Consider the following 57811-nt stretch of genomic DNA (forward strand, 5'->3'; position numbering starts at 1 on the left):
GTGCACGCTGCACGCTGCACACTGCGGTTCAAAATCAGTGTCAGGTTGAATCAGCAGATTGGAAGGATGATTTAACGTGTCTGTTAGAGCCGTCCAGTTTAAAATACTAGATAATGATTAATGGGACCATCATTCCGAAATAATAATAATGATAACCAATGTGATATGTAAGCGAGGTTGGTATCAGATGAAGATCGCCATCTGTGTTACAGTGGCTGCAGATTCTGCCTTTTCTAGTGTGGATTTAACAGCTGATATTATCATTATTATTATGTTATTTGATTAAAAATGCCTGAGCGCTGTTATTGCACATCAGGAGAAGAATTGACACGCCCGTCGTACCCGGTTTTATTTTATTTTAATTTTTTTTTATCTGTCTCGCATTTTCTTTTGCTGTCTGCCAGGCTCTCATTGTCGCTGGCATGAATGGTGGCTGATGCGTCGCCGGAGTTACGTAAGCCGCTCATTAGGGTTTGCAAGCCGCCGCAGATTGTACACCCGGGCCCGCTGTCGTGGAAGGTCTCGAGGCGGCCTCGATACCTCTCATTTTTAATATCCATTTCATTTCGCTCCCTTTCCGTCACATTCCTCCGCCATCTGTTGCCCCTGCCTGTCTGTCCTGGCAGCCGCCCCATCGCGCATTCAATCTCCCCCCTCGTCTCCGGGACGCCGGGAACGAGGCAGACAAAGCAATAAGAACGCGGCTCGGCGGCCGGGCCCTGCGCAGTCCAGGGATGGCCGCAGGTGCCGACGTGACTCAACTCAGCGAGAGGAATATGAGGCCCGAGCGGCGGTCCGGGCGGGGCTGAGAGATGGGGCCCGTTGGACGCCGTGGGAAGGACGGACGCGGGGCGCAAGCGGCGCTCCGGCGGGAGGAAGGGCGAGTCGGGGACGGTTTCTCTGCCGGTTCCCGGGCCGAGATCTTGACCCCGAATCAGCAGAATGATCCAATTAAACAAACTCAAGTGTTGGAATTCTGCCATTGCAGGTTACAGATTACGACTGCATGTGTAAGTGTGTGTGTGTGTGTGGGGGTGTCTGTGCCGCGAGGGACGCTCAGTGCAACAAATGGCAAGATTAGGAATCACACCGGTTTTGGCTCTGAGATATTAAAGTTTTATGATTGCGTGTGAAACTCACCCCTTCCATGGAGGATGGTTACCCGGAAAGCAACCTGATTTCAAATCAATCAAACTTGACAGTTGACTTCCTAGTGCCCATCTCAGCGGGCGTCGAGCAGTATCAACCCGAGCTCGCCAAATGAGTTATTATTATTATTTTTTAAGAATAGTAATAAAAAAATGTATTGTAAATTTCTTCCTTCCACATTGAATTGGCACTTTTGATTTGCTTCGGTGCTTCTTTACGATGCCTTTTATGCCTTATGTGTGTATGTAATATACACAAATATGCTTGCCTTGCCGCTCCTTGCCTTGTGTCTTAAATCCAATGAATCAAAACGAAGCGGTTACTAAGTTTGCAGGGAAACAACCTTCAGTCCTCACCCCGGGGTTTTCCGTGGGGTACAGTAATCAGCGTTCTGAGTCAGAGCCGTCGGACCAGCGCGGGGGGAGAAGTGGCTCTTTATTCATTCGTGTCTTGACCCCACGTCTGGGCCGCCGCTTTCATCAGCTGCCAAGATTAAACGCGCAAGCCCTCGAGGTTTCGATTTGCGCGGGGCGAGGACGGAGGAGACAGATTCCCGAAAGTTCTTGTCTCCACAAAAAAAAATAAAAAATGTTAATCTCAGAACTGAGGTTAATTGTGTCGCCCGGTTCAGGATTTCCTTTTCACGGCGGAAAAGCGTAAGGATGACTGTGTGGGTCAGGAACAGGAATTCCTCATGACTGCAGCGGAGACTGTAATCGCCGCAATGACGACAATGATTATGAGCAGATCTACAAACAGCTAAGCATGGCTTAGAGTGGGAGAGGGAGTCCCCACACACACACACACACACACACACACACACACACACACACACACACGTACACACACACCCACACACGCACACACACAAACACTCTCTAAGGCGGATTTACAAATATTAGAGTCTTTTATATCCTAATTCTTACTAATCCCAGTTGTGGGACCTGCGGCATTCGGGAAAGGTGAACAGCCTGGCAGAGAATTGGTAAAAGCCAACATCTTAATATGTGCCTTGGCAAAGCTTCTGCTTTTCTTTTTAATTCTTCCCATGAAAGTGAATTCCATATCTTAGGATTGCCAGTAAAAACCCTATGGGCGCTTTAAATCACGTCTCCTTTGATCCATAGTCGTTATTGATCGTCTCTCTCTCCTTTCCTTTTCATTGTGTCTGGACGTTCCTCTGTACAAGACTGAACACGGACCTCACCAAAACCGATTTTGTGTTTCGTTTAAGCCATTTATAAAACGGGCCGAACTTTCGGGATGGAGGCCGCGGATTTTGATAATACTTCTTTGGGACCGGCGCCGCACGCACCTCACCTCCACGGTGACGGGAGCGACGCTGGATTATTAGAAAGGGCCACTTTGTACTCCCGTCCCACGCATGTGCTGCTGTTTTGCAGGACAGATTAACCTGGACAGCGTGTGCTGCGGGGAGGAAACCCTCGGCCTCTGGGGAGGAGGGCATCCCTGGGACCGGCCCTCCCCCCGCCCACATGGACGCACACTTTCCACTGCTCCATAAGCATGTGGCCTCGCTCATGCTCAGCCGTTTAAGCGAGAAACGCACCCCGGTGTGATGATGTCATCAGGTTTTACAGCGGGATTACTCTGACATCACTGGGAGCGGCGCCAAGCTAAACCTATTAGAGCTGCCATGTGCTTGCGCTGCAGAACTTGAACTCTGTGTTGTGCGTACGGTTCATACAAGTGTGGAGGTGCGTGTTCGTGTGTGTGTGTGTGTGTGTGTGTGTGTGTGTGTGTGTGTGTGTGTGTGTGTGTGTGTGTTTGTCTGTCTGAGTTCATAGGAAATCCATAAGCCCGTTTAAAAAAAACTAATAAAAAAATGGGACATTTTTATTTCACTTTTTAAACAAGTCGTAAAAAAACAATTCCATCTGTCCATTTATCGATCCATGAAAAGAAACTCTACTTGTTGCAAAGTGTTTTGTCGGAGAAGAGGCTTTATATTATGGTCTGAAAATTTTAAACCGTGTCGTACTAGGGCTAACAATGATTAATAGCGAGAATTTCATCTTTTTTGTCCTCCATAAGCCCCAGTTATGGTGACTTATAAAGACACTAATAAGGTCTTCCGATTGCAGAAGAACAACAATTAAACACTGGAACAAAATGATATTTATATTTTTCTAATTAATAATAATTAATAAATAACTGATTTCATTCAGGTGGAAAGGTAATTTGCAACAACTGATTGAAACGCACCTCGTTCACATTTGCGATTAAAAGACTCAGTCAGCTCTCACACTCTCCGTCAGGGTGGATGAGACAGAGGAGTGGGCTCTGATGTGTGAGTGGAATTTCCACAGCCTGCTGCGCATGCGTGACTCGTGACTCTCGTGTCTTTCTGTGTGACTGGCTGCAGTTACAGGGTCACAAAGCAACGATCCAACAAAGGAACGAACGAACAAACGACTCCCGACTCATTTTGAAGGTTTGTCGCTACGAACGAATCGCTCTCAAGTCTTGCGTCGGAAATTCACATTCTATTTGTTGCAGCATTTTTAACATTGGTTTAAAATTCCCCTTAAATTCAGATGCTAACAAATGATTGAGGACTTCAGGCTTCTTGCCAGGTCCTTGAGGTGCTTGAAGTGCTTGCATTTCATCCTCTTATACCGTTTCAAGGTACTGGAATACCTTGGGGAAAAAAAAGCCCCTTTTTGTCCTGACGTGCTTGATAAGAATAAAAAAGAAAGAAAATGCAGTCATTGAAAACCTGTTCTATTCCCCCTGGTGTTGTTATTCAAATCATAACGTAATAACATTTTTCCACAATTGCTTTTTTCCTCTGGTAGTCGCTCTATTTCTTCTGGCACCGATGTCTCTATCCCTCCACTCCCCCCTCCTCTACCTGCCAAACCATCCAAGCATGAACGTTAATGGTCTAAAAACTAGAAACGAACGAATATGCCAGTATATATACTACACTTGTGTATATACTGTGTATATATACAGTATGTACAGTATAATATACTAATATAAATAATAATAATAATATACAATGATATCAAGATAATTTTATATTTTAATTTATAAAGATCACATTGAAAATCTATTATATTGTTTTTGCGTGAAGTCCTTGAAAATGGAAAAACTAGTGCTTGAAAGAAGCACTTGAAATTCCTTGAATTTAACTTTGCAACTGTAGGTGCTCTTCCCCACCCAACACCGTACGAGCGTTTCATCCGGTGCATTTCAAGGCGTCGTTGCAAACCGACAGGCAGGCGTGGACGTCGGAAAGACGTTCAGCGCAGTGTGGCAACGACCTCGCCCTGCCCTCCCCTCGGATCTCGCGGCTGCTGTAACACTGTTTTCACTCAGCCACAGTTTCACCCCTTCCGATATCAGAAGCCTAAACGTACGTTTTCAGATTATGACCTCACCAAATAGAGCCAGCGGTGTGAGACGTTCATTTGATCCGTGTTTCAGCCGGTGGGCACTCTCTCCCCACCCCAGACGTTTTTAATTTGCCGCTGTGATGCCGTCTCAATGACTTCTCCGGACACTGCTCTGAAAATCTCGTTCCTTTTGGTCGCTGCCGTCGGGGCGGGCTTTGGCTTTGGGAAACCGCTCCCGTGCTCCGGTGACTCCGGCGCGAGATGAACCGATAAGTTCAACTTCAAAGGAAGTCGATCCTCTTTTCAGTGATGCAGTCGTGTGTGTGTGTGTGTGTGTGTGTGTGTGTGTGCGCGTGCCCGCGCTCGTGACTGCATTGGCATGAATCGTACACAGAAATATATCCCCCGCGCCGCCAGCATGCATTATGCATGTATGCAAATGTCATCAGCGCCATGCAATGTTTTGTTGTGTGCCGACCGCAGGAAGAGCAGTGTTCTCTTGGTCCCCATCTTGTTTCCGCACCTGAATCGCGGAGGGGAAAAAAGCCGAGCAATTCCCCTTTTCGTGTCACCGCGCGACCGGCGATCAAAAAGCCTGCCGCTGCGCCCCTAGCAACTGCGGCGTGATTGGCTCTCCGGACCTACCTGTCTCCTTGAGTGCCGCTGGGTAGCCGGGGCAACCACATTATAAACACGGTTTTGGAAGAAGGCGTGAAGGGCAGGCGGGAAGTGAGAACTGCACCTTCCTGTCACAGTAGTGAGTGATATGTTGGTTGTTGTTTTTTGTAGTTAGTGTGTTCTTTTGGTTCTGTCCTGTAGGTGTCCCCCTTGTTCTCCTCTTCTCGTTTCACCTGTGTCATTGAGTTCATTGTGTTCTGCTCCGTCCATGGGTATTTGAGTTTGGTGTCCTCTGTGTCAGCTCGTCGTATGTGTATTTTAGTGTGCATTTGTTAACTTAGCGTATATTTCCAATTCAAAATCAGCTCTTTTTTTGCCCGCCTGTTCTGAGCCCCCTTTTGGAATGAAACCGCCATTTTTGGAATCCTGCATGCGCCTCGGGAGTCTGCACTCGGTTCCCTCGTTCTGAACCCTTGTGAGTGCTGTGATCGGAAGCCGTTCACGAGCACAGCGCTGCGGTGCGAAAGAAAAACATTTGCATTTCCACACACTTGAGAACGACCCGCCCGCGTAGTCGATCATCGTCGTTTTGTTTTTTTCGTTCCGGTTCGTCTCGCAATAAATTAGGGCCAACGCTCAACCATTTTTCACTCCGCACTGCTTCGAGTTATGTTATTTGTCGCACTTTGAACTGATTATATTTGCAAATTCAACATGCTTGCGGCGCGGCGCATCTGTTATGTGTACTGCAAGCGGGATTCCCGTTAAACTACGAAAATAAATCATTTCCTACTACTTAAGCGCATGGATTCGCTCGCTGCTTTAAAAATCAGCTCTCTGAAGATGGCAAAAGGCCTTTTTTTTTTCTTTTTCCTGACCGATCTCGGCGTGTGTGTGATCCCCGTGTGTGGCCATCGATGCAGCCAGTCTGTTTGCCTCTCTGACTTTTATCTGTCGATCTTACCGTCTCCCGTTTTTCAGGGGGACGGCGCGCCGGAACGTGTTTTTTTTATCGATTTATTTATTTATTTTTGAGCATCAAACTGAAACACGTGGTGAAACACATCCATCCCAGTCATAATATTTAATCACATTTCTTTTGCAAAGTGTGATTAAATAGGCATTAGAGACAGTAATTGGGCTCAACAGCGCTCTCCGCTGGTTGCAGTCAACACAAAGCCTGCAGGGAGGATGCTGATGCAGATGAGTACTTTCAGTGGCTCTCTACACTGCAAATTAAAAAAGAAAAAAGGGGGGGTCCAAGCATCCCCACTCCCCGCCCATCCCCCCCCCCCCCAAATTGTGCGGAGGCTCAAACCCGATGGGGGCGAAATCGCTCTTTAACCACACGCGGAGGAGAGGGAGCGCTAAGACAAAAGTCGGCGGTGATGTAACGTCTCGCCGACGACTCCAGCCCCGTCTCCTTCCTCCTCGGCGTTGGGCTCGGCGACGCGTCCCCACCTCCGCTGACCCGCCGCCGAGCTCCGTCTATTTCTGGAAGGTGCACTTATCTTCCTTCTCCTTCTCTGCTTTTTTTCTCTCTCTCTCTCTCTCTCTCTCTCTCTCCCACCTCGCTCTTCTCGTCTCCCCCCATTCATCACCCGGGCTGGCAATTGAAATTGCACCTGAGCCCCCTATCGAGGTCGTCTGCCCGCCGGTTATGAAAGGAATGCCACAAAAACCTCTCGCCCTGGAACGCCGGAAAACACGGGACGCGAGATTTGCGGTGTTGCGCCTTTGACCCTAATTACGGAGTATTTGGTAATGACTTGCCAAAACATTATAAATGTGACCTTGATTATGCAGTAACACCCACATTTTGTAATAACCTAGTACATGCCGGTCATTATTGTACGTATTTCATGGGTTATATTTTATGATGAATATGTAATAATCCAAATATAATATGTAATAAAACACCAACATTGCCGTCTCGATTTATATCAAATCCCACTAAGTACTTTGGACTGAAATGTAACTTTGTTGTCATTCAAAATGCGGCTCATTACACGTTACATTTAAGATGTTTAACACAACACATGGCTGTCATTACGTAAATAATGGTGAGATTCATACAATTTTGGCGAGTTTTTCCGAAATGCAGCACATTACGTAATGTGTTGTCACAGACCCCAACACCACATCTGCAGTGTCTCTCTCTAGATAAGAGTGTAGCACGCCTCTTCTATTTCACTCGGAACAAAACAGCACCTGTGCTCTTTGGATTCCTTAGAAACTAAATTCTGGTTTCTGCCTCAGGGACACATGACAACAGCCGCACTGTTTCCTGGGGCTTTGTCACAGTGTGCGCCCAACAATGCAGCTATTTTCTTCCCTGCGTGTGTGTGTGTGTGTGTGTGTGTGTGTGTGTGTGTATGTGTGTGTGTGTTTTATCATGTCTGGCTTGTATGTGTGTGCGTAAGCGGGTGTTTTTGTGTGTATGTGCATGTCAGTGTCCTCATGCGTGTGTGTGTGCGCGCGCATATTATGTGTGTGTGTGTGTATCACTATCAGCGTTGGTGTTTTGATGTGTGCAGCACGTCCTGGCGGTGGTGACGGCGGTGTTCAGGCGTGTGCGGGAGCATGTTGCGTTGTTGTCGTCCTGTGGTTGTATCTGTGGCTCTGACACCGCGCCCACCCACCAGGAGCTGCTGTCACACGCTGGCTGCTCCTGTCAAACTCCAAAACGCTCCAGAGCACCGCTCCCCGCTGCAGGAGTTGCTCCTCGCTTCACACACACACACTCCCAAAACAAACCGCCGAATGCATCCAACGCAACACATGTAACTTCAAAGCTCACGCTACGTGTGTACGTGATAACTTACAGTTATGTCGAAGACGCTATCCGGAAATGTTTGTCAAAGTTACGTCATTGCTTTAGTATGAACATTCTTATTCAAATCTTTAAAATCCCAGACACGGCCGTAGGATTGAGATCTCCAAAAGGGTTTGTATTTCGCGTTTTGATTTTGCAGCAGTTTCCAGAGATTTTTGCAGCACTTATTAAGAGTGATGCATAGTTTGACCCCGTCCTTCCCGACACGGTTGTTTGCCTTCATTTTGAGCAGTGTAATGCACCATCTACTGCCAGAGCAACCGAGGCGTCCCCTGTGCACGGATTTCTCATAAGGTTTGACTTACACTGTGCTCTGCTGCCTCCTAGCGGGCGAACGACAACCCTGCAAGGCGTCATCTTTCTTGGAAGGATCCTAACCACTCAACCGTCAAGCAAGAAGAGTATATAAAATAATTCACATATCTTCTCCACAAAGCGGGCAAACTGTAACTTGAGCTATTTTTTTTAATTTATTTTAGGATAGTCTCTCCATCAATATCCCTAAATTGAATCTAAGATTAGATTTAAAAATAACAAAAGTCTTTAATTGCTACTTTACCACAAAATTATTTTACCCTCACAATAGTTTGTTTGTTTTTACTGGAGAGAATAGTTCCATTCGGCAATTCTAAAAGTGCGTTTTGCTCCACCCTCTCTCTCGCTCGCTTGCTCTCTCTCTCTCTCCCTCTCTCTCGTCTTTCTCACCATCCAACCTCTCACTCACTTAATTTCTCTCCTCCAGCCTGGCACCTTCGATCAATCTCCACCCCTCTCTCTCTCTCTCTCTCCCTCCTCTCTCTCCCTCCACTTTCACTCCGCTCTTCCTCCCCCGGCCGGGACAGCGGCTTCATCCCCGTCTACTTCCACCCCACCCCACCACCACCCCTCGTCTTTCCTCCTCATCGCGCCGTGTAACTGGAGCCGGTGCCCGGCGGCGTCGTTTAGAAAACCCCGGCAGGATGAGTTTACCTGTGAACTCTGACTACCTTTCCCTGGAGAGGATAGCGCGCTACCGCCACGCCTGCAGCAACAGCTCGCCCTACGCCACCAACAACCCTATTGACATCAAGCCTCGTGGCCGGAGAGGGTAAAGCCGAGCCTTTTGTGACCAAATGTGTTGTCAGGGTGAGATAAGACGCATGTGGCGGGAAGACCCGGTCTGTGCATTCTTATACTGGGTCGGATTTTAGTGTGTGTGTGTGTGTGTGTGTGTGTGTGTGTGTGCGTGCGTGTGTGTGCGGGGGGGTGGTGGTGTGTTATAGGTTGTATTTCAGGGGATTTGGGGGGGGGGGGGGTTCTCGTCATTCTCTGCTATACTCTCTGTACGTTAAGATTATCAGCGTCCGTTTGACCGCATTATTACCCTCTGTTGGCTTCTCAATGCACAGCCTGCGTAATAATACTATGATGTCAACCAATACCTGCATGAATATGTGTGTCTGCATGAATATGTGTGAATCTTGAATCTTGAATCTTGAATCTTGTGTTGATAAGGCATAGTGGGTTAAATAAGTCTGTTGGAAAGGAGGTGAATTTGAGGTGTTGGACAGAGAACCTCGCCACCCTGGCTTTCACTGGCTTAAGCGCATTGTTTGTGTGTGTGTGTGTGTGTGTGTGTGTGTGTGTGTGTGTGTGTGTGTGTGTGTGTGTGTGTGTGTGTGTGTGTGTGTGTGTGTGTGTGTGTGTGTGTGTGTGTGTGCACGCGCACGCGTGCGTGCGTGTGTTCCTACATGTATACATGAATGCAGTGTGTTTGTGTATTTTAGTACTGACAGTGTGTGCCCTTATCAGAACATTAGCTGATAGATAGAGCAGGTCCACCTGGGCAACCCGGCAGAGCTCGTTCACATCAGGGCGTTATGTAAAGGGCCGTTGCTTGGTGGCTGCCAGCTTTGTAGCGCTGTTTGCTCTGCCGGACATATAGTGTCACACTGATGCTGCTTGATAACAACAAGACTAATTGGAGGTTTGTGTGTGTGTGTGTGTGTGCATGCACATGTACACGTGCGATTCCTAATCGAGCAAATAAACTGGAATTAAAAACGGCTACAATCGAGACGGATCCTAGAAATCCTACGTAACTTATTATGCCGAGTTGGTCTCTCATCCCGGTGCTGAGATGTCGGTGTGCGGCGCCCTCCTCAGATCCCTGTTTTGAGGGGAAAGAGGTTTGTTTGCGATCCAATTTGAAGTTATGGTGAACTAATAGTCGGGGCACTCTCCGGCCATTAGTGGTAATTCTGGAGGTTTTTAGACCTTGTTATGTCTAATTCCAGCCGACAATTTTTCGAACGAAAGTAATGTCCTCACAGACCTCGGCAATAAACATGACGTGTGTGCGCGCGTGTGTGTGCGTGTGCGCGCGCGCGTGCGTGTGTGTGTGCGTGTGCGTGTGTGTGGTGGACACCACTATAGTATTTCATGTCAGCTTATGGTGGTGGTGGTGGTCGGTGCTCTTGCGGACATATAGATATGGGTGGAGCATTGTCTTGTCAATACCGCGCAGCAGCCATCTGTCTCATTTGCTCACTTAGAGCTATTTCTGTCACTGTTTACCGAGCGTGGGTAACTGTACCGTATATCCACTTCACCGAAGCATGCTTCTTTCTTAGAAGCAAAATCAATTCAACTTTCCCTGATTGACCACGGCCATAGATTGGCGGTGAGAGACATCTCCGGTTGCTCTTTCCTGCCAAAGGGTGGCAGTGGTGCCTCCTATGAATTTATTTTCAGTACGAGCCGAGCCGGTTTCTGCACATAAGCTGTGATTGAACTAAAGGAATATCGTTCTCCTAATTTATTTTTTACAAGCGATGCAGGTAACGCTCAGTGACTCGGCAGAGAGACGCAAATGTTGAATTTGTGTTTTTATCTTCCTTTCCCTCAAATGACTTCATTATTCACTTCCCAATATTGTAAAAAAAAAAACATAAATAATCAACAATAAATCAGTTGTCAACAAGTTTTGGTGGCAAAACCCTCCTCTTGCTTTGGATAAGGTAAAGGATAATGCAAGGGTTACTACGCTCAATCCTGTACTTTCTGCAAAAATTGTATGCTACACGGCTTGTGACATTTCATGCACTTTCTTAGAATAACTTTATTTATTTTTCTCACTGTAATGTATAGAATTATTTTTTTTTTTTACGTAACGTCTCACCAGTGACCACGCAAAACCGAGGACCATCACTGAGCCACGCTGCACCGGGCGCATTAGGCGAGCTTTACTCACTCCAAATGCATCACACATGCTCACATTTTCAGTTTGGCCCCAGGGTCAAACGCACCAGCCGTCCACCCATCTAGCATGAAATCAAGCACAGAGTCAGGAGGAATGACGGCAGGGAGGGAGAGAGAGAGAGAGAGAGTGAGAGAGAGAGAGAGAGAGAGAGAGAGAGAGAGAGAGAGAGCGAGGCCTCTGAACCGCTCAGACCCTCCACATCCACTGTTTTTTGTTTAACGCCGACATGTCGATGAAATGTAAAGATAAACACGGTCGTCTAGGGCAGTGATTCTCACCCTTTTTCATGTGGATTAGGTGTGTTAGATATAAGGTCTCAGACCCCACGTCGTACAGTAAGATTTTGCCCCGGGAAGAGGATTTTTTTCGCCCAGACGTCCTTACCTTCCATTCCTTGGGTATGGAAGTGATGGAAACTATGATCAAAACACTCCCTCATGGTGCTCGCATTGTTTGCTGGGGACCCCCTGGAGTCCGATTTGTAACTATTTACAGTAGAACCACGAGGCCAAGTGTTCATGAAGGAACCATGCGAGATTGCCGTTACTTTGGTACCAGCTTGTACGATTGCGCACATTTCCGAGCGCGTGTGTGTGTGTTTGCATCTGCGCTCTCATGCGTTACCAGTTATGACGCGGGCCATGCGCTCGCCTCGGGTGTCTCTCCACTCTCTCTCCTCTCTCTCTCTCTCTCTCTCTCTCTCTCCCTCTCTCTCTCTCTCTCTCTCCCTCCCTTCTCTCCTCCTCATTGCATTCACTTTCCTCTGAAGCAGTAGTTGGTGCAAATCGGATGACCGTAATATTATCGGTCCGCGGGCTCAGCGGGCCTTTGTTCCCCCATAACAGCTGGAGACCGATGTATTATCCCTGGAGTGGCGCGGCCCCTCTCCTGCTCCTTTGCTCTCCGTGCCCCCCCTCCCTCCACTTCAGAACAAAGAGGAACATCCTCGGACCGACGTCACTCGGCCGCCGCTGCCATCGCCCGTCCGCCGCCGCCGCTTTGAGTGCTGACGTCGGGGTGACGCGGCCGCGGCTTTCGAGTTAGTGTCGCGTGAATGCCTGTCAATGTAGTCGGCGGCTGTTTTAATTCGCTTTGCATTTATATGTTTGTTGTTGTTGTTATTGTTACGAGGTTGAAGGAAGCTTTGATTGGTTCAAATGTATTTTCTGGGAAGGCTGCGTCCTTGGAGCTGCACTTATTTCATTTCATCTTTTTTTTCTACCCTTTTACCTGTTGTACCATCTAAATATACCATCGCTTCCCCTATCGCCTTGTTGGTGCACATTATTCGACTCTCCTCAAGAACCAGTAAAATGTAGCCTTGTCATAATGTTGAATAAATAAGCCATACAACCTGAATGACAATATTTAAAAAAATTATGTATATGATGTGATCTGATGGTGATGACAAGAACTAAGATTACAATTATTGTAAAAATTGCTGAAAACTTTAATTAGCGCTCTTCACACCTGAGCTGCAGGTTTTCACACCGTTCCTGCCGTCACAAAAAAAAAAAAAAACACAGATCAGCCATAACATATAGCTCCTCCTTGTTCCGCCAGAACTCCGTGGAGGCATGGACTCCACAAGACCTGTGAAGGTGTCCTATGGTATCTGGTACCAAGACGTTAGCAGCAGATCCTCCTTCCTTTTTCCGACCCTAACCCACATGACCACATGATGTAGAAGAAAACGTGATTCATCAGACCAGGCACCTTCTTCCATTGCTCCATGGTCCAGTTGTGACGCTCACGTGTTCATTGTAGGTGCTTTCGGTGGTGGACAGGGGTCAGCATGGACACTCTGACCGGTCTGTGTCTACACAGCCCCATACGCAGCAAGCTGTGATGCACTGTGTGTTCTGACACCTTTCTATCATAGCAGCATTAACTTTTCCACCAATTTGTGCTTCAGTAGCTCTTCTGTGGGATCAGACCAGACTTTACTCCCCAGACACATCAATGAGCCCATGGGCGTCCATGACCCTGTCACCGGTTCACCGGTTGTCCTTCCTTGGACCACTTTTGGTAGGTACTAACCACTGCACACCGGGAACAGCCCACAAAACCTGTCGTTTTGGAGATGCTCTGACCCAGTCGTCTAGCCGTCACAATTTGGTCCTTGTCAAATTCGCTCAGATCCTGACGCTTGTCCATTTTTTCTGCTTCCAACACATCAACTTCAAGAACTGACTGTTCACTTGCTGCCTAATACTGTATATCACACCCCTTGACAGGTGCCGTTGGAACGAGATGATCAATGTTATTTACACCTCCTGTCAGTAGCTTTAATGTCGTGGCTGATCAGTGTGTGTGTATTTATATATATATATATACACACAGTATACTGTACGTCATCACTGTGAAAATGCCTGTGATTATAACAGCTGTCAGTTGATTTTCGTCATGCATACGTCTTTCTGACATCTCAGTGAAAGACTGCGTTTCTACCTGCTAAATTTAACCCTTCGGCAACGAGCACTGCGGCAGCACGTGATGTCATCGGTGCTGCACACTTGATCTTGTAAACATCAAGACAGGTTTGAAAATGGTTGATGAATGGAGAGCGGTCTCTAGAGCTGTCACAGTTATGACATAGTGTTGCAAACCTGACTTTCTCTGACCCTTCCACGCAGATTGAAGGGGAGTTCTAACCTAATGTGAGAAATGTTGCAACATATAGAATGAAAATGCATTCCATCAATTTATTTACACAGGTTTGTATGTACTGTACTGGTGCTCAATGCCAGTAAATAGGTTGTATTCTGTGATGTTATATAATTTAAAGGGCCAATAGATAATTTTGTGCCGCTGTCGCAAAGACAACGGCATCACTTTAGGTTTTCCTCAGAGCGCTCTGTGGAAATGATCGACTCTAATTTGGAAATAAGAGAAAAGAAAGAAGCATGTTCACTGGAGAGGTCAATCGAAACTGTCACAATTAAAATTAAATTACATTTCTTCCGGTGGCGCAATCATAGCCATATATACACAGACGCCGCATTGACCGCTTCGGCCCGTCGCTGCGATACGTCAACGTCGCCGCCATATTGGAACCGGCAACACGGTGTCATTATTTGTATCCATTACACTGTGCGTTCAACATTAACTTCCTCATGATATGTTAAAGCAAGAAAGTTGTCTGTTACTCCTTAAATGCTTTATTACACTGTTTTTAACTTGTACTTGGAAAGCGGCGAAAAATGAACAAAAAACCCTTTATATGACACAGGTATAACTAAAGTTTACTTATGGGGCTTGACTCTCCCATTGGCTTAACACTATAATAGAGTTCCAAAACCAATGCCCTGATGTTTTTGCTGCACACCAAAATTTCAGCATTGTCCGTAAACCTTACCAACCCCCGCCCCTGACACTTCTCCACCCTTTCCTCCAGCATTTCCTCATCTGGTGCTCACACAACTTGGCCTTCGTCAGTCCCCCTCCCCTCCCACCCCTGCGCCGCATGCATTGTTCCAATCTCCCCCCGTAAATCAGCATTTTCGCCGGCATGGCTGATCTTTTTCGGAGCTCCTCACCGGGGCCGATTTCTCTCAACGCGCTCCCCGCGACGCCACGTTCTCCTCGGACCCTCGCTCGGCACCGCCGCGGTGTGCTCTGTCCTTTCCGGTTCGTTGGAATACTTTGGCCGCCGGTGTTGGGTTACTGTGGCAGCCAACTGATTGACATTTGAGATGATTGTCAGGATTACCAGGGGATACAAGGCCCGCCCTTGAAGGAATTACTATGGCCCAAACAACCCCGCCTCCTCCGGATAAACCCAGGCTTGCAGGGCTGGGGAGAGAGAGAGAGAGAGAGTGAGAGAGAGTGAGCGAGAGAGTGAGCGAGGGAGGGAGTGCAGGAGAGTTGAATGAATGTAAAGTCGGGGAGCGAGATAGAAAACAAGAGAGCGAGAGGGGAGAGGAAGGAGCAGGAGCAGGCGGAGTGAAGCGGGATCATACATTAACCAACATGACGAACTGCGGTAGATAGACCGACGAAGGAGAGACGGCGAGAGGAACTGTACACCTCAGGTTAGCAGGAGAGGGAATAACACGGCGGAGCTGCCAAGCGAGACAAGTGCAAGTTAGGGGAGAGAGCGCGAGGGAGAGAGAGCAAGAGAGAGAGAGAGAGAGAGAGAGAGAGAGAGAGAGAGGGAGCGAGAGACGTGACAGCAGCACATTCTTTCCTAGTTTGCAGAAGAACGGGAGCGGGGAGGCTTGTGAGTTGCAGCAGGACTGGCTGCTCTGCTGGAATCAGCCTGAAGTGAAGTAGTGGAAACTGGCGGAGAGACCCTAACCGAGCTGCTGGGGGGGGGGGGGGAGGGTGGGGGGAGGCGGGGAGCTTTGGTCGGACTGGTCCAGAGGACTTCAGGTGGATCGAAGAAGCGGGGCGTGCGTGCGCGTGTTTGTGTGCGTGCGCGTGTGCTGCGTGCGCCCCCGTGGACCTGCCCGTCGCACCATGAGTATCATCCTGAAGCCGCGGTCGCGCTCCACCAGCTCTTTGCGGAACACGGAGGGAATCGGGTAAAGTTGACAACGAGCTTTTCTACCACTGTATGTCAGCCTGCGTGTCTCTTATTATATGTCTTTTCTATCTATCTATCTATCTATCTATCTATCTGTCTGTCTGTCTGTCTGTCTGTCTGTCTGTCCGTCTATCTGTCTACCTATCTGTCTGTCTATCTATCTATCTATCTATCTGTGTCCGTCTGTCTGTGTCGTTCCTCCTGAATCATCCTTCTGTACCTTCTCTGTTGAAATGCAGGCGCTGTGTCCTGTAGATATGTCGGGTCTGAGCGTCGATTCTGTCTTCTCGGTTTTCTCCCACAGGGATGTCATGTTCCGGCCTCAGTAGATTACGGTTTGCTCTGTCTTTCGTCCTAGTTGTTCCTGTTTTGGGGGTTGTGTGCTTTTATCAGTGGTAGAACACACTGTATAAGGAATGTTATCATCGGTCGGGGCTGTTTTGTCTCCCCCTGTGACGTTGCCGTTACGACTCCCGTCCTATTGTCAATTCCTAGAAAGGTCCAAGAGACGCCGAGGACAACGCCTGGGAAAACTGTGCGGTTCTACGACTTCTTTGGATAACATACATTTATTTTGGATGTGGGATGCAATACTAGAGGCACATATCACCCCGCCCCCTCACACACACACACACACACACACACGTCTTTCTCTCTCCTGTCTCGACTCGTCCTTGATCTTCCCTTTTGCTGTACGCTGGAAGTTGATCTGCACACTTTTGTTTTGCTGCAGTTCTCAGGCAGCTCTGTAACAAAGAGGCCTAGTGTGTGTCCCCAAACACACACACACACACACACACCAGAATGTGTTTGAGCCCTGCTGGACATCGCCGCCGCCGCAGGGTTCGCCGTGTTCTCACGTTGTCGTGTTATTATCGGTCTCTCTGCAAACTCTCCAGCAGGAAATAAAGCTGTGTGTGTGTGTGTGTGTGTGTGTGTGTGTGCGTGCGTGCGTGTGTGTGTGTGTGTGTGTGTGTGTGTGTGTGTGTGTGTGTGTGTGTGTGTGTGTGTGTGTGTGTGCGTGCGTGCGTGCGTGCGTGCGTGCGTGCGTGCGTGCGTGCGTGCGTGCGTGCGTGTGTGTGTGAAAAAATGCTCATTATGAACTCTGCCTTTTTTAGGAGATAAAGGTTTCCCTTTGACAACAATCCCTAAAGTGCTGTGTTGTGTGTCAGTGTGCGAGGGGGACGCTGCCTTTTCCTTAGGATCTGTGACTCGGAAGTGATGGCTTCTGGGAAGACGTTGTTCAGCGTGAGCGCGTTGGTGTTTGAAAGCCTGGGTGGCAGTGCTGTCCTACTAAGAATGATTCTGTTTGTCAAAGAGCTTTTCATTTTTCTTTTTTTTTTTTTTTTTCCAGTTTTCCTCTTTATTGTACTGGCTGAACAATTAAATTAATTGGACAATTACAAAGTTAGTTTATGACTTCTGCTCTTTGTTTATCAAGCAAACACTAACAAAAAACAAGATATCACCTTACAAAGACAATATTTATACATTCAAAAACATAGTATAAATAGATACAAACACAGACAAATAACACATTGTGAATGCAAATACAAAATGCATACGAGGCTTCTTTCTGTGAGTGAGAGATTGCTTTACGGGGGAAAAATGCAGATAAAAGTGTGTTATGTCATAGACTGTTACCCAGAGCAAAGTGTGTGTGTGTGTGTGTGTGTGTGTGTGTGTGTGTGTGTGTGTGTGTGTGTGTGTGTGTGTGTGTGTGTGTGTGTGTGTGTGTGTGTGTGTACGTGTGTGTGTGTGTGTGTGTGTGTGTGTGTGTGTGTGTGTTCATTCAATCTGCATATGCTCATATGTGTTTGACTGTTTCATGACTGTGCGTGTGTGTGCGTGCTAGCGAGTGTGTCAGACGGTGACGTGCTCAGGGGTGTGACACCGACAGGCCCTGGAGTAACTCCGCGCCCAGTCAGGTAAACACGCCGTAAGGTTTTGCGCACACTGACATCTGAGTATCCTGCTACGCACGCAGCCTGAGCAAACCAGCTCCGAGGCGCGGAGCACATGTTTGTGTAATCCCGGCAGGAACCACGCATGCACTCCCTCCTGCCCCCGCCCCACCCCTCTGCACCGCCCCCAACAGCTTCTACACCCTTAAAAATCACGAGTGATGATACGCGGGTGGAGAAGTGAAGCATGTCAGCTTTGAACTCCACTGAACCCGGTGTCGGGGGGGGGGGGCTGTTAAATACCTCCCAGGTCAGAGGCCGTCTCCGGTCACCTCATGATCTGCACATGTACCGTCGGGGCTATTTCCGTGTTTTGACAGGAAGTAATCGGCGGCAAATACCTGAGATAACGGATTGGGGCTTAAACTTCAGCGACGGTTTGGGGTTTTTTTTTGTTTGTTTTTTTTGCCGCACATGACCTCGACCCCGCTGAGCTGAGCGCTGAACGGCGTTTCTGCAAGCGCGGCCGCCCCGGCGAGCGCCTCTCGAATCACACGCGGACAGAGGGGCTCCGAAAAAAAAGGACCGTCTCGACAATAACGAGGGATTCTCTTTCCTCACGCTGAGCAAACAGGAGAGAGAAGAAACACAATGAGGAGCGCAGAAAGGAAGACAGAAAACAGCCTCATGAGTCACTAGTGGTATTTTAAATAGTCACTTAGGGTGTGTATGTGTGTGTGTGTGTGTGTGTGTGTGTGTGTGTGTGTGTGTGTGTGTGTGTGTGTGTGTGTGTGTGTGTGTGTGTGTGTGTGTATGTGTGTGTGTGTGTGTATGTGTGTGTGTGTGTGTGTGTGTGTGTGTGTGTATGTGTGTTTGTGTTGTGTTGGTCCGATAGGAAGGAACACTCGCAGTTATCAGTGAGAGCTCGGCCCCTTATCTCTCCACCTCTCTCCAAAATGCCTCCTCCGGCTTCCTAAAAGTCTTGAGACGGACAATGAGCCGGTCCCTCATTGTCTTTGGTGGTCTCGGTATGTGTTACACCACCACGCCTAATTCTTTTCTCGGGTAGGACTAATTAACCGCACTGGCAAAACCCCTTGCTTATCCGCTTAAGGGAGCTGGATTATTGCTGTTATTATTATTTGGATTTTGAACCTTTATTTGACCAGGGAGACGCCGAGCGAGAGCCAAGACTCACAAATGAGAACTGAAGCGGATGCACACAAGCACAGGGAGAAAAGAATATGCAGCAGTTAAATAACCCTATCCCATACAAAACCACGTTTTAGAAGTTTACATTTCAAAGAGGAAAAAGAAGAGCGTCTTTAAACTACTAAATAAGCAAGAGCATTATTCCAGTCGTGAATGGTATAGAATAACAATTGAACAACTCAACCCTAGAATGCATGCTGTAGGCAACTTGACCCGGCCTCAGATTTATTTTCTTTTTATTTATATTATTGAATCACTTCATATTTAATTCAACCGATTGAGAAACAGTGGGTTGACGTCATCAAAACCACAACCTCGTTCCAGGAATTCCTGGAATTTTTCGATTATTTAAGTATTTTAAGTTTGAATAATAAATCATCGGGGTCATTTCTAGGGCTGTGGGAAGCTGTGGGATACTCCATTTTGAAGCTTTCGAACCCAAGTGGGATTAAAAAAAAAAAAAATGGATTAAAGCGAATTAGGTGTTTTGTTTTGTTTTATTTTCTCTGTTTGTTTAAGGTGCCGTGTCACGTTTTTTAGATCAGACGGGGTTGGCCATAGCCACGACAGAATATCCCTCCGCCGCCGTTTTTCGTAGCGATGAGACCGGCCCCCGCACCCGGCCTCCATGTTCTCAGATTGGAACCTTTTCAGTCCGTGGGTGCATCTGGTCGTGAGGGCTGTTGAGTGTAAATACGTGCGGCGGACATGAAAGTGTGACGGCGTCCCGCGTGTTGTGCCCAAACTGACGCCGGTTACGCTCGGACACACACTGTGTGTCCCAGAGCACGGCATCCCTGTCTTTTTTTTTAATGCATGTTTATTTCCGTGATCCGACAAGGTCAACAAATGAAAATGCACAAGTAGTTAGAACTCAGACGGCGTCGGTGTGTGAGAGAGGAGGGATGCTTTTCCTCCCCCGTCCGCCACCTCAGCTTTCGGAGATGGAGCCCTCTCTCGTCTTCCCCCTCTCTCTCTCTCTCTCTCGCTCTCTCTCTCTCTCCGCTTTCGTCCTCCTCTCTGGATTAACCTTTAAGAAGCGGCGCGCCCTGTTTTGAATCACAATGAGAAAACGCGCAACGTGCGTCTCACGTCGTTTCTAGCCGTGGAAGACGGACCCTCCGCCCCCGCCCCCGCCCCCGCCCCCGCCCCCGCGCTCGTGGGGAAACAATGTTTTTTCCGTCAAGCGATAAATTGGCAAACGCACTCGTTCTGACCCGGACGTCCGAGAAGTCTTTAAAATTTCAGCTGCTGTGATTTTCTATACTTGCGTGAAAGAATCAATCGTATGAGAAATGTGCGCTCGTGTGGGTGGGTGGGCGGGTGGGGGTCTATATACATTGAAGGACAGAGAGAAAAATAAACTGAAAACCGAGAAAGGTGTAAAAGGATGGTGGAAGTGTGATGTGACCTACCGACACTTTTTATCTTAAATGTTTATCCTTCACAGTAAAGACGAATACCACAATGTATAGATGTCTGTATATACAGTATATATATATATATATTCGGTATGCACAGGTTTTTTGGATGAGGGATCTGAACGTGAGCCCCGGTGCTCGCCAGATGGCCACGGCGAGAAGTGTTAAACAGCTTCCTGCCACCTGTCCCGCGTCATCCCCTTCCGAGGTTCCCATTGTCTCATCGTCGACTTTAAAAAACAAAACAAAAACAAAAAAAGAACCTCGTGCGCGTTCTATTTCCACCTCCACTCCCCGGCAGTTCACCTGTCACTTGTAGTTTCGCGCGCGTCTGTGTTAAATCTCACAGCACCCTCGCCGAGACGTCGACGTCTGCGCTCGTTCCCTCGGCCTCTCGGAGCGCCGCCGGTTTATCGTCGGGAGGGGAAAATTCCTCTCTGACGTCATCGCCGGTCCGTGACCGGAGCCTATTTCGGGTGTTTTGGAAACAGGGCGTATCGGGGAGGGGGGGGCCGCCGTGTGTGGCCAGCGTGTGCGGGATGGTACGTGTGCTAGAGGACGGCCTCTATTGGCGCTCGGTGTCGTCACATCATGATAATGAGTCAGCCGCTTGGCTCACGTACCTGTCACGAGTGTGTGTGTGTGTGTGTGTGTGTGTGTGCGTGCGTGCGGGTGTGTGTGTGTGTGTGTGTCTGTGCGTGCACGAGTTTCCATTGTTTTGCAACACTTGTCTATACACTGGAGGCTTTAGACTTCACGGTGTGGGTTGAGTAAAACACAGAACGTGACATGCAGTGATAACAGAAGGAACAACAGTCATGTGACGTGAGAGGGCCGTGTCCCGGGAGGTGCAGAGGACCGTGAGCTTCATGGACAGACGGCAAATCATCATCGCGTTGCAACGTTGTTAAATGTTGTTTTTTGAATGTTGTCGGCCTTCCTGTTCTAAGTGTCCTGTTAAACGCCTCCACGTCATACGTCATACCCTGCACGTTACTCATGATGGATTCTCAGGTATTTCTTGTGTGTGAGATATCCGCTGAAAGCACCCACGGCCGTTCTCAAAATATTGAACAAATTCCCGATGTCGAGGTATTTGTAGGGGAAATATATTGCGAATTTAGATTTTGTCGATATCACTGAGCCCTAGGTGAGAGAAGTGGATTAAAAAAATGTGTATGTGCGTGCACGTACGAGTGTGTGTGTGTGTGTGTGTGTGCGTGTGTGTGTCTGTCTGTCTGTCTGTCTGTCTGTCTGTGTGCGTGTGTGCGCGCGTGTGTGTGTGTGTGTGTGTGTGTGTGTGTGTGTGTGTGTGTGTGTGTGTGTGTGTGTGTGTGCTTGCGTGCGTGCGTGTGTTCGTGCGTGTGTGCGTGCGTGTGTCTGCATGTGTCTGTCTGTCTGTCTATCTGTCTGTCTGTGTGCGTGCGTGCGCGCTTGTGTGCGTGTGTGTGTGTGTGTATGTGTGTGTGTGTGTGTGTGTGTGTGTGTGTGTGCGTGCGTGCGTGCGTGCGTGTGTGTCAGTACGTGTGCACGTGCGGGCGGCTGGAGCCAAAAGGGAAGACAATATGATTGCCTTTCCCTCAGGCAGAGGGCGAAACAATCTTGTTCTCCACCAAAGGTCATCCTCATTAAGTTGCTGCTACTTAGGGAGATGGGGGAGGGCGAGGTCACCGTTTAGACATTTAGCCGCTGCGGAGAACGCGGCCGGTATGTCCTGCGGAGCCGAGTGGGCTCTGAAGACGAGAAGGGTCTTAAAAGGACGGGAGACGGAACCGCGGGAGGCCTGGCGTTCGACCAACTTAATTGAAACAAAACACTTTTTGAGTTATGGGCGAAGTATTTATTCCCCGGGCGCTTTGGTAAACTATCTGCAGCGTTTCTGGACGCATATTCCAAAACAATTTTTTGCTGCCGCTTCGCCGCGCGTCATCCGAACCCGGGCGGGCTGTGTTGTGCGGCGGGAACAAAAGGCCGGGCCCTTTGATTGAATGAATCTTATTTTTCTGTGTTTATGCGTTAGAGACGGAACACATCCATCTTTGATGGTTGCAGCTGTGGTTGTCTAATGCCGAGCCTCCGGCCGCGGCAGTGATCGCGACAACTCCTTCCTCTCGGAGAATCTTTCGCAATACTGTCCCTCCGCCATCCCCTAATACCAGTCATAGAGCGGTCACATCATCCCGACCTGCGCAGATTACGCACTACCCCAGGACACCGATGAACAAAAAACAAACCAACGTAGAACTAATGAACTAATAAAAGAAGCCTTCTGCGACCGCCCGTTCAACATCGATAGATTTCAGTCCATTTTTACCCAAAAGACGTATATATTTGTCGGGGTGATGATGCGCCCTATGATTTTGTTTCAATCACTTTTCTTCTTTTTTGTGTGTGTGTGTGTCAATCTGAATCAAACTGACCTGAATTGGGGCTGCGTTTGCAGACCTCTCTTACCACCCCCTGTCGTTTGATTCGAAAACAGCCTTTTAATATTGAGCAAAGAGTTAAAGCGTTATTGTCAATGGCAATTTTCGATTTTTTTTTCGATTTTCTCCCAAAATTAATTTCTCCCTTGTTTCAGCTTTCATATGACGTTAAGTCATAAAGTTTATAAAGTATAATTTAGACCCCCTGCCCCAAATCTTCCAAATGGACAAACCCACTGAATGGCATTACACTGTTGCACGGCACCATGGACAAAGGTCATCCATGCTGTCATAGCCGCCAGCAAATTCAAAATGAATTGAAGATACAGTATCTATCCTTAATTATGGCTGATCATTTCTACCAGCATCAACCTGATGGATCCATACGCCGCGCTGCGTACGCCATGTGGTTCTGATCATGTGTAGTGTAGCGGTCAGGATCCACGGCGCGACCGACCCAAACTGTTGCTTTCCAAAGACCACATTCAAATAAATACTTTTTGTAAACAGTTTCCAAGTTCTGTTTGCACAACTTTGGACGACTGCTGACGTGGCCCTCCAGGCGCCGGACGAACGGCGGTGGCGGCCGGCAGGGCGAGGAAAAAACAAAAGACAAGAAATGGCGGAAGCGCGGCCCGACGCCGTGAAGCGTAAACCTCGGAGACAAGCGAGAGCCACGTCGACTTGTTTTCCTAATTAGGTAATGGGAAGGAACACCCTCGGCACGCCACCAGGGATGCAGTTGCGTCATCGTCAGCGAGTGTTACAACACCTTCATGTACGTATCACGGCGCGTGTCTGCAGAAACACAGCATAATAAGTCGCCGTAGCCCCCCTTTCCAGCAAAGATGTCATAGGACGGTGACGGAGGGAGCGTCGGTCTCCCGCGTGTCACGTCACGCCGAGTGGGAATCCCCCCCCGCTGACCTCAGCATCCACGCCAGCCGGGATTATGGGATTGTCCGGTAACCCTGGCGATAAGACCGATGTCCCATTGCTCATCGTCTGCGCTGCCGATCACCCTGGCGACACTAAGGCGCTCGCTGTGGCGTCAGGTTGGGAGGCGGTGTCGCCGTTACGGGATGGTCGTTGTTCCTTACGGTTCAGGCCTGTTGTTGGCCAGGGACACGACATTCTGCATTATGCTCCGACAACTTATTTGAGCTACAGTATAATAAGTAAAACATTGAGAATGCACTTGGCTGTGTGGTTGAAAGTTATTGCTCCCTCTTCTGTAGAGTTGAAACTTCTCGATTCAGTTGAAATTTCTCTATTCAGTTCACGCATCTCTATTGGATACTACAAAACCCATATTATCAGATTCTAATCATTCTCGATTTTCTCCACCTCTCTCTCTCTCTCTCTCTCTCTCTCTCTCTGTATATTTTTCTTTCTTCCTTGTTCCACCAACAGCTTTGATGTGGACAACGGCACCTCGTCGGGGCGCAGCCCCCTGGACCCCATGGCCAGCCCAGGGTCCGGCCTCATCCTGCAGGCCAACTTTGTCCACAGCCAGCGGAGGGAGTCGTTCCTTTACCGCTCGGACAGCGACTACGACCTCTCGCCCAAGTCCATGTCCAGAAACTCCTCCATTGCCAGTGACATGTGAGTGTTTTATAAACCTGCTTATACACAGTGTTTTTCCACTACTCTGCACCCATGGCATCCCTCCTAATAAGCATGAATGTCTTAGTCAAAGCAGTGTAAGTGAAAGATATTACATATATTTATATATATATGTGTGTGTGTGTGTGTGTGTGTGTGTGTGTGTGTGTGTGTGTGTGTGTGTGTGTGTGTGTGTGTGTTTGTCTGTGTGTGCGTCTGTGTATATATATATATATATCTATATATATAGATATATATATATTTTTTTATTTATTGGTTTATTTGTTTATTTATGTATACATTTTTTGGAATATAATATAAAGCAAAACAATATAAGCAAAACATGTTTTATATACTTTATATGTATATACATAATAGTATGATTATGTATGTATATACAGTAAATGGTAAATGGACTGCATCTTATATAGCGCTTTTCTAGTCTTGCGACCACTCAAAGCTCTTTACAAAACACGCCTCACATTTACCCATTCACACACACATCAATACATCAATGGCAGCGACAACCAGGCAAGGTGCACCATGAACCCTCTGATTACTGCACGACCCGCTCTACCTCCTGCGCCACCATCGCAAATATATACAGATATATAATGTAATATCTATGCGTATATATATATATATATATATATATATATATATATATATATTTAAAATATAAACAAAACATGTTTTTTATATAGTATAAACATATAATAGTATGATTATATATATATATATATACAGTATACATTTATATATATATATAATGTCATATGTAGTGTATGTATGTAAAAAATATATATATAAATATATATATATATATATATATATAATGTCATATGTAGTGTATGTATGTGTGTGTGTGTTTATATATATATAAAATATAAACAAAACATTATATATATGTATATACATATAATAGTATGATTATATATAGACATATATACATACAGTATATATATGTATATATATATATATATATATATATATATATACGGTATATATACATTATATGCTTAACATCAAGTCATATTCTCTTATCTATCAATTGTATTTCTGCTTAGTTCTTTTTCCACGTAATCTTAATCTCACCTCCAGTATTCTAAGTGGCTGTGATGACATATTTTTGGCTGTTATTGTCCACAGCCAGGCTCACCAGGCTCTTTATGTCGTTGGTGAGAAGTGAGCATGACTGACAGCTGTTTGGGGAGGTGTCACATTGAGAGCGCAGGACTATTCTTAGCCCGTCCTAACATTGCAAGAGGTTACCGGCCCGCGCTGTTAAGTCTTTATCACTTCAAGCGTGACTGTTTTTCCATGTCCATTTGGGCTTTGAAGGTCACCCGATTTGGCCTGTTATGTTTCCAAAATCCCCATTATCACAAATACCTTTGTTTTTGGTACAACTACAGCGGCGCGCTCGTCGGAAATAATGTCAAACACTGGATCCGTGGTGTGCTTTTGTGTGAAAATGTCAGGTGTACTTTGATAGTATATTCATTATTTCCCATAATGGCAATGGTTATCGAGTTACACTGCCACAGGAAACATAATATTGACTGAAAGCAGAGCATCCTATTTGAGGGAAAGACAAATAAAGATAGGGTTGAAAACCAAGGTACCGCGGTAACCTTACACTTCCTTCTTACTCCTTTATGTTTTGTGACCATTGACCCTGGCAGGAACTCGCCCCCTTTTCTGTTACCCGTTCGCGCTAATTGTTTCCAGTTTAATTAAATCCAGCGTGAGATTACAGTCACATAACAAGGTGGAAAGAGTTTCTCCAAAACAGTTCCCTTCGTGGCATTAATAGTAAACAGTCTCATCGTTGTATTTGCCGGCCTCAAGATAAGGCGTTTAGCGCTTGATAAAATACTTGAAGACTTAACGTGGGGGGGGGGGACATGCTTTTGCCCAAAAAATTGTCGAAAGCCTCATAAGACGTGACCCTCCGTCCTTTTCCACCTGACGAAGGGGGAACGACGGGGCTGCCGCGAACGCTCTCCGTTGTTCCTCCAACTTCGGGGTTCCGTCCACCTCTCCACGCTCTCTTCCTCTCTAAAGTCGGCCGGCCCTGTTGTTGTTTCCCGGAGCACGCCCTCCACCCCTCTTCCTTTGCCCCCTTCCTCAAAGACGTCGGCTTGTGATGGGACATCAGTGCCAGTACGCTCTGGTAGAACTGAGTAATAGACTGTGATGTTCCATGCACACCCTCGTCACCTCGACAAACAGTTTACGTGAGTGGGGTAAAAAAAAAAAAAAAGAAGGGGGGCACAAGAAGGATGAGGGACGGGGGGGGACGGAGGAGAGGCGGTGCAGACGGAGGAGCCAAGAGGAATAGAGGAAATAACCGGTCGGTAGCAGGGGGGAAAAAGGAGGAGTGAGTGTGAAGTACTGTCTGTCTGTTCTTTACAGTTCAAAAGGACACTCATTAAGGTTTGTGAGGTTTTGCCGCGCGCCCCTTAAGAGGACCTTGAGGTAGGAAGACATGGCACCGCGCTGTAGACACCTAGACGACTAGCGTACTGCGTCCTGACGTAGGCCCAGAGATAGGACAATATAACAGTCACCGAGTTTTATTCAAACCCGTGACTCGGACTTGCTAACCTCTCTGACTGTTGGGTTTGTCGCTCACAATAGAGGCTCAGCTGGTACATAATGTGTAGAATAGAAAAGCCTGTTACGGTAGAACGTGTCTGTGACAGTGATATTAATCCCGTGTGATCGCTCCCCTCCCTCCTTGTCCTTTTTGTAACCGCTATAAAAATGTCTGTGTAACTGTGGGGCTTTTGAATTGAATTGACCTAGACCTAAATTTGTACATCTCTCTGTTCCAGTCATGGTGACGATATGATTGTAACGCCGTTTGCACAGGTAAGCAATCACTAGACTTAAAAAAAAAAAAATTAATAATCACCGTATATCGCCACATACCGTGCAAGGAATTAATTTTTTCATTTTTCTCATCTCCCCTTTCATCGCCCTTTAGGTTCTCGCCAGTTTAAGAACTGTGCGAAACAATTTTGGTGCACTAACCAACATACAGCAAGACAGAGCATCCAACAAGTGAGTCCTTCAAACATTACTCTGACGTTTCGGTATTGTAGGAAACGGTCATCAATCATTTACCCTTCGTGAATGTGATTACTGGAGCAGGAGCCTATTTTGTAGTCACCACCAGGCCCTCCCTGCATATGTAAGCCCTGATTGACAGGCTTGACCCGGCCTGCAAACTGTCGAGCTCTATGCGCCCTCTGTTGGTTATTATGGGTATTACAACAACAATTAACTGCTCTGCCAAGGAGCCAATGGTTTGCCAAAAATGTGAAGTGAAATATGTAAACAAATGAAGATCCAAGGAGGATGGTGCATATTTACAGCTGGGGGTTATGCAGAGAGCTTGGATTAAGGGGTGATTAAATGTGTTATATTTAAAACAATAATATGTGTCATTGTGTATTTTTGTGTTTACCCCAACTCCAGGAGATCACCCATGTGTAATCCACCACCTTTCACCAAGACCTCCTTCACAGGTATGTGCATAATAACGTAACACCATAACGGTGTGTGTGTGTGTGTGTGTGTGTGTGTGTGTGTGTGTGTGTGTGTGTGTGTGTGTGTGTGTGTGTGTGTGTGTGTGTGTGTGTGTGTGTGTACGTGCGTGCGTGCGTGCGCCGGCATGTGAAGGGTGCGTGTGGGAAACAGCCTTTTTATTTATTTATTTTTTAATGTGAATTATTGTATTTATTACATTCTAACTCTCCATAATGCTCGAATCCGAGCAATTGTGAGAAGTAGGTGGCAGCGTTCACGGTGCTGTCGGAGGCTCCTTTAAAGGACGTCGGCGTTGCTGTTTTGTAGCACTGACATTCACAACCTTCTGGGGGAGCCGGAGAAAATGAGAATGATGCGGGACACAATCGGAATACAGATATGGGAGACATATTCTGCAGAGATGTGGCTCAGTGGAGCAGGTCTGGTGCTAAAGTGAGGGACGTATCTGTGGATGGGAAGAGCTGAGAGAAAAACAAAATAAAATAATGTCCGAGCCTCAATTAACTGTGCTTTTGTGACCGTGACGTTGTAAAACCATCAGTGGCCGATGCCCAATTTGGAAGCCTAGTTAATCTAGTGGGGAGATATAGACAGCGATCGTCCAACGTGTAGTGTAGGCGCAGAAGGTGATGGAGTGGTCAGCTGTGGAGTGGTGTCAGTGGTGGTATCTGTGGCCTGCACGTGTCAGTCCAAACGTCACATCTGTCAGTCTGGTAGTGTGGTCGTAGCCACCGGGCCTGGGCGATGGGGAGATGGAATCGAAAATCCTTGTTAATCAAAAAGTTGGGAGTTTGTTGAGCTTCACAACGTATTGGAATTTTGTTCTGCAACCCGCATTGTGTAGTCTACAATGAAACAGCGCCGTGACCACCGGGACTGCACGTTGTACGTTTTAATTGTATTTATTTATTTATTTATTTTTGCAATTGATAATGCAAAAATTTGATGATTGTTTGGTGAAAAAAAAAAATTATAAAATACACATTCACTTTGGGGAGATTGTATGGACAGAAAAATGTGTCATTAGAAAACTGAATTAGAATTATTATATTTGAATTTGAATTGCTCAACTTGCATTAAAAAAAACAATGTATTTGATCCTCACTGAAAATTCATTCGGTTCCCAAAAATTTAAATTCAGTTGTCGTAGCTCAATATTAGTTTACTGAGAATCAGGGTATTGATCATTAGCCATCCAAGCTAGACTCACCACAAGCTATGAGACTGTGAAACTAATTTATTTAAGAACCGTTTCAATAAAAACATGTTTTATCGGCGATGTCATGGAGAGGTACCACACTACCCACAATCCCAATGTGTAACAGCGACGTCTCTGATTGGTGGAGCTAATGACAAAGGTTGAACTCAAGAAGAAGCTCGTTAAACTATCGTTAGGTTGGAAGCCGTTGGAAAGGTATCCTTCACAGTGGTTTATGGGATGAGTAGTTCCTTAATAATTATATACAGTCTTGTTTTTTTTCAGCTTTTTCTCAATTTTCCAATCGGTTTTTTTTGCCCAGAATCAAATGTTTAATGGTCACCATTCATCTAGTAGTTGGTTGGCTTGATTCCGGTCATAAAATTCTTCATAAAAGGATTTACTGAAAAGTCAGTGGAGTGAATGAATGGGAAATTGCGTCTCAGTAAACTGAATTAGAATTACGAGAGCTGAGTGAATTTTCAGTGAGGATCAAAAACAGTTTCCGGGCAAATAAATTCAGTTTCATAATATTTCGTTCCGTTTCAAGTTTATTGGAATTCAGTTCCAAACGATGCCTTTCAGATTTTATTTTATGCAATTATTCACGTTGAGCAATTCAAATTGAAATATAAATCAAATTCAATTACTAGACATGTATTTCTGTCCATGAACATTGGTGGCAGTCAATTGTGCTTTTGAGTGAGGTCACCTCCCTTACACCCAACAAGAAACAATGGGGATCGGTAGTAAAAAAACAGCAAGCGAGAACATTTAGGAGGAAAAGATCAACACTCTATGGGCAACAACGTAATGTTATTCGACGTGTCCGGCACTTCAAGCTCCGTCCTGATATTCCTCCATGAGTCATTTCTTTTAGCCAAGTCAGGAAAAACTTTAATTTCGCGTGTCGCGTTTGGCACCGGGTGCAGCGGCAGCAGAAGAACACGGCGCTCCGACTCCATTTTCTTGGCGGCACGAAAAACAACACCGTGTTTGCCTGTGCATGATGCCGCCGGGGTTGGAAGTTGAGATTTGAAACGTTCCACTGGCAACCTTTCGCCTTTCGTCATTGTTTTCACTCCGGCCGCCGGAACACCTGCCGGCCTGCGGCGCGGCATCGATAATCGGAGGGATATCGAAATGCGCTTGTGATGGCGTTCCCGTAGTTTGGCCTGCGACGGCCGGGCACCACGCTCAGCCGGCCGCGAGACATCTGGAACAGGTTCCCGTGGTCCGGCGAGGGCGGGGGGCGTGTCACCGAAGCGTCTGAAGTGCCGAGGTCTTTAATTTGGAGTCTCTCGCCTCGCGGATGCCAAGAGGCTGCCCAAACAGCAGTTAATTATTATATAGCGCTCGGTATTACAAGAATGGATTATCTGCCTCTTACCATCCGCGGCGATTTGGGGGCTTATTGGGACGTCGCGCCCACCAGCCGGTCTCGGTCCGCCCCGCGTGCCAGTTTGCAGCCTGCCTGGCCCACTTTGACCGGATTGGCTGTGAAAAAAAGAACACAACACAGACACACACACACACTCGCTTTTTGACCAGAATAGACTTGTCCTTGACAGTCGTTTTCCTCTTGCCTTCCTCCTCGCTGCCAATGCCGGTGGAACATCCAATACACCCGAGCGGGTCGCACTTATCGAAGCCGACGGACGTGCCCGTCGAGGAGGATGCATTTTTTTTTTTGAAAGGCGTAACTAACACGCGGCAAACCCCTCGCCCGCTCGCACTTTTGTCGCCGTAGGGGCTACGATGACAATCCATAGCCTCGAAATATCTTTGTTCACCTCTCATTCACCTTTAACCTATTAAAAGCGTTTCAGCTCCACTCCGACGGTCGCAGCACGGTGCACTTAACGCTCTGGTGTAGAGCGATTTGATGACATTGCACTATATTTAGAACACATGTTGCGCGGCCGTTGTGAGTGTGGCCGTAAACGGGCATGAGTCACGGGGTGATTGTTTGAGTGCATTGACTCCTTGTGACAGAAAGGGCTCGCATGGATGGCCTCCGCCTTGCCCTGCCTAGAAGGACAATAAAGCCTGCGTAATTAATAGTAACTTTAAATTACACCGAGGGAGGCCAGCTGAGCATTAGCGTCGACCCACATTTAGGCTCCCCACCCACCTCCCCAACCCCGGTTATTGGTTTTCTGTCATTGACGTATTGATCAAATAAAGAAATTTATTTCAGAACATTCTAAAAATAGACAGGCCGCTGACCTTTAACCTATTGCAGAGGAAAGGATACTCTGCGTTAAGTTAATGAGAGACACAGTCTTAATTCGCTCCAGACCTACAACAGATAACAGTATTATTTAGGTTGTAGTTTATTAAACTATATAATATTTCATAATATGCTGTATATGGCACAGTTACAATGAAATATATAATAGTTATTCAAAAATGCCGAAGTAAGCCAATTAACCTGTCACTAAAGCACAGGGTTCAACGTCCAAAACAACTTTGGAAAATGGTTTCAGTTATTTATTTTAAGAAAACATGATCACAGCTAGAAATAGATTTAATCCATATAAGATAAAATATTTAAAAAGCCACACGATACACATAAACTTCAATCTCTCCGCCGTCAAATTATAGTTATTATTAATTCACACTTGCCCAATGAGTCCGATTTGTTCCTTTCATAGGCACATTCGGGTTTTTTTTGGGGGGGGGGGGGGGGGGGGGTTGTCTTCTTTTTTGTTGCCCTCCCTCTCCCCGGCACATTCCGGTTCAGCGCCGGGCGGTTCCGGTCCATGGTTTGGTTGCAGCCCTGCGTCTGTGGAGCAAAGTGGCCTCTCCGAGCGCCGGTGTCTGATGTCGCACTAAGCATGAGAAGAATGTCATTGACGTCAGTGCAGTTGCTGTCAGAGCGGGTAGCACCCCAGCCACTGACACCACATCAGGGGGAGGGAGAGAGAGAGAGAGAACGAGAGAGGGAGAGAGGGGGGGGACTGTGAGAAAGAATGGGCGGCGGAGGAAAAAGAAGAAGGTTAGGGATAGCAAGAAAGAAAGCAAAAGAATGAGCGGGGAGGATGTTCGACGACCGAGAGGCCGCTGGAAGAGATAAAGAGAGATCGGAAGTGAGGGATGGTGGGAGGGAGGATCGGAGCGATTTTAACAAAGACAATGAGCGAGAAGAAGAAGGGAGATATGGGGGGGGGTGGGGGTGGGGTTGACAAAAGAGTTTTTTGGGGACTGGTCACATCGATTAACACACATGATTGGAAGCCTCACAAGCCCAGAGAAGCGTGCAGAAACCGTGTGTGCGGAACAGCTCTGCACACACCCCTTTCCAACACATAATCGGGATTCGTTTTTTTTGAACGCTGTGGCAGCTCCGCTTGACAAACGCATGTTTAGAGATTTCACACGCGTGAGAAAAATTAGACGTCTGGAACTGCGTATTTGTCATTTCTGTATGATAAACATCATCAAAAACTCTGAAATACTTACGATGAAGAATACAATTGACATAATTTATTTTTTTATTTTTTTATTAAAGCCCTCATTTCTGTCTCGCCTTGTTTGTGTAACTCAATTTAAATCCAAAGTGATTCCCTCCCGGATCGCAAGGCATTAAAAGCCTGTGCTATTAGAAATAAGTCAAGACATCAATATTAATTGCCTCCTGACAAGGTGACATTTTCTATTAATGAAGGCCCGGGCTTTGAGCTCTGGGGAAAAATGGAGGCGTAGCTGATGAAGTAAAGTAGTGTTGTAAAGTCTGCGCCACGGACACCATAGGGAAACCTCCTGAAGCTGTCTTTAGCCCCGCTGCAACGGTGCACCCTCTACCCTCCTCCTCTGAGATCTCTCCGTTTGATGTGTTTGCGTGAACGCGTTCAGTCCCCGTGTAGATGGGTGAGATTGCTCCCTGCTCCGACTCCATTCCTCTGCCTCCTTTTTGTTCCAGTCCATGTTTTCCCGCTGCCCCTTCCCCATCCACAGTGCAGTCCTCTCAGGCTTTAGGTACAGCTCAGGGAGGGCAGCACGTTTGGCTACCAGGGACACCGAAGCAACAGCAGCCCCTATACACACACACACACACGCACACACGCGCACAAACACGTGCACACACACACACACACACACACAGCATCTATAGGAACGCACAACACACACCGCAGCGGATTACAAGCCTTCCATTTATGGATAGCATGGACGTTTTTAACAGCCGAGGGGCCGAGAGGACACAATGTGGACCTGTTATGGTTAGCTTTGCATCGGATGTATGTGGAAGTGTGTGCGCACGCGTGCATGTGCGCACGCGTGGGTGTAAGATGTCTCTGAACAGTGTGTCTGGTAACCATGTCAGCACGCAGCATCCGTTCCGGTCTCTGCTCCGTCCTGGACAGCGTTGAGATGGAACCCGAGCGGTGCTGAGCCTCCCTGCCGGATTCTCCACCGCTTCTCTCTCCTTCAGCCCTCCACATCCCTCTCTCTCCCCCCCTGGCAGACATGGGCTTGCTAAGCAGACTGCTCTTCATCCTGCTTCATGACTGGAATTACTCCCCTCTTTTGGAATACAGACTAAACCCTAGAAGCCTGGACTACTGAGTGCAGGCTGAATGGTGTGTGTGCCGTGCATGGGGGATGATGAGGGTCCGTCTCTGTGTTTTGCTGTTGCCTTTTTCCAAGCAAAGAGACTGCATACGTCAGACACACGGGGGTCGACCAGTTGTATTTTAGCCAGCCCTCCCCACTCTCCAGCATTCGTTTGGACACTCCGATTTTGATTAAGTATTAATGTGTGCCATTCCACCACATTAACCGTCCTGACTGGAAATTAAGTCTCGCTATCCTCGGGACAGTGCTGGGACCTGAACCTTCGAACATTACCCTCGTCCGGCGAGGTCCGCGGGGTTTGTCTGCCGCCCGTCCGCCAAAGCCCGTCCGTGGTGTCAGACCACGGGGACCCCCCCCGGACCCACAACTGGTGCACCCGGTCCAGTATGAAGAGTCATCCATGTGTCCACTCGGGGTGTCCCATCTTAGCTGCGTGTGGGGTGGCGGACCCCGGGCCCGGACCGTCCTGTAGCCCTCTGGAGCGGGCCCTCGCTAACCCTCTGACCCCCTGTCTCGCTCCTGCAGAGGAGGCCTACCAGAAGCTGGCCACTGAGACCCTGGAGGAGCTGGACTGGTGCCTGGACCAGCTGGAGACGCTGCAGACCAGACACTCGGTCAGCGAGATGGCCTCCAACAAGGTAAGAAGAGCTGCCGCTGCCGCCGCCGCCGCCGCCCGCAACTCTGAACTTTTTGTCGCCGGTCCTAGTTTAGGATCCGACAGAATGACTCCCATCTAAAGAAACAGAAAAGAAAAAAATCACAGCTCCTTGACCTTTGGGTTTGACGTCTTGCATTGTGAAAAGGGTGGTGTCGTGTCATTTACTTTGAGATAGTTGGGTTCATCGGCTAACTACCCAGAATGCAGTTCAGTGCACTTGCTGTGCTGAAGGTTAACAGGACGGGACTCCTGGGAAATGGAACGGTGGATTAGGAGCAATTAGTTTACAGTACAAATCTCTGGAACTCTTTTCAAGTTTTCAAGAAGTATTATGGGCTTCACTCACAAGGTTTATTTAATTTTTTTTATGCAGTCTTCCCCTCTATACAATTGGGTCTGGGAATTGTATGAAATGTATATTGTTTATTTTTCAGTGCTGCCAAAATGATGGAATCATTTGTACCACAAACGTATTCCTCCACCTGATGCTTTAAAATCAAATCTGGACATTTTATTCTCAGCACAGTGTGTAAATATGATTAAAAAAAAAAAAACACTCATAGATGCTAGATCTTTACTTCTCACTCTCCTGTCTACACCATCCTTCTCTGCATTTCCGTGATGGCGGCCCCGCGCTTCCTCAGGTTTTACCAACTCGCTTCCATATTTGTATCCTCAAGTGTTTATCTCTTGTGAGTGGCTAGCATGTAGGCCTGGGGTGCAACCCTGTCGTTCTCCACCTCCACGAGAGGGAGTGATCCTCACGGCGCTCGGACGGGCTCTGTTTGTGATACGGGCCGCAGGGGCTTCTCTTACGGTCGGGGCGCAAGAGCGCACGTCAAGGTGTTTCTGTTGTATTGTGTGTGTGTGTGTGTGTGTGTGTGTGTGTGTGTGTGTGTGTGTGTGTGTGTGTGTGTGTGTGTGTGTGTGTGTGTGTGGGTTGGTGTGTGTATTGGTGCTGGTGATAGCAGAAGCATCGTCATGCAGTCAGGGAGCCGCACACTGAGCATGCCCAGTCCCCTCCAGTGAGGCGGCGGTGGGGGGCGCGGCGTGGTGCTCTGCATGCTGATCAGCTCAGGGCTCCGGTGATGTCACACGCACCATGATGTCACGGTTGGGGGAGGGATGGACGGCAGAGAGAGACAAGGAGACAAAAGAAAGGCACCGACTGTTTCAGCACGCCGGACACACGCACTCCAGACACAGATATGGAGACGTGTGGTGGGCGGGAGCTCGGCCTCACGTGAAAAAAGATCCTCTGGCCCGCAGCGTCGTCGGCGCGCGGCCGTCTCGCCGATCGCCTGTCAAGCACAGCTATCCGCGGTCGTCATGGCAACAACCGCCGGCCCCAGCGAGGCCTGCCTTCTCATTCCAGTAACGTGTGCGTCCACACACATGCGCACGCGGCGGTGCCTGAGATGCAACAGCCCTCCGTCTCCCTCGCACAGCGTCGTGCGTCTCCGTGCGCGGCGCGTTGACGCAAAGCCCTGCTCGGCAATCGGACAATCTAAGGGAAGAGATTTTTAAAAAACCATCGCGAATGACAAATGACATAGTCGGCAACGCACGGCAACGTGAGCCGTCTTATTTACCGAGGAGCAAAGTTTCCCTGCGGAGAGTGTACGCAAGCACTTCTTGATTGAAGCCATTATTATGAAATCAGGCAACAAAAGCCGTGTTGTCTTAGCAACCACTTTGTCGTCCCCGTGGAGTAGAATTCCAAGGCGCAGCCCGTGTAAACATGAGTCGGCGATCGGCTGAACCGAACCCGACGCAACCCCCGGGTGGAATGTGAGGCAGCAGATTGATGGACGCTGACGTCCTTTTTGTTATTTACAGCGTTGGAGGGTCTACGTAAACGGTGCGCCTGTGACGATATTGCCGGGGACAGCAACGGTTCATGCCTTCAGGAAAGAAATCGACAAAAATATCACCGATGCTTTTTTTATTTATTTAAAAAAAAAAATCCATGTTTTCTCCTCTTTAAAGGCCTTATTAATACGTCGGTTCCCATTCTTAATAAATCCAGAGGGCGACCTCGCTGATGGTTTGCTCTTGAGAAACTTACCACTCTGCTAGAGTTTCTCGCTGTGCTGAAATGCTGTTTACTTTATGGGAATCTGGCAATATCGTTTTGTTTTTTTCAAGTTCTACTGGGGGAAAATGGTCGCAAATTGTACATTTCATCAGGGTTTTTTTCCAGTGTTTCTATTTTGATTTTGCACTTTTTTTAAGCTTTTTTGGAAACAGGAAGTTTGACCAACCTGAAGACACTGCTTTAGACACACTGCAGCAAGTACAAAAAGTAGTCCTAACTAATACATGTGACCATAGTGTCTGTTTCAGTTTTTTTTAAAAAGGAGATTTAATCATTTTTTTAAGGCTTAGGTGTTTGGACTGTATTCAAGCACAGTGAGAAGCTGCAGCAGAGTGATAAGTTTCTCAAAAGCAAAGCGTTCAGCGAAGTTGTGAACGACGGGAGACAACGTTTAAATAAGTCGTATTTTCTGTGGCCCAGGTACAAGTTGAAGGTATATCGTGCCTTGTCAGCCTGAACCCAGCCAAGAACACACTATCTTGTTTTCCTTTGACGTTTCCGCCATGACTTTATCTGATTGCCGTTAAACGCCTTGGGTGAATTCTCACACCACACCCCCGGACTCGGCTTTGGCCCAAAAACATTATTCTCTCTCATCAACCAATTAGACATCAGCCAAAAGACTGATGTGTGTGTGTGTGTTTCTGTCTGCGTGAAATGCGACATCTGCCACAGAAACCACTGTTGGACAGCGAGCGCAAGCAACGGGGACGGCATCTGTGGAGTCGTGGGTAACGTACAGGGAACGGCTATTTCTGTCCACTCCCCGAAACAAATAACAAATCACGTCTACACTTGGTGTGACACGTTCTGATTCATACCAAAAAATGTGTGTTTGCACCTCATTGCTGGTCTATCAATAGCTCTGTGTGTGTGTGTGTGTGTGTGTGTGTGTGTGTGTGTGTGTGTGTGTGTGTGTGTGTGTGTGTGTGTGTGTGTGTGTGTGTGTGTGTGTGTGTGTGTGTGTGTGTGTGTGTGTGTGTGTGCGTGCGTGCGCGCGCGTGTGTGTGTGTGTGTGTGTGTGTGCGTGGTCTAGGGCACAGGTCTGTTGGCTGTGTATGTAGAAAGAGAGGTGTGTGTGTGTGTGTGTGTGTGTGTGCGTGTGTGTGTGTTGGCTCTCAGCTAGCTGGCGGTCGCAGCTGCTACAGCCGAGCTGTAAATGACACGCAGCGCAAGCGCTCCCTGTAGACGAGAGGTGTAAAGTAAGCAGAGGGCACTCGGGTCCCTGTTCAATCCCATCAGCCACTTGACCATCACACCTACACACACACACCCACACACACACACACACACACGCACACACACACACACACACATACACAGATACTGTACGGACACACTTGCTCCCTATCTCTTGTATGAAAAAAATAAAAAACTATACGCATGTATATAATATGCAAATCGAACAATAGTCATATTTTTTTTTATTTCACAGTATAAATCACTCTATAGAGGTGATCATGTTTATAGATTATTCTATTTCAAATCAGGGTGTCGGTGTGTCCTTAAAAAGTCCTAAAATGTCTTAAATTCAGTTTTACCAATGTTGGGCCTTAAACGTTATTGAATAGCCATATTGAATTTGCATTTAGGGTGTCTCGATTGTAATATAAAAACGTTTTTAAAAACCTTGACAATTTTAGTTTATCCATGTATTTATTTTTGTCAAAGTTTGTCAAGTTCTTCGGCATCGGTCAACGTTGTTAAAATGTCTTAAAAAGTTCTTTAAAATGACTACATTTAACTGTAACTGATACCTGCAGACGCCCTGTGCATAGTTGCATACGCACACACACACACACACAGACACACACACCCATACGCAATTGTTTTCCATTGACCACCTTTGTCACAATATTGTCCATTGTCTCTTTGGTGTGTTGTCGCTATGACTCAACGCCATTGTTGGGAAGGTTGGCCATCATCATCATCATCATCATCATCATCATCATGACAACATCGAGGAATGAAGTCATCTCTGCTTACACACAAGACACATAGTCTTTTCACAACATGATTTGATGATGATGTGTATATGTACACACACACGCGCGCGCGCACACACACACACACACACACCTACATCACCTCCCTCCCTTCTCAGCCCAAAGAACGGAAGGAGGAAGGACAGTGATAAAAAAATAAATACTCTGAGGAATTTCCACTTACCTCCCGGCCAATCCCTGAGCAGATGATCTCAACACTGTGCTAATTCCGAGCCAATCAGAGCGCGTGATGAGCTCAACATCTCGAGCGACAGCGTCAGGGAGGCAGCCTGCACTCTTCATATGGGGAGCCTATGCCCGGAGTAGAGGCAGGCAGGCAGCCAGGCGGTCGACCCCGTTTGGGAGCTGGTGACAGAATTTTTTTTTTGGGGTGGGGGGAGTTTTGCTGTCCCGGCGCTTTGGCACCAACCAAGCATCTGCACCATCATCAATTATTCAGAAGCTCAGCCGTGTGTCTCTGTATGTGAGTGAGTGAGTGTGTGTGTGTGTGTGTGTGTGTCGGCGTGTACCATGGGGTGTGTTTGGTCGCGATATGCTCTCGTTGGATATTTTGGGAGCCGTACTCCTCTCTTGGAAGCCCCACTGCATCCCGGGCTGTGGTTCCTTTTCCTCTGGCATCTACAGTGCAGGAGCGTGGACTCTCTTCAACTGGGCGACGCTGAAACCAGCCCCGGACTGTCTTTGGGATTGAGTTTTCATTTATTGAATTGAACCGCCGTCCTGCTTCTTCTTGGCGAGCTCTCCCCGCGCTCGCCGTCGTTTGAACTCGTGTTTTTTTTTGGGGGGGGGGTTCGATATCGGTTTTTCTATCTATTTCTGGATCAAGTTTGTGGATTTGTCGTCAAAATGCCTGAAGCCAATTCCCTCCTCTCTGTCTCATGGGGATATATAAAGGTAGGACTTCAGTTCCGATTCTCATGAGCTGTGATGTCATTGTGTGATATCGTTGCGTACGTGTAACAAATGCATCATTTTATCTGTTTCGATCACCGACGGTCGACGGTTTGCACGATAATGCTTTTTGACTGTGGATGTTGGGATGGATGCTGCTATTGAGTGGAAACCTGATAAGATTTTAGATTTAATAATGCTGATAATCAGGAACCAGCAATTGAATTGTGTTGCTCTGGAGAGCAAAAATCTGAAATAAATACCCCCAACGATCAGGTATCACTAAATATTGTTGAAAATTCCCTGTTGCGCGCTTGATTAAAATGTATTATATTTGTTTAAATATAAATATATGTTTTGCATTTCGGCCGTGGAAACTCGTCTGGGTTTTACAAACGCACACGCAAGACCCGACGGATTTGATTCCGCGGCCACGTCGGAACAGAAAATTTCACGCGGAGATCCACGCACTGTTAAGTCTGTGTTTTAAGAGCTTGATATTGATCCGTCGATACGTGCGTGTTCGATTTTGGAGCCGGGACGATTCAGATACTGCGGCTGTCTTCGTGAAAGGGTTTTTTTCATTCTGCAATCCGTCCTGTAATTCTCTTGTTTCGCAATCACTTTGGTAAACACCCGATTTTGAACATTCTTCTCCACGCCAATCAGGCCGGGCCTTCAAATCAGAGGCTGCGGCTAAATTTGGGGCCTGCCACTCCAATTAGGTTCAGGAGTGGCAGAGTGAGAATAAGGGAGAGGGAGAAGAGAGAGAGAGAGAGAGAGAGAGAGAGAGAGAGAGAGAGAGAGAGAGAGAGAGAGAGAGAGAGAGAGAGAGAGAGAGAGAGGCAGCGAAGGAAGGGAAACGGAACAAAAGTGGGAACAGAAATGTGCGTCGGATGGATCACATTCACATTGGACTTTAGTCATGTCTCTATAATTTCTTCCTCACGTTTTTGGGAGGTATGAAGGTGTCTGTATAAAATCCAATATTAGTGTGTAAAAAAACATTCAAATCATTCAATAATTGCATGTTTTATCTGATAAAACGGTGATGACCCATTTCCAGAAGAGTGGCCATTTCGCCCCAAATAAACAGACCACTCATACACATGTAACCCCCTTTTTCTACTCCTTTTCTACTTTTTTATTTTTTATTTTTTTTCATTAATTGTATTGTAGTTTCATTGTATTCACAGCCCCTGGCGGAAACACTCTTTGATATCCATTTGGGGAAACAAATTATAAAGGTGGCACAAATAAAGACAATTATGTGTCTACAATTGTGAAATAGAACAGAACACAATGTGAATAATCAAGGGTTCACTTGCGGGCTTGGTGGTAAATAATCCATGTCTAATCCTCCATCTTTGTGTGTGTGCGTGTGTGTGTGTGTGTGTGTGCGCGCGCGTGTGCTTGTGCGCATTTCAGTTCAAGAGGATGTTGAACCGGGAGCTGACTCACCTGTCGGAGATGAGCCGCTCTGGGAACCAGGTGTCCGAGTTCATCTCCAGCACCTTCCTGGGTGAGTGAGGGCGCGGGGAGGGGCCCGCTCGGCGTGGCACACGTTGACTTCTAAATCGAAAAGGAAATCCTTGCAAATGAAACCTTTACAACTCTTATGGATCCGTCATCGTGATTACGCTGTTGGTCTGCGCCATGGAGCCGCTGACTCGCTGATGATGTCATTGTACCTCAGAGGTACAGCGACGTGATGGAGGAGAGGGAGTGGTGGAAAGTAACAAGTACTTTGATATTTCACTTAATTACCTTTTTCAATTATCCGTACTTACTTAAAAAAAAATATATATATTCATTTTTGGTGACTTTTGCTCCACTACATTTCAATCAAATATCTATACTTTATACTCGTTTATAAAAGGTTGTGTTACTTACTTAAGAAAAAATAAATCAGGATTTATGTTTATATATTATATAGCTGAAGTATGTCCTGTCCTATTTTATTGTAAATTGTAATCAGGATCTGCATTAGCATCATCCTCAGAATATAAAGCCACGGTAGCACTTTATGCCGTATTTTGGGCTCTGTTACATCAGGACACTGGATATGACAAGTGCTTTTACTTTTTTATACTTTTAAGAGCCAGGTACTACAGTATTTTTACTGAGGTAGAAATGTCAAGGAGGTATCTTCACTTTTACTATGATATTTCTGTGTCTGGATATTTTGATTTTTACTTAAAAGGTTAGGGTTACTTCTTCCACCACTGGAGCTCAGATCAATTTTGAACTTGAGCGCAGCATTTCACTCCTGTTATAGACAAACATTATTGGTTACCAGTTCATTTTAGATTTCAAGAATTGTCACTTTTAATGATTACTTTTAAAAACATTCTCACTGTGGTATCACAGATCCTCTATCTGCATAATAACATCACAATGAATAGTCAACTGTTGTTTTCTGTTCTACTTTTCGTTTGTGCCGTGCATGTGAAGTACTTTGCCACCTCTTTTTTTTTAAATTATTATTAAATATATCACGTTTATTGTGTATTATTTGGGGGCAGCAGTAGACTCGTCCATGAACCACATATTGTTTTTCCCTCCGCAGACAAGCAGCATGAAGTGGAGATGCCGTCCCCTCAGAACCAGAAAGAGAAGGAGAAGAACAAGCCCATGTCGCAGATCAGTGGAGTGAAGAAGCTGCAGCACTCCTCCAGCCTCACCAACTCCAACATCCCTCGCTTCGGAGTCAAGACGGAGACAGAGGATGAATTGGCTAAGGTGGGTGTGTGTGCGTGTGTGTAATATTTAATTAACCTATCATTAACAATAATATAAAAGTCTTAAATAAGTAATAATAAAAAAAAAAGTAAATAAGTAAAAAAAAAATAATAAAGGCTTTATTTCAGAAAATAGTTTTTATTATAATTGATTTTACACTACAGGGGTCTGTGCGCGGACGTTTGGTCTCTACCAGTGGTTCTCAACTGGTGGGTTGCGACCCAAAAATGGGTTGAGGGGAAAAAGTCTCCAGAATTTCTGGTGCTGTGCTTTTATTTTGAAGGACATACGTTTCCCATGACGCAGTCTATGTGCAGTAGCGTTTGCTCCAGTGAAACGCCATTTAGAAAACGAAACACTGGGCTTATAAAGACGAAACTGTTGAGTACTTTCAAAGACGATTTTATAAATGCAGTGGAGGGCTTTCAGGCGCCCCCGTGCATCTTACAGCGTAGCTCACCGTATTGCAAGAGCCAAGACGCCCCACACCATTGCAGAAGACCCTGGACGGCTCCGCAGCGGACAAACTAAAGACTGCGCCGAGTGATATCATAAGCAGGCGGGTTAAACAAATGTCCGATGACATCATCAACAACGGACCCTAACCCTAACCCTAAACCTAACCCTAACCCTAACCGCTCGCTACGCATTACGGACGGACGAATCCATGGGGCACAGCTAACCGTGCAATTTAACATGTTTTTATGTGAGGCGTGTGTGGGTGGAGGACTCGCAGGAGCAGTTTCTTCTGCGCCCGAAACCTTCCCACCGCTACACACCTACATTTTCACCGCTGTGGATGTGTACTTTTGGGTTCGGTGGGCCTCAGCCGGGGTGTGTGCGTGGGAATCCCAACCCGTGGCGCTGCCTCAGTGAACCGACCGGGGGGAGAAAAATTTGCAGGGGTGGTAAAGGGAATACTTGAAAAAGGCGCCGCGTGCGACATGGAACCGTTGGTTTTTTTTGTTGTTTTTTTTTTTTGCATCGAGAGGCCTGTGCAACTTCGGAGGATGTTGGGTGGGCGCTGTCTCAGGTGGAAGTGCGCTGGCCTTTGGAGGGGAAAGGTGCTCTCTTGCCTCGACGAACTCCGAACAGATATCGCATTTAGTTGCTCATCTCGCTGACGTGTCTATGCGAGGGAAAGGGACACCATGTTTTCCTGAACAGCCTGATGAAATCGAGGCGCTCGAAAAAGAAGATGGCGCTGCGGACGAATCGTGTTTTCGTCGCGCCGCGTCGCCAGGCAACGAAGAGAGTCGGCTGGTGGAGCGGTCATGTGAGCGGAGGCGGAAAAGGGAATTCCACTGAGGTGGGCCTCCGCCTGCTCCCGGCGCGGTTCGGCGATGAGTCTCCGCGCCTCGCCGACTGGTGCAGCCAAAAGCCTCCCACCGTTCAGCACCACCTGCAGTGTCTCTGGCTCCGGTCCAGCTGAGCACGAAGGACGTCGGACGTCGGACGTCGAGCGCCACCTCAGAGTTGCTTTGTCTACCCTTGGCCCCGGGCCTTGAGACTCCTTGTCGGGAGCAGGAAGCATCCCCGGTTATCCCCTTAGTTCCCCCAAACGTAGCTCCGCGTGTCAGCCTGATGATGAAGGGTTCGAGTAAAGTGCCACTGAATATTCTTCGAATTAGAACGCTGTTCAGTATGTATCTCTGCTGCAGTTACATTTCTTGAAACTTGATGAGCGTCACCATTTTGACTTGTTTAAAAAGCATATACTGTATACCTGTAATTGAGGGTCCGCCTTTTAATTTAATTTCAAGAAAAGTGTGATTTTGATGTCATATTTCGTAAAGTCCAATTGAGATTCTCGAAACCCGACGAGCGTCGCCGGTTTGAACTTGTTTAAAAAGCATGTAGGCCTCTCCTGTGATTCAACTTGTGATTCGACTTCTGTTGCATTATTTTTGTCGTGAACAGTGCGTGGAGGCATTGTGTATTTCTGCACTATTCTTTTTGTGAAATGACATTGAGTGGCTCAAAAATGTCATTCACATTTTGGTCGCGACTAACATACAACAAACATGTCTTCTCCTCCGTGCGTTGTGTTCCTCAGGAGCTGGAGGATGTGAATAAATGGGGCCTTAACGTTTTCAAAATCACAGAGTTCTCTGGGAATCGGCCACTAACGGTCATGATGTACACGATATTCCAGGTAAGCCACTCAAGGTGTTTTTTTTTTTTGTTTGTTTGTTTTTTTGTGCTCATTTATTCTTTAATCGTGCCGATTTGGTGGTGAAATTGTCGTTTTCCTCCTCTCACCGTTCCCTGCTCCCGTAGGAGAGAGACTTGTTAAAAACTTTCAAAATTCCACTCGACACCTTTATAACATACCTGATGACCTTAGAAGACCATTACCATGGCGACGTGGCCTACCACAACAACATCCATGCTGCTGACGTCACCCAGTCCACTCACGTGCTGCTATCAACCCCTGCCCTCGAGGTGAGGCCCACACGCACACACACACACGCACAACCATAAGTACACACACACACACACACACACCTTGCTATTACTTCTAGCTTCAAACAAATTCTAGCTCAAAGCCAAATCAATGGCTCTTAGTTGGTGATGTATTTTTATCCCACCACCTGATTCTCTCATCAATTCTGTCTCTCCCCCTCCCTCCCTCTCTCTCCCTCCCTCTCTCTCCCCCTCCCGTCCTTGATCCCGTGTTCCAGGCCGTGTTCACGGACCTTGAGATCCTCGCTGCCATCTTCGCTAGTGCAATCCATGACGTGGACCATCCTGGAGTCTCCAACCAGTTCCTCATCAACACCAGTGAGTCTAAATACAGCGCAGAGCTCGCGGCTACATCAGCCGCTCAGCAGCAGCCTCACGCAAGTGTGCACGCACACGCACGCACGCACGCACGCACACACGCACACACACACACACACACACACACACACACACACACACACACACACACACACACACACGCACACACGCACACACACGCGCACACACACACACACACAGTGAGACACACAGGTGGGAATGCATGCACACACATGCACACACACACAGTGTGACACAAAGGTGGGAATGCATGCACACACACACACACACACACACAGTGAGACACACAGGTGGGAATGCACGCACACACACACACACACACAGTGAGACACACAGGTCGGAATGCATGCACACACACATGCACACACACACACACACACACAGTGAGACACAGGTGGGAATGCATGCACACACACACACACACACAGTGAGACACACAGGTGGGAATGCATGCACACAGATGTATTTGGCACAAAAACTATGCTGATACCTCACTCATAACTCATCATTGCATCCTCATTTCTACGCTAAAGATACTATAACACACACACACACACACACACACACACACACACACAGACACACACGCACACACAAAGCCTACTCAGTGCACAAGCGCACGTTTTCTTCTCACGTGTGGCGGCCAGGATGTGTGATTTAAAGCAGTGAAGAACACTGAAGTTCATCGGTAAGGATCAATAGTCTTGACCTCAGTGTCATTCACCACCAAGCTGAGGTTTTAGGGGAACATATACAGGGACGCCCCTATGGCGCCCCCCAGTGGTTCTTCCAACATTGAACCTGCCGATTGGGATACACTGCTTTTAAGAATGACGTCTTCAGTGTAATTTAGTTGAGATATGTGGCCTCACATGGTGTGTATGCCGTTGCCCAGTGTTTGGCTGGTCCTCAGCCGTGGTGGAAGACAGGTACTCAGAGGGTTTACCTCAGTAAAAGGACCAATACCCCGACGCTAAATGACTTGAGTAAAAGTGAGAGTACCACCTTGACATTCTACTTACAGGAGGTAAAAGGATGTTAGTACTTGCTCTTAAATGTGCTTTAAAGCATTAGAAGTAAAAGTACTTGTCATATCCAGTGCCCTGATATCACAGAGCCTATAAGTCTATCACACGACATGAAGTGCGACTGAAGCTTTTTTCTGTATCAATGTAATAGATACAGTCATTGATCAATTTGATTTTTTTTTTACTTAAGTTACACAACTGTTTTGGAAAAAAAACAGCTGTTTTTTTTTGCTGTGAAATGAAGTGGAGTAAAAGTCAAACATCTCCAAAACTGAATCTACTTAAGTACAGATACTTAAGACCAGACACTCAACTGGATAAGCGCACGTACCATTTAGGCAAAACTCCTGCGGCGACTCCGGATGGAATCCAGCCTGCGGTCATTTGCTGCGTGTCTCTCCCCCCATTTCCTGTCTCTCTGTATTATAAATAAAATAAATGACCAAAAAAATGTAAAAAATAAATAAAAAAGTGTACTTACTTTAAGTACTGTAGAAAAATACTACCAACACTGGTTCTCAGCTACAGATGATCAAAAAACTGTGAAACACGTGTATAATTTACATCCAGCGCTTATTACAGATAATACAAACCCCAAAACTGATTGATTGAGATGAACTGAGATGAACATTTTGAACAGTCTCACACACAGCGGCCTCCCCCTCCCGTTCGCCCAACGGGGATTCCCAGCAGCGAGGCAGACTGAGCCGAGCAGGATCCCCTCTCCTCTCCGCTGCGGCCGAGGATAATGCGTCTTAATGGAAAATGTAAATACAGCCAGAGGACCTTCAGACGACCTGCAGTGGGGAAACCTCACCGTACGGGGGGGGGGGGGGGGGAGGCTTTTCCTGTCCTCCCTCTCCCCAAATTGCAGAATAGCCACAAATATAAGACTTTCTGGTTACTACTTCAGATAGATAGGTCATAAAAATGTACAATATATAAAATATAAAATATAATATAAAATAATATACCCAAGCATGTGTAATAAACAATAAAAAATAAACCTAAATATTAACAATAAACAATAAAAATATTCCCATATGCAATAAACCTCCAAAACCAACAAACAAAATTGTCCTGTTAAAGCTGTTTCGAGCCCGATTTTCCATCTCGTCTGAACCCGTGCTTTTGAGGCTCATTGCGTCCGCCGACTCAAACGTCTCTTCCTCCATCCAGACTCGGAGCTGGCGCTCATGTACAACGACTCCTCCGTGCTGGAGAACCACCACCTGGCCGTGGGCTTCAAGCTCCTGCAGGAGGAGAACTGTGACATCTTCCAGAACCTGACCAAAAAACAGCGACAATCACTGCGCAAGATGGTCATCGACATCGTACGTTTACACTCGGCACAGGACACTTATGTCCTGTTTTTAGCACCAAGACACAACACGTACAGTAATGAGAGAAACACGACCATGTTCTGTATATTATTAGTAATGAATGTCCGTGCCCAGGTCCTGGCGACTGACATGTCGAAGCACATGAACCTGCTGGCTGACCTGAAGACCATGGTGGAAACCAAGAAGGTGACCAGCTCCGGGGTCCTGCTTCTGGACAACTACTCCGACAGGATACAGGTCAGACACGGACGGGGCGTCACAGAATATTATAGAGAAGGATTTTATCGTCCTTCGGGGTTTTTTTTGTTTGTTTGTTTTTCTTCCCATTTGGAGAAACATGCACTGTTAATGGTCTAGTTTAAAGTTCCTAAACGCATATATTGTATCCACCGTGGTAGTTTTTTTTACTTTCTACTTTTTTTTTGTTTTCTTTCTACTTTTTTTTGCTTTTTTTTTTTTACTTATGACTTTTTTACCTTTGACTTTGACTTGTGTTGTTTTTATCAAATTGAGCTTTTTCATCTCTTTCTTGACTTGCACTGTTTTTGCTGCTGTAACACCTGGGTTTCCCACCTGAAAGTGTTGTGTTGTGTTATCTTATGTTATCTTGTCTTATCTTGTCTTATGTGATCTTAACTTATCTTACCTTGCCACGTGTCCAGGTGCTGCAGAACATGGTGCACTGTGCAGACCTCAGCAACCCCACCAAGCCGCTGCAGCTGTACCGCCAGTGGACGGATCGCATCATGGAGGAGTTCTTCAGCCAGGGCGACCGGGAGCGCGAGCGGGGGATGGAGATCAGCCCCATGTGCGACAAACACAATGCCTCCGTGGAGAAGACCCAGGTAAAGACTCAATTATATACACCGGGACCCACATAGAAAACACATCTCCACTCACACACATATTATACGGTATTTGAGCACATATTATACTAGGATTTAAAAAGAAAACCACGTCGAGATCTTCTTCAACACGTTTTTTGCGAAAATATAAATAGCAGCAAAACATGTGACTAAAAAACTATATTTATATTCACTCTTAAATAAAGTACAAGTTGTAAATAGCAGCAGTGTGAAAATAGATGATAGTTTTACTAAATATGCTGTCATAGTAAATACGGTTTATTAGTAATAGTCTGGTGCAATGGGCAGTATTGTAGTGAAAATAATGCCAATAATTGTATTACAATAAGACCAACAGCAATACTGAACAAGAATGAAAATATTAATTATTTTAATAATAATAATAATAAGTTTCAATAGTGCTAATGCTAATAATAATAAAAGTTATGCTGGTAGTTGTCGTACTTTACGGGTGTCAAGCCAAAGAAGAAGAAGTTGGATCATAGAGCAAAAGGCGTGAGCAGTACGCATGTTTGAAAAGTGCGACTCTGGCCTCATGGTGCTGCTTAAAGCACAGATAAGCTGTATAAGACATCTAGTGGCCAAGATAATCAAATATAAGACATTTGTATCAAATTGCATGGAGTTCCAAGTGTTCCAAGTGTTCGGAACATACGCTTACTTCCTGTTTATGTGGCGTCTTTCCCCAATACGTTTGCACCTGTGGTGGCCATATTGGAGAGTCTCTTTTGATAACTCTGAACAATGGAGATCCAAGGTATCTAAAAGGTTGGTTTGGTTGAAATTGGACAAATCATATGACACTGAGTTGTGACTGTGGGACAAATGGGATATGGCCATGTGAAAAGTGTGACTTTGGCCTGATGGTGGCACTAGATGCACAGTCCGATTGGTCCAGAATTTTTAAACGCCTATCAATGTGCCAAATTGTGAAAAAACTGACCAGGCGGACCATGGTGAACCAGAATAAAGTTGCAGTGAAATGTAATATATGCAGTGAAATGTAATAATATAATAATATATATTATATATATATATAATATAATAATATGTAATAATAAATATAGCTGCAGGCAGCAATACACTGGGTCCAGTTTGTTCGTTTTAGGTATGTATTACAGTTTTCCGGGTTCTGTGAAACGCAGCACAAGTCATAAAACTTCCAAACACTGGACTTACATCTGGACCAATCAACATGGACTTAACGTCACTGCATGTTGCTCTTCTGGCGTTCAGTTCAAATATCACTGAAGAACGGTGTTTTAAGAATTACCGTCGTTCCTGGATGACGCAGTGCAGACACAAAAGAAAAGGTCAGTTCCTCCAATGGTTCCTTCGAACCTCCTGCGGTGTGAAAACGTCTTCTTTGAACGATTATAGGGGCTTTGTTAAAAAAAAAAAGTTACGGTTTTCAGAGTTTTCCTTTAAACGCAGCATCAGCTCAAGCTGTCTGTCTAGACGTCGCACTCCCTAGTAGCAGGAGAGAGAAGCTTGGACTTATATAACTTCGGATGATGATGTCACAAAGCGACCCGTTCCTGAAACGAATGAAAAGACGACAGTTTTTCAATAATTTCCGCTCCAAATGTAGATCGATTTTGACCAAACTCGAGCTCAACGCCAAGATGTAAAAATATTATGATTTTAAAACAACCCTCGCCCTCCTCCCAGGTGGGCTTCATCGACTACATCGTGCACCCGCTGTGGGAGACGTGGGCGGACCTGGTGCACCCGGACGCGCAGGACATCCTGGACACACTGGAGGACAACAGGGAGTGGTACCAGAGCACCATCCCCCAGAGCCCGTCCCCCGCGCTGGACGAGCCCGAGGACGGCAGCCGCCCGCCGGGGGGGGACAAGTTCCAGTTCGAGCTGACGCTGGAGGAGGACGGCGAGTCGGACACGGAGAAGGACAGCGGCAGCCAGCCCGAGGAGGAGGAGGAGGAGGACGAGGAGGAGGAGGAGGAGGAGGAGGAGGAGGAGGAGGAGGAGGAGAACAGCTGCAGCGACTCCAAGACGCTCTGTACGCAGGACTCCGAGTCCACGGAGATCCCTCTGGACGAGCAGGTGGGCGAGGAGGACGAGGACGAGGAGGGCAGGGGCACGGGCGTGGCCGAGGGGGCGGAGACGCCCTCCGTGGCGGAGGAGGAGGAGGAGGAGGAGGAGGAGGAGGAGGAGGAGGAGAGGGAGGAGGAGGAGGGGAAGGAGGAACCCATCGATACATAGCAGTGCGTGGGGACAACACAAACTGAACTGTTTCACTTAGTAATGGCAGGTGATTATTTATAGAATATTCTGGGTTTATTTTTTTATTATTTTTGTTTATTATTTTGTTTGTTTTTTATTTTTATTTTTTCTACCTTTTATGTTTGTGGTTCCAAAGTGTGTGTGTGTGTGTGTGCGTGCGTGCGTGTCCGTGTGTGTGTGTATGTGTGTGTGTGTGTGTGTGTGTGTGCGTGCGTGCGTGCGTGCGTGCGTGCGTGTGTGTGTACACGTACTGTTGCCCGATCCCTCTTGGCTGTTGGTCAACTCTCATCTAAGTCATTTCGGCTTCATTAAACGCTCCACCGGTACTTCTACCAGTTATTTTGCACTCAGGAAAATCTCCTTTCCATCACTGTCCGTAGCGCATGTGTGTGTGTGCGCACGTGTGTGTTCACGACCACGTTCCACGATTCGGATTCCGCTCTGTCGTCCTCTCTCTTCCTCGTCAGCCTTCTGCCGGAGGTTTTTATCGAGTGTTTTCTGTTTCTAACCAAGTGCCCGTTCTGCCGAGTTCCTCGAGCGCGGGAGAAGCTGCGGCTCCGGGACGGAAGAGTCCGGGAGAGAGAGACGCGCGGCGGAGACGGGGGTGGGGTGCGGGGTGATGAATGCTGGGACTGTTGTTTTTTTTTTTTTTTTGTTGGTGGTGGTGTTTTTGGGGGCGTGTGTCGCGGGTGTGGAAGTCTTCCTTGAAACCCTGACTGAAACAAGGCTCAAACGTCACCGCCGCGACGCCGTCCCAGACGTCACGTTTCGTGTCCGCTTACTGTAACGTCAAAAGGAGATTTCGATATTTTTTGGGGGGGGGGGGGACTCCCCCCGGCTTTCGCTTCTGCCCCGAGCTTTCTTTTCGTTCCGTTCCGTGTCGCCGTGAGGAGCGGCTCCCGGCGGGGTTTTCCGAGCGTTTTTAGCAGGTTTTTTTTCCTTCCCTGATGGATTGCATGAGGAGGTGTTTGCACTCGCTCCTCACGTCGCCGTTCGACGGCGTCCCTCGCCACACACTCCCGCGCCGCGTCGCTTCCACCCGCCGAAATGAATCCCAGCGTCGGATAAATACTTTCCACGGCCACGTTTTTTTTCTCCGCGGAGGGTCGGCTTTTATTTTTTCTACTCAAATTCTTTCCGAAAGCCTTTTACGTTTCATTGTGGTCGTGGCTGCGCGTTGGGTTCGGGATGCACCTTTTGGGCAGAAAAGGGCGGAGGTCGGGGTGGAACAGAGATGGTAACGGTAAGCGATCGGAGATTTTTACGTAACGAGAGCTTTTCTTCTTTAACGTTTTGGGTTTTTCTAAACACACACACACACACACACACACAAGCTGTAAAAGCCTCTCTGTCGATCACCTCACACATTTCATTTGTATCAATCGACATCGTCTTCTATTACGTTAGGTTTGTTTTTCCGTACAAAAACTACAACTAAACCCACTCTGTGTCCTCGTTTTTGTTCCACCGGAAATCAAGACAATCAGCTTTCTTGCGTCGTAGAACTTTTATTCTGGAGAAACAGATATTGCAATGCACTGATGATGCGTGTACGTCACCACTTGCGCTATTTAGTTTTGTTTCCCCGGCAAAGCAAAACACTAAAGTATTTAGATTCAGACTTCGACACCTCAGCCAAAAGTCTCGCCGCTCTGCATTTCTTTACGATTTGGCCGTGACTTTTTCGCGTCTCTCTTGCGATATCGTGGTACCGTCACTATTCCACTGTAGCAGGACTCCTCCTGGGTATTCAACTAACATTTCCCCCTCTATGTGTACATAAAGAAAAAACAAATCTGCAAGTGTAAAAAAAAAAAAAAAAAAAAGTTTTTTTTGTTGTTTTGTTTTTTTAACACCATATTTTACAAAAGTGTCTTTTCAACATATTTATTTTAATCTTTCAAAATTTTGTGCCAAGTTTTTTTTTTCATCTTCACCCAATGCTCTTACCTGTTATACAATTTTTATGGTTTAATCGCTGTTTACAAACATATTTATTGTGCTGTAAATACTATATAGTTATTATTATTATTATTATTATTATTATTATCATTATTGTCATTATCATGATGCTGTCTGTTGTAAATGATCAATTCTTATCATCCCTTTTGGTGATGGCGTGGCTGTATTACGTACCTCTTGTTGAGAGAATGTTTGAAACGTGCTTCTTCAGTGTAAAATGATCCATCGCTGCGTCGCTTATCTGAGAGCTAGCTCAGTCAAGAGAGGGTCAAAGCCAAATTGTTTTTTAAAAAGGAATCTGTTCCTTGGCCCATGGGCTGTGCCTTAAACTAAACGCATGTCATTTAATTTATACTCTGTCATGTCATTTCCTTTATACTCTTGTTTATTTGCTTTTGTAGTTTATCTTTGCTGCATTAGTGAGCACGGCGGCTCGGGTCGGACACAGAGACACGGACGAGGAACCGGAGGGGAAAACGTTGCCTTTTTTTTTTTTTTTTTTTTTTTTTCTTTTTTTTTCTTTGGTTTTCTTTTTCCAGCCAAACTCAATTTTACTTTGTGGAAAATCAAAACGGTGGTACTTGCTGTGAATTCTATCGTCGTCAATTGGGGGGTAAGGTTTTTAGTGATTCAGGGTCAGCCACAAGTTAAAAGAACTATGGTTCAGAGGAGACGACACCATCCCGAAAAAGCTCCAACCGTCCTAGAGATCGGCCTCGGGCGGGGGGGGGGGGGGTTGCACCAGATCTGGAAACACTGGCGGAGGGACGATTAAAAAAAAAAAGAAAAAAAAAAAAGGCGGGTGGGTGGAGTCGCTCCTCGACCGCGGCCCGTTTGAAAGCACCGAGGCTTGGAGACACGTCTGCATGTTCAGCCACTGCTGCATTAATTCTGGCTGCAACACGGACGCTGTGCTGCTCGCGTGTGCTCGGCCCACTCTCACACTCATAATACTCCTTGCAATATCCCCCAAAAAAAACAAAACACTGACATCTATCCGCCTGAACGGGGGGAGGGGGGTGGGGTGGGGGGGGTAGGCGTAGTATCTGTATCGTGGAGATAGGTGGGGTGGGGTGGGGTGGGAGGTGGGTGTGTGCATCACTGTCCCGCACGGAGGACTCTTATTTTGACACACATACTGTAGATTCTAAACAGCCCTGGACCAATGGAAACAGTAGGTTCTTTTCTCATTATGTGTTCTATTTTTTTATGGAATGAAAGGAAATACACAAACTGTAACTTTAAAAGAAAAAAAAAGAGAAAAAAAAAAAAAGATCTTCAGGACAAATTATTTTTTGGGTTTTGTCTTTAGAATGCCAACTTGTCTGGAACTTTCACAAGACAATTAAAAAAGGTTATTTTAATGGATTCCTTGTTAATTGCAGTCTATTGGATAGCACTGTAGATCATACAACTTTACGTAAAAAAATTGATAAAACGAATGAAAAAAAAATGTTTTTATATGCAATGGATTAAATAAAAGCATGGGTTGATTCTGCTCACTCTGTCGTCTCTTTCTTTACATCTTGTTGTCTTTCACTGTATATTTACAGTGAAAGATTATTATTTATTATTTACTTATTTACTTTGTTTAGTCAGGGAAAACCGAATGAGACTAGCATGTCCTGAATGCAAGACATATTTAAAGCACACAAAAAGTAATAGGTGCGTAAAAGACAAATATAATGTCATGAATCTCCCAGTATTTATACTTGTTTCATTCACTCATATGTTTCCATGTTTTACTCTCACCTGGTCGTTCCTCACGCCATGTCATTTCAGATCCGCCCGCTGCCTCTTGCTTGGCTGTCTCTCCCTTCCATCCACCTGGTTTCCTTCGCCCTGCTGCTCATTCCCTCGTTTCCTCCCGCAGTATAAACACTAATCCACTTCCCTTTGCTCTCTGACGGATTGTCTCTTGCATTACACTCAGCTTTCCCGCCTTTCTACCTGTGTCGTGTACCTTCCATCCGAACCTCTGCCTGATCCCCTGGACCCTGATTCTCTGCCTGTTTCCTGCCGGATAAGTTTGCCTCCTCTGCCTGATCTCCTGGTTGACCTCTGCCTGTTTGCTGGAATAAACCTTGTGGACTTTGACTAATTACCCGATCCCTTTGGTGTCGTGCTTTTGGGTTCACGTCTTTTCTGAGTCAGTGAGCATAACATGAACTCTAAAGCTTGCTTTCACACATGCACTGCCACCCTGAAATAATATGGACATTACCCGGAGAAGCCGTATGTGTGAACGAGAATGTCCTAATCATTTGGACCGGACATTTTCCAGACGAGTGGGTGTGTTGCATGTTGATGATGTCTCTATCATGTGCCAGTTATTTACCTTTGTGTATGGACCCTAGCTGCTCTCTACTCTTTTCTGCGTTCCTTTATATTCCTTTCCACTCTTTTGTTTATATATCGTCCAAATACATGGAGCATCAACGCCAAAAAATGTGTTTTTTCTTTGTTTTCATTCCACTCTATGTTGAATGGAATTTGCCTGCTGCATGTTATTTGCTCATAAATCATTTTTTGTGAAAACACAATGACACTATTATCCTCTATTCCTGCAGAACAGCTCCATCTTCTGTTTATGTGAGAGGGGTGTTCAGATAAGGAAGCAATTGTGAGGCTGATTTTAGTGCCAGTACCGTACTAAGTTTGTTTTTCCCGAATCTCTCCATTGCATCTTCCAAGGGTGCATTGGATGGACCTCAGCCCTAAATGGTCACTTGACCCCCAGAGGCCGTGGAGCTTCCCACTCAGGTGATGCAGTTCCTCCACATCATGGCTTCCACGGCTGCGAGACTCACTTGATTCTTTTCCTCTATTGCGGTGGATCTGGAAAGAACAAGTGCCAAACTCTAAGTCTAAGTCTCTACTGTGGACCTTACAGCTATGATGGTGCAAATAGGCCTCCTACCGATGTGACCATCTCACCTTGCTATGGGGTTGTGGGGGCCAAGTCGTTTTTGGCTAGAGTGTGCTGTCTCAATAAAGGCGATGTAGACCAGGGTTGGTTCATCTGCTTAAAACCCTCAACCCCGAATCACCTCTGGAGCCTCTACTGTCCAGCAGGCCCTAGGAGCAGGAGGGAGCTGCAACCCACTCTGAGGGAGGCACAAGGTTCATGGGTCATGGCAGAAACCATTCTTTGGAAGACGCCTCATGCTCTGAACCGTCAAAATCCACTGCCTCCAGATGAGGGCAGCAGCTGGCCCTTATCTGCTTCCTCACAACCTGCAGGTTCAGCATTTTGGATTAAAATAAATCTGATAGTCCACCGTATTCACCTATGGCTTAAGCCAATGTTTCCATCACCTGACCAAGCAGGTGTCTTCACACTCAGAAAACCAATAGTGTGTTCCTCTTGTGGTCTAAAGCTAAATCATAACACTCCACCGGGTCCTTCCTTTAGGGGGCGAACGTTGTCAAGTCATGGACCAGGGGGGGGGCACTGAGGGATGTGGGAGAGGATTCAACGAAGACAGTAAATACACCAGACACCCATGAATAGAATTTTATTTCCTATCATCTCAAAAACATACTTTTTTTTTTTTTTTACATTGCTTGCACTCTAAGAAACAAATATGTCGATTCATAGTTCCGTTATATGACATGTGAACAGAGGGTATCATATGGGATAGCCATATGATTATGAACTTACTAATAAATTCTGCTTTCAATTTTGACTTGGAATAAATAGTCATTTATTACATGGCTATTAGCGTTAAAACAATAACATGAACACACGCGCACACGCACCGTAGGTACGTGCACAATCATATGGCGTACACACAAGGGCTTTTGATTTCAAGTCGTATCCCTTACTTTGAATTACATATGGCGTATGGCATGGACAACGTTATTTTATTTCCCTGACTATCTTCCACAACAACACTGCATTTTGACATGAGAATACAAGTTCAACCAACAACCAACAGTTAGCAGGAACAGCATACAGTACGTGAATACATTTGTATAAAAGGTCTACACAAAGAATACACCATACATGTACTTTATGTGATCACCACAACACACACCCACAGACACACTCCCGCACACGCTCACGCACACGCACACGCACACGCACACGCACGCGCCTAATGGCTGCAGTTACTGAATGAAGCACACGCTGCATTTCAGAGATTGTACATCATTTGCAGTGCCATTCACGCCACTTCCCCTCACCTACTGCAGATATAGCTATCATACTCGGGGAAAGGAGAAACTATGTACAGGAATTAATTCATAAAATATTGCACTTATTGGCCCATTGCATCTCACAGCAAGTGCTATGACAATGCACTTAAATCTGTAACATAGAGTGATATATACACAATTTTTAGAATACAAATCTACATAGATAAGTCTGTATTGACTTCATGCATTTTTTTTTTTTTTTGGATCCTTTAAATTAGCTATGCAAAAAATAACTGCAAATTGATTCCCTATCCTGCTTCTTATTGTTGTTGTTGTTGTTGTTGTTGTTGTTGTTGTTGTTTGTTTGGCACGACTGTGTTTTCTCGTGTTGAAATGAAATGCTACAGTATGCAGTTCTGGACCACGACATGCTGGCGAGCGGGAGTCACGTGTTAACGGTAGTATGACCCCGAAGCGGCTCAGCGAGATGGAAAGATGAGCGTCTTCTCTGGAAACATCCAATCTAATGCCAGGATTGTGAAAATTGTGGAATTAATGAAATGAAACAACATCTATGTATAGGGAATATATGGCTGTCTATTCCATGCCACAGCGGGTCATTAGCGTCATTTTCTCGAGCACACACTGTTCTCAGCTATGGCTGCACAAGACGTATGGGGGTTTCGTGGACATGACAGTCAAAAAACTCTTTTTAGGTAAGGCTTAGTACAAGAGGGCCTAGGCAAAACAGCACAAATGATTTGACTTTTTGGCAGCATGCTCATAGCATCGTAATATAAAGGGTCTTTAGAGAGGCTAAGCACAAACAACTAATTGCTTCTTAGATTTACAGATATACTCATCAGAGGGATCACATATCTACAGTAAAACATGGTATAGTACTCACAGCGACATTATATACCATATATTGGAATCGTTACAAAAAAAAACAAAAAACAGCCAGGACAAAGCAAATAACAGGCCGTGTTGGAGATGCTAAAAGGCCACTTTTTTATCCCAGGTAGATCATTCTAAGGTTATAAAGAAATGCACACCAATGGAGTCATAAACACAAGTCTCGTACTCATGCAAACCCACACGCACTATACAAACAGCCACGCTACAACCACACACCCATTACACTAACACAAGGCGCAAAACAATGCCACTATGTCCTATACAGTGCAATAAATCATATATTTGGCAGCTTTCGGAAATCAAATGAACCCATAAATATGGCAAATAAGAGCATCAAACCTAAAGAGACAAAACGAATAAATACGAAAGTATTTTGTTCTATCTGTTTTACCATTATTATTCTACGACTTGACTTAATATGGACTACATACTAAACAGAACTACTTAGTTTTACACCGACACTAAGTAGCG

General features: G+C 46.4%; 1 protein-coding gene across 1 annotated transcript; it reads left to right on the forward strand.

Annotated features, from left to right (window-relative positions):
- Window positions 1–15633: 15633 nt before the first annotated feature.
- On the forward strand, window positions 15634–50299 carry pde4d (phosphodiesterase 4D, cAMP-specific; the record flags this gene model as incomplete). Its single annotated transcript, XM_080004196.1, has 15 exons — window positions 15634–15732; window positions 24111–24302; window positions 27143–27179; window positions 27295–27371; window positions 27789–27838; window positions 34162–34274; window positions 40718–40811; window positions 41859–42031; window positions 44088–44186; window positions 44312–44476; window positions 44716–44815; window positions 47044–47198; window positions 47322–47444; window positions 47870–48052; window positions 49745–50299. The coding sequence occupies exons 1-15, from the start codon at window positions 15668–15670 to the stop codon at window positions 50297–50299; spliced, it is 2181 nt and encodes a 726-aa protein (XP_079860322.1). The 5' UTR covers window positions 15634–15667.
- Window positions 50300–57811: the final 7512 nt, after the last annotated feature.

This window comes from Zeus faber (genome assembly GCF_960531495.2).
Source record: "Zeus faber genome assembly, chromosome: 7".
In the NCBI taxonomy this organism is placed as follows: domain Eukaryota; kingdom Metazoa; phylum Chordata; class Actinopteri; order Zeiformes; family Zeidae; genus Zeus; species Zeus faber.